Source organism: Pelobates fuscus, chromosome 1, assembly GCF_036172605.1.
Source record: "Pelobates fuscus isolate aPelFus1 chromosome 1, aPelFus1.pri, whole genome shotgun sequence".
NCBI lineage: Eukaryota > Metazoa > Chordata > Amphibia > Anura > Pelobatidae > Pelobates > Pelobates fuscus.
Window position 1 is genome coordinate 285,480,457 of NC_086317.1, and position 72,089 is coordinate 285,552,545.

Consider the following 72,089-nt stretch of genomic DNA (forward strand, 5'->3'; position numbering starts at 1 on the left):
TTGGGCATCTTGGAATTCAAGAAATGAGTTTCTTGAAAAAGGGCTACTGTTGCCTTCGATTTTTTTTAGCTTCCTCGAGGGCCAATCTCCTTTTGTGGGGTGAATTCAACCCTTTAGCATTGAGCGAAAAGATTGTCAGAGCCATAGGGTCGTGATGCGAGCGCTCATCAATAAGAAGTAGGTAGCAGTTATGTGTAGTAGCGTGTATGTCCGGATGCTGTATATTGTGGAGTGATATTTCCCTCTATTGGGAGGACTTCGTGTACGCTCTTTTTGCGGTATCTCAATTTGTATATACATGCAACAATTCAAATTGCAGAAATATTTAGACGATAGGCATATGTCAGCAACGTCTTGCATCTGAAGTGTTGGGTGAACACATAGTATGTCTGTGGGAGGGTATAGGATTGGGGTGAGCTTGGGGGGCCAAATGAGAACTATGTACAGGATCGAGGTCAGATCTAAGTCGTCCGACCGTAGGAAAGAGTTTAACGGCCCTATGGAGCCTAATAGGGGGAGGGTAAACTTGGAGCAGAAATTACCCGTGTATTCGCTTAAGTCGTGGCTAGGATTGTCATGAGTCTAATTGTGTACATTGTATGTTAGTGATACATTGGCATCATACATAAATGCAGTTGTCATTGTTCCACATCGCTAGGTATCCTAGTAACCCTATAACACATATATTGATCATAATTAAAGCATAAAAACAGAAACAATAGATAAATGCAACATGCTCACGTATCCATAAGGTATGGTAGCCACGTTAGGTGGGTAGTATAGTTCTGTGAACAGTGTGAGTTCTTATTACTTGTATATATATATTTTTTTATAGTTCGTGGTATTATGGTTGAATATGTGGATAGAAAATACACAAAACATTGTAATATTAAAGGATCACTACAGTCAACATATAAACGGAAGAAAAACAGGTCCCCTAGCCTTCTTTCTTGCTTTTATATAAACGTGCCCATAATAAAAAAATAAATTTGAGCCCTTTTTATTTTATTAAACCGTACCTCCGTTCCAGTGCCGAGATCCTCACTGGCCACGCCCCCTTTTTAATCAAAACGATTAAATCACAGTGCCCAATAGGACGCTTCTCTTTGAAAAGCATCATCGCGCTCTGGTGCACATGCCCAGCTTCGTGCTGCACCAATCAGGTTCTTCATAGAGCGGCATTGAATGCCACTCTATCAAATGAACTGAGTGCTCTACCGCGTGGTATGCGCGTTCGTGAGCTGAGCTGACTGACAGCTCAGCTCGGTGTCTATGCCTGCCCCCCTCCTATGGCAACCCTCCAGTCCAAAGTAAGTATGCAAACACTATATATAGAGAGATCTCTATATATAGTGATTGTATACAAACACACACATTTTAAATAAATATTGATCTCTATATATAGTGATTGTAAACATACACACACACACACACACACACACACACTCTATTTCTATCTATATCTATTTTATCTCTCTCACACACACACACTCACTCTCTCTCACCTATACTCACTCACTCTCTCACCCACACTCAATCACCCTCAAACCTACACTCACCCACTCACACAGTCACCTACACTGTCTTACCCACACTTACTCAGCCACACTCAGTCACCCACACTCACACTCCATTACCCACTCTCACCCACATTCAGTCACTCACCCACACTCCCTCACTCTCTCACCCACTCACTCACACTCACGTAATCAGCCACACCTAGTCACCCTCACTCACCCACACTTTATCACCTACACTCTCTCACCCACACTCTCTCACGTACTCACCCACACACTCACTCACATACTCACATACTCAGCCAGACTCAGTCACCCAAACTCACTCAGCCAGACTCAGTCACCCACACTCACAATCACTCACTCACTCACCCATACTTACCTACCTACCCACACTCACCCACTCACTCACCTACACTCACCCACTCTCACTCACCCACACCCATCCACAGAATAAGTTTACTTACAGTTTGGATCCTCCCCTCCTGCTCGGTCTCCTGTCTCCAGCCTGTCAGCTCGAGCCGACGCTGTGTGCAGAAGATCTTATCTCCCACACTGTCGTCTCTTATTCTCAGAAAATACAATGTTTACATGAGAGGCTGCAGGGAGCTATAGTTCTCACCTGAACAACCTCATTAAGCGGAAGTTGTTCAGGTGACTATAGTGTCCTTTTAAATGTATATTTAATATAATTATAATAACAAGTAAACAGATGCTAGCAGAATGTCAATTTACTACAATAATTTTACAATATAAAACTACATATACAATACAAACTACAACATTTTACTTTACAAAAGGCTATAACAGTTGCTTAATGTTATAATGGAATATTACTTACAAGGACCCAGGCCTTTGGCTGAGGTAAAGTCAAAGCTGGTACTACATCTAAGGTTCAGTCAAGTAAGGCAAAGAGCAAGAATCCTTCCTACATCTGGTTTTTATTCAGTGTATTCCTAAGTAGGCTGGCCTGTGATGTCACTGCCAGAAGCACATGGCTTAAGGATTTCTACACACTGCCCCTAGTGGTGCCTCTAAAGCATTAACCTCATTATGCTTTATTTTATGACAAAAATAAAAGTATTTAACAAGGAAAGGTACATTCAGATAACTCTGGTTTTCAAGTACATCCTGGGGATGTTACCTTAGCTTAACATCCAGGGGTTGTTACTATTACCCAATTTAATAATACCATTACACATTTAAATACATAAAGGGAATCAACACCGCAAGGGAGGAGATCATATATAAAAGAAGAAAAACTAACACAACAAGTGGACAGTCTTAAATTAGAGGGGCAAAGGATTAAAAATAATTTCTGGAGGTTTTACTGAGAGGGTAGTGGATGCATGGAGTAGCCTTCCAGCTGAAGTGGTAGAGGTTAACACAGTGAAGGCATGCATGAGATAGGCATACTGGGAGCATAGTTCAGTGGCCCCTTCTTTGGACCCACAGTTTAGGGGGGGGATCTTCTCCGGTTACTTCTTCTGGGGAGCTTGTGGTGCCAGTTCCGGGTGAGACGCCATTAGCCTCTGCCCCAGTGGTCCCTGAATCTCCCATGCCCATGGTGGCTTCCGCCTAGTGTGGAGGTCGCTCCGGATGCACATGATGCGGCCTATATGTACTAGTCGGGCTGCATTTGCGCCAGGAGGTGCAGGACAAAATTTGGAAAGGGGAGTTTGTTGAGATTTTCTTCCTGCTTCCTTTAGAGGACTTGCCCCCTCTAAGAACTCAGACAAGCACAAGGACAAATTCCGGTATCGGAAGATCCCCAAAACATTTGGGAATTGGATCAGTGTCTTTTCGATATAGGGGAGAAGGCGCTGTACAAATGTTCGGCCCTATTTTGTTATCAGGATACAATCTGGATGGCATGTTGGGTATATGATGGGTTGAGCAGTTTCGCCAGCCGTTGGCAGTTCACCTGTCCGTTGGCTAGGATCGAATGGATATTGGTTTGTGGCTGTTGATTATGACTCGTCCGGCCTCGCTTCACGGTGGTATGTTGTCCTTTCTAGAGGGGGGCGGCGCGGTGGAGCCCTCAGCATCGACCTTGCCCAGGCGCACTGGTTGCTGCTGGCAATACAATGAAAGTCAATGTAAATGGGGCACCAGCTGCAAGTTTAAACATGAATGCTCCGGATGTGGGGGTTCCCTCTCAGCATCCCAATATTTCAAGTGGGGTAAAGCCGGTGAGCGCGGGGATACCATGGTTTTGAAAGGCGAGGACACCGGTGGACGTTGGCACAATGCTTCCATGGCTAAGCCGTTATAGGAACTGCAGGGAAGCTGAGCTGCTCCTTGGGGGTTTCCGCGATGGGTTTTGGATTCCCCATCAGGTGAGGGATTTTTCTGGGGATTTATCCGAACCTCAAGTCAGTTCGGGATCACCCCTAGGTGGTGGCTGACAAGCTTGATAAGGAGCTGTCTCTTGGATGGATAGCTTGCCCATTCGCGGCCCCGCCAATCACTAACCTACATGTCTCCCCTTTGGGGGTGGAACCTAAGAAGGAGCAGGGTAAATTTCGTCTGATTCACCATTTGTCCTAATGCTTCGGCAGTTTGGTGAATAGTACGCTTCCTTTGAGGCAGCGGTTTGTATGACCGAGTGGCGGGCCCAGGGGCTATTATGGCAAAAACGGATATTGAGGCTGCCTTCCAGCTGCTTCCAGTTCACCCGGACTGCCATCACCTATTGGGTTGTTTCTTCCAGGATAGTTATTACATGGACCTATGTCTACCTATGGGTTGTTCAACTTCTATTTTGAATATTTTAGTACATTCCTGGAATGGGCGGTGCAGGAAGAGGCAGAGTAACTTGCTGTTGCATTATTTGGATGACTTCCCACATGTTGGTCCTGCTGGATCGAATGTGTGTTCACACCTTTTTAGGACCCTGGAATCAGTCTCTGGGTTCTTCAGGTCCCACTGGCCCCGGACAAGACAGTGGGTCCTTCCACTTGTCTGAGCTTCTTGGGGATTGAGATTGATTCAGTTGCTGGGGAATGTCATTTGCCAGAGGATAAAATTTTGGACTTGTGCGTTTTGGTCTTTGCCATCGGGTCCCTCAGGAAGTTTCAGTTGTGACACCTGCAGTCGTTCTTGGGTAAGATGCAATTTGCATGCCGGATTATTCCTATAGGAAGGGTGTTCAATCACCGCCAACAGTGAAAACCGCAGGAGTGGAACACCCCCATCATTATGTGCCTATCACTCGCCCATTAAGCGAGGATCTGGCGGTTTGGTCCGTCTTCTTGGATTGGTTTAATGGTCGGTCGTATTGGCAGATGCCTGAAGTGTCCAATGCCGAACTCCATCTTTTCACCGGCGCTGCCAGTGCGGTGGATTTCGGGTCATCTTTGAGGCACACTGGTGTGCTGAATCTTGACCGGAATCTTCGGCAGGGTTGACTAAGAACCTGGCTTTCTTGGAGCTTTTCCCTATCGTGGTGGCGGTGGAAATCTGGGGTGATCTCCTCAGGCTTTCCATGCCCAGCGGATCTGTGGGGCCTTGGGTTGACCAAATGATGTTTTGGATCTGGGGTTCGGTCTCAGAGTCTACTTGGCAGCGTTATGGCAAGGTATGGAGTGAGTGGGTAGAATTCAAAAGGGGCTGTGTGGTTTTCAGTCAGATGGTGAGCGGGTGCAAGGTTTGTTACAACTAATATGGTTCTGGGAAGCCTCAGGCTGTGACTCCTTGGCGGTGTTTGGTAAGTTGTCTGGACTGAGCTTTTGGTTTAAACTCACCAGGGTTTCGGACATTACTAAGGATGCTGTGGTGTCATATGTTATGAGGGGTTGACGTAAGGGGCCCAAACTTTGGGATTCTCTGAGGCCGGTTTCTGGCGCTCTTATGGTGAGCTTGTTCACTGTTCTGCAATGGGTTTGTTCCTCCCCATTCGGAGTTGAGTTGTTTCAGGTGGCATTCTCCTCTGCTCGTGAGCCCATCCAAAACGGTCCCTGGGGGTTTGTTACTTAGGAATGTTTTAAGCAAAGAGGAGACTGGACGGGGCACGTTACAAAGAATCCCTGGCTCCATGGTCTGTCCTCTGGCATGTCTTTGTGCGTTCTGTGAGGTTCGCTCAGCGGTAGTGGGTCCTTTGTTGGTTCACGGGGATGCCAGTTTTCTTATCTCTGTTTCAATTTATCAGAGTTTTCCGCATGGTTTGGGGCTGCCTAGTGCAGAGTTGGGGGGGGGGGGGCAATCCTTATGAATAGGGGCTGCTACTGAGGCATCACACCTCGGGTTGGCTGAGGAAATTACCCAGAGGATTGGGAGATGGGAATCTGGGAGGTTCCATTCATATGTTCGTCCAACCAGACTGATTCCGTTTCCCCTTTTGTCTTTGTAGGTGTCGGAAAGCGAGTATGGATCATCGGCCATTCATATATCCATTGGGCACAACAGCGGCCTGAAGTTCGTCCCGGGGTACTACATCTGGGTCTGTCGCCAGCTGTGGCAGAAGTTTGTTGGTTCAGTACCCGGGGGATGCGTTGGGAGCACCTGTTGCCTGAATTGGTCAGTTTGTCTGGCCTACTCGGTATTCCCGATATTGTTTTGATACATGCTGGGGGAAACAATCTTGGCACTATTCCGGTGTGGGATCTGGGGGGAATTGATTCAGAAGGATTTGGCTGAGCTATGGCTCAGATTCCCGAAGGTGTGTCTGGTGTGGTCCAAGGTGCTATCTCTGAACTATTGGAGAGGGCAAGGGACTCCATTGCTCTTGAATGGAGCAGGATTTAGCTTAATAAGCAGGTTTCAAGGTTTTTGAAAGGAATGCGGGGGGAGGGGGGGCTCATGGTGCGTCACTGCATCTTTGAGCTTAATGCAGCAATTTATTTCAGAAGTGATTGGGTCCTCCTGACGGAGTTTGGGCTAGATATTTATTTAATTTGGCATTGCAGGATACATTAGAGTATGGAATGGTGTTACTTGTAAAGTACATACCAATTGAATTGTGGTGGGGAAAAAAGTGTGGATGAAAACCCCTTCCACCTGAAGTAAGTGGATAGTTAATACATTGTTAAACACAAATACACACACCAGTCAAGCCATTAGACTTGTTTTTGCCACGGAAATCTCATTTTAACAGTGCTCTCACTACTGCAAGGAATTCTGGGTAGGCGTATGCAAATGAGCTCAACAAAGAACCACATTTTTGCCTCATAATTCCACTTTATAAATGGATTCCTTGGAGCATTTGTCGGCTGTATACAACAGCTTTTGAAACAACTCAGGAAGAGGAGCAAAGCCAGTGAAACCACTCATGACAGCGGTTTTGTTGTTTATGCAACTCATCAGCATGAGGTTGGTTACTGGCTTGCTATGGGGGCTTGGCATTACTTGTAAAGTACATACCAAAAGAGTTGTGGTGGGGGAAAAAAAAGTGTGGATAAAAAACCCCTTCCACCTGAAGTAAATGGATAGTGATACACATACACACAGTGCATCCACTACACACGCACTGTATCCACTACACATGCACGAACACACACTGTGTCCACTTTACACACACTGCATCCAATATACAAGCACAGTGCATCCACAAAAAACACACACTGCTTCTTTGTAGGTGGATTTAGAGGCGGGTCCTATGGGCGGAATTTGTAGGTGGGCCCTGAGGGCGAGCTTGGAGGCGGGGCCCAGACCTTGAACTATTAGGGGCCCCAAAATTTCTGATGGAGGCCATGACACAGGGTATTCAAAATAGGGTATGTCCAGTCTTTGTTAAAATAGGAATTGCTAGTGTTCGGTGTGACTAAACCCCACAAGCTTGCACTCGTACGCAGCTGCTACTCATCCACGCTGGTGAACTACCGGCAGCACAACCAGAATAGTGTGACTTCCTATTTAGCCCAGCCCCTTTAGGACTGGACATTGTGTTTTTTCCCTATTTCTGCTATAATTTCTGTTTGTTTCCTGCATTGTCAGTCTGGCTTGAGTTTTAACGTTAAAACCATAATTATAAATGTGCAACAGCCGTAGAGAACGCCATGCCATAACGTTTTGTTGATATGGGAATATATGCTGTTGTGACGTTTTGTATGTATTTGGTGAATAATGTAAATGATTGATGCTTAATGACACCTCCCCTACATGCCCGAAAGTGTCGCACATGGTTGTAGGCCATGTAACTCTCTCTTATGTTTTTCTACTTTATGAATAGTCGCATTTTGTTCTGCTGCGGCTGCCACCTCATGCATGGGCTCTTGTTACCCAGGCTGTGGAGTTTATATTTTTCGTTTATAGTTGGCACTGGAAAGTGCCCGTATTGGCTGGTCCATGTCCCTTCTGCCCCAGGGCTTCCTCTTCAGGTGCTGGGGGCGACGGGACTTCTACCCCAATCTGGCCTGGCTACAGGTAAGACCAGGCGATTTCTGTACAAAGTTATCATTTATCTTTCTCTAATCCTCTTCTATTTTTCCTTTATCCTACTCTCTATCCCCTTGGCTTTTCTCTCCCCCTTATCTCCTTGGGGGAGGTGGGAGGAGGCGGTCCAACTTTATAAGCGAGGAACGGGGACGAGGAAAAGTCTATATATAGCGGCTCACCATAGACGGACACATGCCCATTAAACTGGTTTCACTCAACGTGAAGGGCCTGAACGCTCCCAAGAAAAGACAGCTCTTGTTTAGGGAACTTAAACGCCTAGACCCGGATATAGCTTTTATACAGGAGACGCATCTCCCCAGATCGGGCAAATTTGCCCTTAAGGACCACATCAAGAGCCCTTAACAAGAGGAATGGCGTAGCCATCCTAGTACATCGTAGATGCCCGATTAGCATTCATGGGGTGAATACAGACTCAGCGGGGCATAGCGTACACTTGGCAGACTCCCTGTTTTCCCACGCGATTCACGTCCTCAATGTGTACGCTCCCAATGATCCTTCCAAAGAATTTTGGGCGGACCTCGCCAACGCTGTTAATACACTCCCGAGTGGTATGGTGATAGTGGGCGGTGATTTTAATGCAGCTCCTTCCCCGGCGGTTGACAGAGGACCTTGCAGGGGACTTCCACGGTCCCACAGGAGAGGCGGACAGGACAAACTGCTACATACGTTTATACAACAGTCAGGCCTTATAGACATCTGGAGAGCCCAACACCCGGATACGAACGACTACACGTTTTATTCGCAGCCCCATGATACGTATTCCAGGATCGACTTGTTTTTAGTTAACCCCCAGACTGTTTCTAGAGTTTCGGAATCCACGGTGGGGTCCATAACTTGGTCGGATCATGCGGATGTTTCTATTACCTTGGACAAACTGAGCGCGGCGACACCATGGACTTGGAGACTGAATAATTCCCTGTTACGGGACCCGGAGATAGTTGAGATTGTCCGCAGGGAATTAAACGACTACTTCCTTAGGGAAGCCGCATCGGAGGTATCTAAAGCCGTAATTTGGGCTGCGCATAAGTCTGTCATTAGGGGTATACTCATTAGGGAAGCGACCTTAAAGAAACGCCAAAAAACTCAATTGTTGAAATCGCAGATGAGTGCTCTGAGATTGGCGGAACAGAGACACAAGTCGGACCCCTCGCGTGCCAACTTGGAAATAGTACAAGATTTGAGACATGGTATATGGGCCATACTTTTGGACGACACCACAAGAGCTGTCTTGTGGTCTAGGCGGTCCTTTTACGAGTGCCAACAAAATGGACACCTTGTTGGCGAGATCCCTCAGGCCGCGTCCCCGGAACACGCATATTACGAGGATTAAAGATGCTACGGGAGTGTACCGGACGAATCCCGCTGATATCGCCAAAATATTCTCTGAGTTTTATTCTGACCTATATAACCACTCGAGAGGTGACGACACTGAACCTCAAAGACAAATGGAAGGGATACGAGGTTTCCTATCTGGGATCCATCTCGCGACACTGAGCGAAGCCGACGTGGTCACCCTCAGTAGCCGGATATCGGCGGAGTAAATAGATGCGGCAATATCGACTCTGAAGAGCAATAAGGCACCTGGCCCGGATGGCTTCGACGGAAGCTACTATAAGACGTACCGGGAGGAACTGGTGCCCCACCTCGAATCGTGGTTCAACGATCTCCAGGAAGGGGGGGATCACGGATCGAGACATGTCCCTCGCGAATATAGTATTACTGCCCAAACCCGGAAAAGATGACTCCCTCCCGGAGAATTTCTGCCCGATATCTTTAATTAATCATGACTCCAAGATCCTAGCGAAGGTGTTAGCGATCAGACTAAACCCGATTTCTCACTAGCCTGGTCCATCCAGACCAGGTGGGATTCGTACCGGGTAGGCAGTTGTTCGAGAATACGAGATGAAACATCGATCTTATAGAGAGACAATCTAGATTGCAAATCCCGACGTTGATGCTATCGCTAGACGCTGAAAAAGCGTTTGATAGAGTCAAATGGCCGTTTCTATTTGAAACTCTACGCCACTTCGGGATGCCGGATCGCTTTATTACGACGATCCAAGCCCTATACACTAACATCAGGGCACAGGTTAGGATAACGGGAGCGAAGTCTATCCCATTCCCACTGAGCAATGGCACGAGGCAGGGCTGCCCCCTATCACCGTTGCTATTCGTTCTGTCATTGGAACCTCTCATGCAAAAGATACGCACCACCCCTGAGATCAAAGGCATCGCGATACGGGGGCAGGAATACATTATCTCGGGATTCGCTGATGATGTATTACTGTCATTGACAGATCCGCTGGAGTCAATGGCAGCCCTGATGGGGATATTGGCAGAATATAGCATGGTGGCCGGTTACAGGGTTAACCTCCACAAATCGTGTGCGCTCCCCATCGGGATGAGCGCCGCAGAGGCTATGCATATCGGGAGGGCGTTTAACGTTCAAGTGGTGAAGGATCATATTAAATACTTAGGCATATGGCTAACAGCTGATCCTTCCCTGTTACACCAACAGAACTATGTGCCCCTAACTAGACAATTAATGCGTGACCTGGAGGAGTGGGTGGATAAACCAATTTCGTGGATCGGGAGGATTCATTCGGTAAAATTGAATATTCTGCCCCGGATACTCTTCCTCTTTCAAGCCCTCCCGATCCACTTGACCAAATCCAGCTTGGGGACGCTCCAACAGGCAATCGGTAGGTTTATCTGGCAAAATAGGAAACATAGGACATCACGGAATATACTCTACAGGGCGAGGGAGGGGGGGGGGGTCTGGGGCCGCCAAATCTTTACTATTACTATGTGGCGGCCCAACTAGCCCAGATAGCGTTGTGGCATACACCTCCTGACAAGAGGCGATGGGTGGACTTAGAGTCCTCTTTGTTGGGCCCGGATCTCCCCCATTTCCTCATATGGACCCCTAGAGAATATAGATCTCTAGACAGAGTCCCATGCAAAGCGGTTCAGACCTCCTTGAAGGTCTGGGACACGGTCGCCCTTAAATATGGTCTGACTTCCACTTTTTCCCCGATGACTCTGTATTTGAGAAATAGAGATTTCCCCCCAGGTATGCAGGCCCGAGACTTTAGAGGTTTGGAAACCACGGGACTGCAGAGACTGCATCAATTATATGTCAACCATTCTATGGTCTCCTTCGAGGAATTGAATAGCAGGACCCCACTGAAGCCTTTTGACTACTTTCGTTATATTCAACTTCGGGATTACGCCCGAGCTGCCAGGATCAAACAAGCGGCACAGACGCCTTTTACGTTCTTTGAGAGGATGTGCTCCAGGGAACAGTTTCCGAGTGGCCTCATCTCCTGTTTATACGCTCACCTGAGTACGCACACCTCGGAATGGGGGACCATAACATACACCGATCAGTGGGAAGCGGACTTGAATGAAGTGTTGGAGGGAGTCGAGTGGCAGGAAATATGGGAGGCGGCCGCGACTTCTTCGGTGTGCGCAACCCTACAGGAACAATCGTATAAGACCCTTTTTCGATGGTATACCACCCCGGTGACACTTTTCCGCATGGGTAAAAATCCGACAGACTTATGCTGAAGGGGTTGCGGTCAGAAGGGTACGTATATTCATATGTGGTGGGAATGCCCGATAGCACAGACGTACTGGAAGGAGATAGCGACATTGTTAGATGTATTCGACAGGGTAGTAGAGCTAGATCCGTGGGTGTTCCTACTATCGAGATCCATGGAGAATTGGTCACGAACAGATAAAACCCTCCTCCACAAAATAACCCTTGCCGCGAGACGTGCCTTAGCGCAAACGTGGCTACAGAGTGACGCCCCTACCATGGCATTCACAAAACATAAAATAAAGGATTTTTTTTAAAGATAAATTGACGGCTCAGGTAAGGGGGACTATCAGGAAATTTGAAAAGATTTGGGATCTGTGGGTTAATAGCATAGCCAGCGACTGAGTCGCGACCTGACTCGACCACACCCGACCTACACCTCACCACACTAAAGACATCGAGGGGATTGGGCCCCCACCGCCCCACGAGTCTCCCATGCCACAGTGGGATGGCCAACAGAGGCGCCTAGGACAGGGGGTTGATGGGAGAGGGTTTTCTCCCCTCCATCTAGTATCGCTACCGGTATAGAGGCGCTCCTTGGACCGATCTTCCTCCCGCACTCCGCCCCACTCCCATTCGCCTTCCTTTCCTTTTTCCTTCCCTTCTCTCTCCCTACTTTTCTCTCCTCCCTCGAACCTTCGAGGGATTATCCCCTCTTTCTTTCTCCTGAATTTCCTATATCTTGAACTATCTTTCGTAGCCATTGTAAGGGATTACTCGCAACTGCCGGGGTTATGAGGGGTCTGCAGTACGGCTAGAGCAGCGAATGCGATTATTCATGACTCCCTTAGTTGTTCGGAAATACGAATTACAATGTGATAGTTCTTTGTTTTATTACGTCGTTTAAAAATAAATAAAAAAACACTTTGTGGGATGTACTGCGATACTCAAACGTTTCAGCATGACTGGAAATTACTGGCAACATCATATTGTACGAGCACGGACTTTGGACTGTGACACACTCGCAAAGTGCGTCTACATGGATGCAGTTTCCTCGGAGTACCATTACATTGATGCATATTTGCGTGCCGTATTTCTGTTTTTTTTATGTATGCTATGTATCTGCTGTCTTGCAAAGCAAAAATAAAGAATTAAAAAAAAAGAAGTAAATTATAGTTTAACAGACATATATAGCTCAAATTCTGTAATATTTTTAGAAAAACTTCATTTGGAACTCAACTGCAGATGAAGGAATAAGTTTAATGCTGTCACTTTAAGAATGTTTGATTTATTGAATTTAGATATATTACTTCCAATAAGTAAATTGTAGTAAAATTAGTAGTATAGGATCCCAGAGGGCAGACATATGAATTTCCTTTCCAAATAACTTAAGGCATGAACCAATTATTAATCCTAGTAACTGGAGAACTTAGCTTAGTTTCCGTGGATGTTGAGAATGGAAGTCCTTTCCAGAATTTTGATGATTATGGTTCTCTGAAGTATATTGAGGATTAGAGGAAATCGTAGTTAAGTCTGGGAGAGGAGAAGTCAGCTTAGTCAAGATCAGGTAAGAGAGGTTCGGTATACGGATGATCGTAAAAAAGAGCTCTGTCGGCAATTGGCAACAATTAGGTAACAAATTGATTGAGCAATGTGATAGCGGCCGTGGCTTCCTTTTACCATGGAAGCACGTGACGTCAGACGCATGGGCGGAGTTGTATTGGAGAGAACCCGGAAGTCATACAGGTAAACGCCGATCAGACAGAAAATAATAGGGGGTCAGAACTTGTACAATTGCCTCTGTCCTTAAGGGCCCTCTACATACACAGGAACTAAACGTAGAAGGATCAGCGCTCTAGAATATATGAAAATGAGGCAGCATACCTAAAATGGTAGGGCTCCCTCTTAGCCCCATATGTAAGTAAACAAACTAAACAAAAATCGGAGATAAGGTTGCGCCAAAAGGTTTTTGTTTAGTTCTCTACACACACAGGACACATTTTTGTTTAGCAATGAATTAGTATACTTATAACATAGCAAGATTATTATTTAATTATATATTATAAAATCACAATGCAAATTGTTGCATATGAATATGAGATTTTAATCATAATATATTTATATAAAATAAAATGTTGGTAATACACCTATGCATGCTCATAAATGGGAAAATTACTATATGTGCATATTATTCAGTGTGGGCTTTTTTCCGTTTGGGCATTTTTCTGTGTGGGCAATTTTCAATGTGGGCATTTATGACAGTGGGGTTTTTTTTGTGTGTGCAATTTTCATGTGAGCTTTTTTCATAGAACTGGTGGGCCAATGAGGGAGATCATTTGATCTTTCCCACTGATCCATTAAGGGACAGAGAGCTTTATCTGGGCCTGTGCTGCCCGGCAGAGGCATAAATTATTGACCGGTGGAACTAATTTACTACACAATACAGCTGAAAGATCAAAAGTAGAGTTGAGCGGACACCTGGATGTTCGGGTCCGGCGGATTCGGCCGAACTTTGAAAAAAAGTCCAGGTTCGGGCTCGAACTTGACCCCGAACTTGACACCGAACCTGAACCCCATTGAAGTCAATGGGGACGCAAACTTTTTGCCCACAAAAATGGCTCTAAAAAACTCCTGGAAAGGGATAGAGAGCAGCTAAATGAAGTAAAATGGGGGTAAGAGTAGGACAAGTGCCCTGCAAACAAATGTGGATAGGGAAATCACTTAAAATAACATAAAAATTTAAAATACAGCTGAGCCATAAAATAGCACTAGATGGAATCTTTGAATTTAGCTTTGGAAGAACATAAATCAAAATCTAAAGCATGGCTGTCAGGAGGATCACCAGAATTATCCATTTGAGAGAGGGTTGGAGTGCAGGGTATTCTCTTTCATTGTTCAAACTGAGCTCAACTCCTGATGCATGGAGAAAAGGCCTTCACAAGCCTCTGCTAATGTGTACCTAGTTTAAACTAAGTGACCCATAGGTTGAGGAGGCGGTGACCGTGGCGGTGGAGGAGGATGAGGTAGCCAGCACTGTATTTTATGTTTTTTTTTTTTTTAATTGTGGTAGCCCCCAAAATATTGGGACATACAAATAAAGAAACATTTGCGGCCTGTGGTGCATTTCTTGCAGTCCTGATGCATGGAGAAAAGGCCTTCACACAAGCCTCTGCTAATGTGTACCTAGTTTATACTAAGTGACCCATAGGTTGAGGAGGCAGTGACGGAGGAGGAGGAGGAGGCAGTGACGGAGGAGGAGGAGGAGGCAGTGACGGAGGAGGAGGAGGAGGCAGTGACGGAGGAGGAGGAGGAGGAGGAGGAGGAGGAGGAGGAGGAGGAGGAGGAGGAGGAGGAGGAGGAGGAGGAGGAGGAGGAGGAGGAGGAGGAGGAGGAGGAGGAGGAGGAGGAGGAGGAGGAGGAGGAGGAGGAGGAGGAGGAGGAGGAGGAGGAGGAGGAGGAGGAGGAGGAGGAGGAGGAGGAGGAGGAGGAGGAGGAGGAGGAGGAGGAGGAGGAGGAGGAGGAGGAGGAGGAGGAGGAGGAGGAGGAGGAGGAGGAGGAGGAGGAGGAGGAGGAGGAGGAGGAGGAGGAAGCCAACACTGTTTATATATATATATATATATATATATATATATATATATATATATATGACATCCGCATCCAAAAGCGTGCACAGCCACTACAGTGAATGTCACATCCTGACAGTGTCTGGGCCCTAGTCACCGGACTGCCCCCCAGGGACTTTTAGCCACGAGGCAAACAAGGCATTTGCCTTGGGCAGCATTTTCCAGCGGGCGGCAAAACAAGCCGCCCCCAAATGCCCAGGGCAAATGCCTTGTTAGCCTTGCGGCTAACTGACAAGCTGGCCCGGGTGTGCGGGCTGCTGGGGGCTGGCGGCAGGTGGCTGGCGAGGGAGCACTTCCTCTGAGCTGTCTGCTCAGCTCCCTCGCGCGCCGCAGAGTGAGGCTGGGAGCTGGAATATGACGTCATCTTCCGGCTCCCAGCCTCACTCTGCGGCGCACGAGGGAGCTGAGCAGACAGCTCAGAGGAAGTGCTCCCTGGCCAGCCGCCCGCCCGCCAGCGCACAGCAGCCCAGCAGAAAGCCTGCCAGTGCCGCCCTCACTGTGTCTGTTAGTGTGTGCCTGTTAGTGTGTGTGTGTCTGACTGTGTGTGTGTGTGTGTCTCTGACTGTGTGTGTTTGCTTGTTAGTGTGTGTGTGTCTGTTAGTGTGAGTGTGTTTGCCTGTGAGTGTGTGTCTGTTAGTGTGTTTCTGTTAGCTAGTGTATGCGTATCTGTCAGTGAATGTGTGTGTATTTAGAAGGAAGTGGGGGTGGCGCCTGTGTTTTGTCCTGCCTGTGGCAGCACAAAAACAGGATACACCACTGTGCCCACCTCTCTGTGAAACTATGAATGGATCGTTAAATCTGGTACGAACCCGAACTTTGCAGTTCGGGTTCGCTCAGGTCTATCATGGATCCTTTGATCGCTACATGTATTACTTGGATAACTGGTAATTCTCGAGCTAATACATGCCGACGAGCGCTAGGGGACAGCCGCTCCCCTTTTGCACCCTGCTCCCTCTTATGCTGTGCTGGTGCCTCTCCACAACACCTCTTCTTCCAAACTGCAGACGTCACTCACATGACCTTGATTCCATGTGGGGTCTAGGACCTCATCATCCTCCACATCATCTTCCACCCACTCCTCAACCCTGCCCTCATTGCCGGTATGCACACTGCAGAAAGCCACAGCCACTGCTATATTTTTGGATATCATTAATATGGAGTTTCTACTAAACACAGCCCCCTCCCTAATTTAATACCCTTAAATATGGCAAAAAGTTATCAAATTAGGGACTTATCTACTTCCTAAACCAAAAGGAAATGCAAATGGAAATTCCATACTGAAAATATCAGAGAAATTTAATCCGAAACAAATCAACTAATGGAAGAATTTGTTTTGGATGAGACCAATTCTCTTTTTTTGTCTAAATTAATTTGGACGAACCGAAAATGTCAACCCTGCACAAGTCTAAAAGTAACCGTAGTATAAGAAATCATGGGCAGTAACAGATCCCTATTTAGAAGAGTATATTTAGTTATTTGAAACATCCCTGTAAATGAAGATTGTAAAACAAAACAAGCATACCTGTACTTTGGTCGTCTGTTTCTTTACTAAAAAAAAAAAAAAGTATTAAAATTATTAAAGTGTGTGTGTGTATATATATATATATATATATATATATATATATATATATGATACAAAGTTAATATTGGTAATATTGTTTGGTAAAATATTTTAATAAAAAAAAGCTTTGGCCTATTTTCACCAACTATGTCTCATGTCATATCATGGGAATGTAAAGAGGGTATAACAAAAGGGGCACTACACAATTCTGCACTACTTGCACACGTGTGCATGGATGTTTTTTAATACATCAAGCAGCATTTTATGTAATTTTTTTTAAAATTTTTTACATTGTAATATACAATTCGTACCGTTTGTTCCAAAGACACCTAACCAGAACACCAAAACCAGCAACAGGTATCAGCAACAGGCACAGCAGCCACATAAGGTGGTTGACGGATGTTCCTAAATAGGAGGGAAATATAAAACTCAATTTACTAGAGCTGAATTAGTTTTTTGCATTGCATTAAATGTACACCAAAACAGGCATTTGCATAATTTTTCTGTGATGCCAAATAGTACAGGAATCCATCCACTTAGTGAGACCAGACATAGTAGATGTGCACAGCAAAATGCATTATGGTCAGGGCCGGCTCGTCCATAAGGCGGCACAAGCGGCTACCTTAGGGCGCCAGAACAGGGAGGCGAAAAAATCTGAATCCCCTGCCTCTGGCTGGGGACTCAGATTTTTAAATTCACCCGTTTCCCTGCAACCTGCAGCCAGTGGAGTCAGCCGGCCCTCCTGATGATGTCAGGACCACTGGGGAGTCTAGGAGAAGAGCATAGGAAATCACGCCCCCTACTCCTGACATCAGAAGAGGCCGGCCAACTTCACTGACTGCAGGCTCCAGATCCTGTCCCACCTCTCCCTGGGCTAAGGCAAGTCTCAGGGAGGGGGAAATACACTTTAGATTTGTTTTATCCCCCTCCTCAGCCCCTGTCGCTTTTCCTCAGATCCTGTCCCTTTTTCCCAGCCCCTGTCCATCTTCCCCAGCCCTGTCCCCTTTTCTCAGCCTCTGTCCCGCTTCTCAGCAATTTACCCCTTACTCAGCCCCTGTCCCTCTTCCTCAGCAATGTCCCCCTTCCTCAGCCCCTGTCCCCCTCCTCAGCAATGTCCATCTGTCCGGCCCCTCTTCCCCAGCCCCTGTCCCCCTCCTCAGCCCCTGTCCACTTCCCCAGCCTCTGTCCCCTTACTCAGCCCATGTTCCCCTTCTCATCACCTGTCCTGCTCCTCTGCCCCTGTCCCTTTTCCTCAGCACCTGTCCCCTTACTCAGCTCAATGCCCCCTCACCACTGCCCCCATACCCTCACTACAGCCCCTGTCCCCTAATTGCAACCCATATCACCCACACCACAGCCCCTTTTCAGTCCTAGCACAAACTTGTCCCATAGAACAGGTGGAAGCCAATTTGCGAATGGCCACTGTTATGGTTGTCCCAGGCTAGCTGGGGGTTGGACCGCTTGGATGTCCTTGTCCCCGATCCTGGAGAGCGGTAGAAAGAGCCAAGTCCACATCTAGCGATATTCCTGTAAGTGTAGAGAGGTAGTTCCTAGCAATCAGCATTTCCCTACAACACGAGTCGAGGCTGCGAGTTGAGGATAAGAAGTCTGATTTATTGAACAACAAGGCATTGCTTAAATACACATTTTAAGGCCAGAGGCACACCCCTCTGGACCTGATGGTACACAGGGTGACAAGTAACAACAACCATGGTGACAAAGTGCATGTTTTCAAACCCTCCCCTCTATCCTGGAGATAATTAGTCTCAACGGTTACAATAACTTACCGTAATTATCTCCAGGTACAGGCAATATTCTAGTTTTTACAAGTACATGAAAACTGCATAAAAATCAATAACTCATACATCATTTTCTTTAATTTGTGCATTCAACATATCCCCAGACAGCTTGGATCCAAGCGCATAAGATATCCGAAAAGGAATGGAGTGGAAATGCCATGGGGATAAAAATTGTCTCTAGGGCTGTTCGGCAAACTATCAGCACAGAGATCCTCTTCCATAGGGTCCTGTAGGGGGACAGTATAGGCTTCGTAGTGTATTATGCACGAATGGACGGGGCATCCCAGCAGGGTTCGTATAAAATAGTGTCTGAGAATAGTACCAGACAGTCGACTACCATGTCCCGCTGGGCGTTTCGGCTGCCAATTAGGCTGTGGTTAACCACAAAACCGGGTGGTTAATAACTCTTCAGGTGGGGCGGTCAGGTAGGGCACACTCCTCAGGTAGGGCGGTCGGTTATTCGGTATTGCAAAGGTGAACGAGGTTAATTGGTGACACACGCATGACCTGGGAAAGTTGTTCGTGAGTTTTAGCAGTTTAGCAATAAAGTAACAAAAGGTTGCAGACAGAGGGAACTTTGTAACAACCACCAAATATGCTTTAATATCTTCCCCTGATTGCACTTCCTCAGCCTCCCATACCCTCACTACAGCCCCTGTCCCCTAATTGCAACCCATATCACCAACACCACAGCCCCTTTCCCAAATTGTAGCCATCAACCTACTTCAGCCCTTATCCCCCCACTTCATTTCCTAACCCTCCAATTACAGCCTGTACCCTCCACTACAGCCCCTATCCCCCCACTACAGCCCATAGCCCCCTACTACATCCTCTAAATTTTCACTTACAGCCACTACAACCCACTGCTAGTGTCATTTCCGAGATTAGACTCTGGATCCGCCCTTGCTCTGTATGCCTGTATATGTTGGAATATAAGCCTGAGTATTATTATTTTATTATTTATATAGCGCCAGCAAATTCCGTAGTGCTGTACAATGATTGTACTAACAGACATGTTATTGTAGCCAGACAAAGGGATGCACAGGAATAGAGGGGTTGAGGGCCCTGCTCAATGAGGTACTACAAAGGGTATAAATAGAGGTAATAAAATAGGTTGCTAGAAAAGTTATCACTGAGAACTTAGGTTATTTTGACAGTTGCAGGAGAAAAGTAATTGTGGGGGGTAGGGGTGAAAACTCGCTAACAGTTTAAATAATATGCTTTCCTGAAGAAGTGTATTTTTAAAGATTTTTTTTTGAAGGAGTGGAGACTGGGTGAAAGTCTAACGGAGAAGGGAAGGGAGTTCCACAGAAAAGGTGTAGCCCTGGAGAGGTGTATGTATGTCTTTGTATGCCTGTGTCTGTATGACAGTATCTGAATGTCTGTGTGTGTGTGTGTCTGTATATGTCTGTGTTTAAATTACATTGTACCTGTATACCTGTATGTGTAGATTGTATGGCTGTGTGCCTGTATTTGTTTGATTGTGTGCCTGCATATCTCTGTGACTGAGTGCCTGTGTGGTTGTGTGTTGCTATATATCTAAGTCTATATCACATGGAAAAATGCACTAAAGAGGGTAAGAAAATAAAAAGTGGGGTTACAAGACACACAGGTGAAGATGCATTTTTTTTAAGGAGGGTGCAGCAAAATGCATCTTTGCCTGTTTAGCCAAAATTCCTTGCACCAGCCCTAATTAGGGTGTGCACAAAGAAAACTCACATCTACATCTTATTTAAAGGGACACTATAGTCACCTGAACAACTTCAGCTTAATTAGGTTGTTCAGGTGAGAACTATAGCTCCCTGCAGCCTCTCATGTAAACACTGTATTTTCTGAGAAAAAACAGTGTTAACATTAAAAGCTAGGAACACCTCTAGTTGCAGTCACTCAGACTGCCACCAGAGGGATTTCCGAGTTGATGGAGTGAGTGAGTGAGTGTGGGTGACTGAGTGTGGGTGAGTGATTGTGACTGTGGGTGGGTGACTGAGGTTGAGTGGGTGGTGGGTTAGGGACTGAGTGTGGGTGATTGTGAGTGATTGTGAGAAACTATAAAAAACTAATGGAAATTGGTGTAATAAATCATAAAATTAAGATGGGCAGCTACATACACCAACAAGCATCTTGGATGAGTGTAGGCTCATAGAAAAAAAAAAATGGTATGTGCGCTCCTAAATAAAATATAATGAATATATAATGATAAACACATACATTTATTAGTATAAAACATATGCAAATAAATTAATTAGAACCTAAATATAAACACATGACCACAATAATCTGTAGCTAATTAGTGGTGAGCTATAATAGTTAAGTAGTTAGAGCTATGCAAATATGGATACATAAATAAGCACATGTAGCCACCACTGATACAATGAATAACACTGTATCCAGAGGCTACAGTGCTTACATCACAAATACAGCAGCAGAAATAAGTATGGTAAATAAAATGAGATAAAAGAAATAACAAAAATAAAAAATGTGTGCAAAAAGTACCTTGCCTCGGTGTGGGCCCCCCACTGAGGTGTATGTAAAAGTAGCAGTAAAAAGTAAGTTCCTGGAGAGGATATATCCAGATAGACGAAGGGTGGATGGTGTCAGATTGACAAGCCGTCAAATCCAGACATAATCAGTAGGTGGGTGGTAATTGGTTACACCATGGTCGGGATCTTCAAAAAAGACTGTGGTGTATAGGAAGCAGACTCCCAGCAGAGACCGGTAACCACCCCTTAGATCCAGACTTAGACGACAGGAACCGTAGATACCGGGAACACCAACCACTGCAGCAGAAGTATGAACTGCAAACGGATATGTGCTCACAGGAAAACTGAAGCAGTAGCTCTAAAAAACTCACAAACGCTCTAGGCCAGGGGTTCTCAACCTTGTCCTCAAGGACCCCCTACCAGTCCAGGGTTTAGGGATTACCTGGGTGTGTCTAAAGTGTTTAGAATAAAAAAAAAAAACACCTTAGAGTCTAAGGTGTTTTTTTTCCCTTTTTCTAAACACCTTAGACACACCCAGGTAATCCCCAAATCCTGGACTGGTAGGGGGTCCTGAGAACTGGGTTGAGAACCCCTACTCTAGGCAGAGACAGATCAAAAGGTCAGCTGAAACAAAGTATCAACGCGTTTCATCACTCTCACGGTACTTTTTCATGAGTGAGTGATTGATTGTGAGTGTGAGATAGATAGAGATAAAAAGATAGATGGAAATAAGATAGATAGATAGAAATAGATAGATAGTGCGTGTGTATGTTTAACAATATTTATTTAAAATGTGTGTGTTTGTATACAAACACTATATAAAAAGATCTCTATGTTTGTGACCAAGTGGCTACTAAAAAAGACTGGACATACCCCATTTGCAATACCTTGGGTTGTCTACTTTTGCAAATGGTATGCCATCATGGAGTTAATTCTCATTCCTGGGCTACTATACAGCCTCAAAGGCAACGTAACCAATCTGGCGAATTTCAATGTGTAAAAACTGAAAAATTTAACATGCTATATTTAACCCTGTAACTTCCCAAAACACCATAAATCCTGTACATAGGGGGTACGGTTTTTCACGTGAGACATCGCTGAATACAAATATGTGTATTTTATTGCAGTAAAAGCAACCAGTAGCACTGCGGAAGTTACTGACCTATATCTCTTATAAATTGCGATCTAAAACTACTGGCAAAAATCTTGGCTACTAGACTACAGATACACATACCCACGCTAGTGCACCCGGACCAGGTGGGGTTTGTAATGGGGAGGGAGGCGCGCGATAACACCATGTGCACCCTCACAATGATGCACAGCGGAAAACGCACCCGGGGGGCCTTCTCCTGCTATCCACGGACGCGGAGAAGGCCTTCAATAGGGTCAACTGGAAGTACCTGTTTCAGACCCTGGCGCACGCCGGCCTGGGTCCTGGGATCCTGGAGTGGATAGGAGCCCTATACACACACAACCCTCAGCCCAAGTGGTGATCAATGGAACACTGTCAGCGGCATTCGACATACAAAACGGCACCCCTCAGGGATGCCCCCTGCCCCCATTGCTTTTTGTTCTAGCCCTTGAGCTACTGCTGGTGCCATCAGGAACAACCTAGACATCATAGGGGTGATGGCAGGGACGACACACCAAAAAATTGCGGCATATGCCGACGACCTACTATTCTATGTAACAAATCCAGAAATATCTCTACCCAACATTCTGAAAGCCTTCCACGATTTCGGTAGAATCTCCACCCTAGAAATAAACCTAAATCTAAATCATACATACTTATTAAAACATACCCTATTAACACAACCAAAAGAAAGGGGTGGCCTGGCAATGCCGGACTTCACCCTACACTACAGGGCCTGCCATTTCCTGCGGATAATGGAATGGACCAAAACAGGGGTACACAAACTATGGAAACAGGTGGAGGAAAGCGAGGCGGGAGTCCCGGTCGCGGTGTTGCCGTGGCTGCCGCCGGCGGCCACGAGAGGAGAGACGCAGGGTTCACCTTATACGAGGGCCACCCTGCGAGAGTGTAACCGCACAAAGGGGAGGCACGACCTTTCGTCACACCCATCACCCTTACTCCCTCTGACACACAACCCAGACTTCCCACCAGGTCTAGACCCGAAAGCGTTCAAAGCACTAGTTCAGGACCATTACCCAGACTCAGACACGTCCACACGACAACAGGCATCAAGACACTTGACGACTTAAGGGGAAGCTCAGAACACACCCTTTTGATGCGCCTAAAACATAAACAGACACAGAGCTACATTGCATCACTCCCGCAGGGGCCAATATTATCGCGAACAGCCACCCCCTTCGAGGAGGTCTGCCTGGATCTAGACCCACTAGCCCATGGAGTCTCCTTCATATATACTCTACTCCTGACACTGACGCCGACAAACAACCACGATTTCTGGGAAAATGGTAGGTGGCCATGGGTCGCACATTTGACAAGGCAGAATGGGAGAAAATATGCTACCTCACACACCGCTGCTCTAGCTTTAGTAAGACACAAGAAACAGCTTACAAATTGCTAACTCACTGGTAACACACCCCAGTGACACTAAATGCAAGCATCCCAGACCATTCCCCTCTATGCTGGAGATGTGAGGGAGAGAGGGGCACACTCTTACATATCTTGTGGGCATGCAGAAAGATTGCCCTATTCTGGAAGGGAATTCACACGATACTAACACAGTTCTCCGACGACCCACCTCCATTCAGTCCCGCTGAAATGCTCCTACACCATACTAAGCTTCCCCGAACTATATACAAGAAAACACTGGCAATACATATACTGAACATAGCCAAAACAATTATACCACAACACTGGAAACAACAGATCACTCCATCTTTGGGAAGCTGGTTCACACAGATGGAGGAACTGAGATCCCTTGAGGAACTCCACAACATCGCAACCGATACATATCAAACCTACCTTAACACATGGACACACTGGCTACTGGAGATGACAAAACCAGACTTTGCCGACAAACTTCAGACCCCACAATAAGACGGAACATGGACCCAGACACACCAAGGACCTCGGACGACGACAGATCCCCAACACCCCATTCCTGTTTCCCCTAAATATAATGATAAATAATATGCGTGGGTGCACATAATATAAAAAAGAGGTGAATTACGCCTGAATAGACATATAGCGCAAATTCAACTTTTTGTTTACATTTTGTTTTGATCACAACGTGTACATTTGGCTCAGTAAGGGGATAATTCCAGTCTCAGTCTCTGTGTTTCTTGATTGGGGACATTAAGTCACTATGAATTGCCAATAGGGGGTGCAAGGTCTGGCTGCCCAAAAATAATTTAATGTTAATTTAGCAGACAATCTACCTAGTATGCACTTTGTTTAACTGATATCTTCCTGTTTTGTAAAGGATTTGTGGAAACTGCCCTAATTTTCTTATACTCAACGAGCTGTGTTCACAGATATTCTTCATTAATCCAACAGCACATGTAATTTTTCCGTTAACTCAGATAATCTATCCTATGTCTAAGCTGTACGTTTATCGCATAAAATACATAAATTAACAAGTAGTGGATGGTTGAATTAAATTAACAGTATGAAAGAAATGTAAATGACAAATCGTGTGTCCTTTTAAAAGATTTAAAACGTCAATTCTAAAATTTCGGTGCAAAAATTATTAGGGATTGTAACAGAACCGCTGGCACCCCGACCGGGTGCCCTCCGCTGATGGATGCTCCTAGTGCTTTCCGAGGTCTCCAAGCACTCTGCCTGACACCATAACCACTGCAGACCCCACGAACCGCCGCAGCTTGGTTGGGGTCTCGCCGACTCCACCCACTCTGGACCCAAGACCAGGGTCCAGCTTCCAGTAGGTGGACCTCTCCGAATTCCAGAGAGCAGGAACAGGAACAAGCTCTTAGCAGAGCTCAGCGATTATACCCTGGGGAGTATAGTGATTATAGCAATCCCCAGAGTGTAGTTCTCCAATCCCCCAAACATGAGCCGAAACTTCATGAAGGTACAAGATGATCTGAGGTGCTAGCACACCCAGTCTGCTTTTATTTCCATCTTACACATATAAGACCGCCCACAGGGGAGGGGTAAAATAGCCAATAGCATAACGGTTGCAACCCCCAGGTTCCCTCCCCTCAGATAACCACTTAACATAATTATTACAGCCAGGAAAACAACAGTTTTTATACATGTGCTATAACTTTAAAACCGTACATCCAATCTTTATAAATGTAAAATTACATATTTGAACTCAGCACACTTCAAACATAAACACTTCCAAAAATCAGCCAAATCCCTCCAGTGGATCAAAAGTTAGCTGGAGGTCCCTTTATGACCGACCGCAAGCACAATTTCCTGCCCAAAACAGTTCCATAGATTTGGGCTGTGCGGTCGGTCAATTTCATGCCGAAAAACGACTAAGTCCCATTTCGAACGGGACAGTCTCTGGAGCTGAAAAACGAAGTGTAGGAGAAGGTAATGGTCAGCGGTGTTCGGTAAAATGTGTAGCCGATTTCAGTTCCACAGAATCTTTAGCATACACCACTGACCGCGTTCGACTGAACAAAGATGGCCGCCGCCACGTGCAATTAACCTGCAGTAACCTCACAGCCTGGGAGGTAAATTGCCTGCATACTTTAGCTTCTGGGTGGTCCGCCTGTGTGGTACTTGGTTCAGTAAGCCCTATTTACTGAACCAAGTGGGAGAAAGCCAGGAACAAGTTATTTTACAGGTCTGGGGACATAGTCTTAAAGGGTATTGTTACCCAAAGTCTCAATATGTCCCCAGACAGTTCTTAAAGGGCCAGCAGCAGTACAATAAAATACCATTCACTGTGCTTAAAGTGCCAGCAGTCGCACAATAAAATACAATATGCCCAAATGTTGCACCTGAAGGGCCAAATCTCCCAGGGACCATAGTCAACAGGTAAGAGGCTGGCAATCAGGCTCCTCCAACGGCCATGGGTAAAGGGCAGCTTGTCACCAATACATTCAGTGACGAAAGGCATTTCGTCACAGGGATCTTCTATACACTATAAACCCAGCAAAAAGGTAGTATATTGACTTTCATTCACTCTCTCTGAAAACTGTATATTGCAGAGGTATCAGGGGAACAGAGCCTCTAAGAAGGGTCCCACAGGAAAAATGGGGGGCCCTCATTATTGAATCTAAGGTAATGCTAAAAAGCTCAGTGCACAATAGTGGGCTAGTCTGGTAATATCTCCATAGGGGTACCACTTGGTCTGCTCTCTTAGACCAATCCCTATGTAAACCACAGCCCCTAACTGGAAAATATGGTAAGTCACAATAGGTAGAAATATAGGTACTAAAAACATTAGAAAAAAGGGACAATAAAAAGAGAATTACTAATGGACAAACCCCCCACCACCAACCAAAAAAGAGGGAAAGAAAACACAAACGCCAATTCCCCCAGAAAAATGAAAAGGGGTGTGTGTATGTGTCACAAAATAGAACTCTCAAATGCCCTTAGTGTACCTCAGCACCGTAGTATTACTATTAGTGCTTACCTAAACTACTGGCCCTAAAATGCTAAACTGATATACAGAAGTGCGAAAAAGAAAAAAAGTGCTACCCATGGGTAAAAATGGAGGGAAGCAAAAGCCCGACACATGTTTCAGCATATATGCACACTGTCATCGGGGGCAAGTAAATGGAGACCAGAGCCTTGCTCCTAATATAGCCACATTGGTAATTAGCCAATGTGAATGGCACAACCTTACACACAAGTGGCAACCAACAGGGATTTCGGCACTAAACATAAGTTCGGCACTCCGATCCAACCGGATCTCACCAGGTTATAAGGGGGGTTAATGGAGCCTCTCACTGGGATATAGGGGGTGAATAGAGCTTCTCACTGGGTTATTGGGAAAAACAGATCAAACCTTTCGTCAATTTATCGGGCGATCAAGCTTTTTGTTGTGTTATTGCGCAGATCAATTTTTTCGACGGTTTATTGTGGGTGATCAAGCTTTTCGCTGGTTTATCTGGGGGAGGGGAGTCCAAGCTTTTCGCCAGGTTATCGATAGTGGAGTGAAGCTTTTCGTTGGTTTATTGAGCGGGGGAGGAGAGAAACAAGCTTTTCCCAGGCTTATCAGGGTGGCGTCAATATTTTCAGGGTTTATCGGGGGCGAGTGTCCAAGTTTTTCCCGGTTCATCAGGGGGGGGATCAATATTTTTGTGGTTTATTTGGGCAGGAGTCCAAGATTTTTGCTGGGTTATCGGGGAGGATCAAGCGTTTCGCTGGATTATGTGTTGAGCAAATATGTGTCACAATAGGTGCATGTAGGTCCGCACACATTGATAATCCCAAATAATCCACAGAAAAATTATCTATACGAAAAGAGTGCACATTTATTGATAAAGTATGCATATCAAAGAGTCATGTTATCATGCTGTCACTGCATCCCTCATGGGTGCTAAAGGTAGTACAGGCATATCACACCAAAAGATTATCAGTGACACTAGACTTTGAACACTCTGCTTAATATTTTGAATATTTTTTGATAAACTTTCAAAATGATTTAAAATTGATGTATTTTTTTTATATACATCATTTTTTAAATTTGAAAAGCTTATTCAAAATATTAAGTCAAGACCAAAATAAGGGAAACGAACCTCACTGTAAGTGATTCCATTACTAAATTAGATTAATATTTTTTTGGGAATTCTTTATTTTTGACGTGCAAAGCATTGGTACAATAAGCGTGCGGTGCCACAATAGCGTGTCGTATTCATACATACATAGCAAAGCATAGGTATGGCATACATATTACATGCACAAATTTTATATTGGTATTTGGTATCTTGCTGTTCGGCGCGTATATGAGACTTAGTGTTTGTATCTAGTGAGAGGCATCGCTTGTTTCCCCTCTCAGGTCGGGGGTTGAGGTAGGGCTATGCCTGCAAGATGATTTTCCGAGCCGCTGTGGACTCCGCTTCGCAGTGTAGGCTCGCATCTAAGATCTAATATTTGGGTAGCGGGGTGGGCTGGGCTAAGGTGTCAGCGCTGTGGGTCTGTGGCTCGGGAGCAGGTTTTAGGTATTTGCACTGTGTATGTAGTTATTAGCTTAACCTGGCTTGTGCCTAGTTGGTAAGTGCGGGAGTTACGCTCCCCTCCGCTACCTTCTCTTGTATCCTCCTGTGGTCGTCTGGGGCCGATGGGGAGAAGAGGGTGGGGTAGGATTGCAAAGCTTGTCATATTGCGTGTGCTGAATAAATGAATTCTTAAATGATGCTAGGGAGTGCTTTCAAATATTGCCCCAATGATATGTATGCTGCAACATAATAGTACAGTTGGGAACCTCACTAGGGAAAATTGGGATATGTACTGAGAATGAGAATATACTGGGAATGCATATGTAGAGTAGGAGGTAAAATGTACTTTTATAAAGTTACAGTTTCATAATCTATAAGAGAAAATAGTGCTTTTTGGCGGTGAAGTGCACCTCTATAAAGAGGGCATGTAATCCCAGCACGCAAGCTTGCCAGAGTGACATTCTATTTGCCAGCAAGGCTCATCAGGTTTTCCCATGCACTGAGCACAAGTGAATCATCATCAATCATCTTAAATGCCCTGCATTTCATCCCAAGTGAAGCACCAGTGTGTTTAACCCCTTAAGGACCAAACTTCTGGAATAAAAGGGAATCATGACATGTCACACATGTCATGTCCTTAAGGGGTTAAACATGTAGTTATGCTCTACTACTGACACCGTGTGACAGAGCCGTTCTGAGTAGATGACTATGTGCAACTTGTGTGTCTCAACCAAACTGTGTGCCACGATGAGTCTGGTCCAATGTCCACATGACACCTTTTTTTTTTTTTTTTGTATTATTTTTTTTTAAGCAAGTAATATAATACTCTTCCATAATGTCCCCTGTACAATGCAGCACAAAAAAAAGATTGTTGAGCATTATCATATAGCAAAACTATACATAAACAAGTTTTCTTACCATCCTGGAAGTTGACGTCCATGATAATAATATGCATGCTGTGTGTAGTCTTAAAGCTACATATGTACTCTCCAATTTCCTCTGTAATATTGCTGTGTAGGTCACACTCAAAACATGGCTCACCGCTGGCATTTATGCAAAGTTTAAAATGTTCTTTAACGTTTGAAAAGGATGACGTAGCCATCACTGGCTCCAGAATATTGTTTTCTGTCAACCATGCGATGTATAGATTTGGGTTTATTGTTTCACATAAATTGCTACCAGCTTTGTTTGATTTCGTGCAGTTAATCACTAAAAAAAATAATTAAAAACGGATTTCCGATTATTTCTTGTAACATAATACATGCATTCAGATATATAAATACATGTCAAGATGAACTTAATGCATATGATAAAATATGGAATGAGTTAAAGCAGACAGCAATTTTTATATGAAATAGCTCATCAATAGTAAGCAATGCAAGACAATTTAAGAAGCTGAGGATGGATGATCAGCAATGACAAGATGTTGCTGCTACTGATGATGCCACAGAGATATGAGCATGAGAAAAGGCTAAACCACCTGCAAGACAGCGTCTACCAGCTAGCAAATCCTCACGCTCGGTTAAATGCCTTCTACATTTTAGAATGGTTTTGCTTCTTACCCAAGTTCCACTGGGTGCCCTTTCCCACCTCCACTACTTCCTATGGAGTGCCAGAAGGTCTCTTTGAAAGCTAAATCCAGTGGTACAGAGATGAGAAATTTCAGCTGATGCTCACAGCCAATGCAAACATTGCAGGTCTTAGTACAGGATAGCTAATGGAATCTCCTGCCAAGAGCTTCTGGCTCTCCATAGGATGTAGTGGACTTGGGGAGGGGCTTCTATATTCTATAGTGTTTTGGGTGCTTACAATGGAGAACACGCATATGGCTTTATAACCACTAAAGTGTGGGGTAGTGGTTCTGGTTCTGGTTCATGGGGTGTACATTTAACTACATTTTATATATAAAAAAAACTATACGTATACATACAATGTCCCAAGCATAATAGCTGCTAATTACAAGTCATTTTTAGTGGAGGTCTTTTTCTAACATTTCCATGATCATGTTAAAGTAGAAAAAAACAGTACCTCTGCAGCTATTCACAATTGTTCTCAGTCACCTTTTGTTGACTCCGGAACACAGAAGTTGTAACTCAACAACAGATGAAGCATTATCTAATGCCTTGCTCTGACTTGGAGCAAACCATACTCGGCATTATATGGTGTCAAACACCACAAAACAAGAACAATGAAAGGGAAAGCTGTTTGTACACCAAGTCTGACCTATCCAAAAGAGATGATGTAATATGGGGTTTAAATTATGACAGACTGGTATTTCCTCTATATGAATTATGAATATAAGGGAAAATATGAATTACAGTGCTACCTAAGCACCAGAATCACTTAATTTGTACAAAAATCCACAAATACTAAATTGCCTCCATAATCTCCATAGTAATAATAGCAAAAACTTATGTGAGAAAGGCTGAACTTGATGGACACAAGTCTTTTATCAGCCTATATAACAATGTAACAAGCACCATCTTACTATCAGATACTGTTAAAACCAATGGGGACATGGTGAGAACCAATTGCCTCCAAAATAACAAGAACCATATTAGTCTCTGGGTAGATTTCAAACTAAAATAAAGTAAAAAATATGTCCATATCATGAATCAAGACATACCCTTCACTTTTCTTGCTTGGCTTATAACCACATCTCTAGAAAACCACTCATGGCATCTATCTCCATCCCCTTTGTCCCCATTTCAACTTGCAGTGTTGTGCTTTCCATCTCTTGCCATAAAAATGGTTCAAAACTTTCCTCTTATCTGAAATATCTGAAAATATCTGCATCCATCTACTTTTAATTAAATAACTGCTGCACTCCTTGTTACAATATGAATTGTGAAGCATATATGTCATAAAAGTACAAATTGTATTATTTATTTTCTTTCCTGGTAAATGTGATGAAAGTCAGCCAATGTTACACGTTATGTGTGATATGTATATAGTCTAATCTTTTAATTTGCCTGTTCTGTTCTCTTACCTTAAAATAACTTTTCATGGCAAACACTTTTGTAACTGTGACTTTGACTAATAAAGATGAGTTGAGAAACTACACATATACTTAGCTTTACACTTACCCTTTTTTTGCCAGGTACCCTTCCAGGAAACATTAAGCTTTGAGTGGTGTATGAGGCACCAATAAGTATCACTTGCATTTGTAACCCCTATAATGCACTCAGAGGCTTTGGTTTCATTGACAACAATATCTCCATTGTGCCACTTTATACTGATTGCATTGTCTGGATACCAATCTTCCAAATGACAGTTTAGTTGGACTTCTTTATTTTTTGACTCATAGTTAATTGATTGGTTTTCAAACGCTAAAAACAATAATAAAAAAAAAGTATATATATATATATAAATGATATGTATTAATGTATTCACAGCTTTTTATCTTTAGTATCGTACTTTAGATCATTTGTGAAGAAAAAACAACAGCACAGAAACTGGATAAATCACTTCCTAGAGTCACGTAATGTTATCCCTAAAACCATGCATATACAAAATATATAAAGGGACGTGGACTACATGAATAATTGGTGGCAAAGTGAGCAAGGGCTTTGGTGCTATAATAATGTGAACTTTATTTAAGGGTCCTACCCACATACATTCCCTTAGATTTAACAAATACACCCCTGCATTCATGCACACTGACCGTCCAGATACTTATCTCCCTAAATTCTCCCTATGCACACATATGCCCCTGTATTTATGCACATTGATTCTCTCCACACATCGACGGACTCTACATCCACCATCCACCTCTGCATTCAAGCACAGAGATCCATTTTTAACACAAACCTTTACATTCAAACACACCGACTCTCTGCACAATGCTTATCCACAACATTAAAACAACCTTCCTAATATTGTGTAGATCCCCATCACGCTGCTAAAACAGCTCTGATGCATCGAGGCATGGACTCAATGCTCAACATCGCTGAGTGGGTATTTGGCACCAAGACATTGGTAGCAGATTCTTTAAATCCTGCAAGTTGCGAGGTGGGGCCTCCATGAATCGGTTCATAAATTTCAGCACATCCCACACAGGGCCGGCGCCACCTGTAAGGCGACCTAGGCAGCCGCCTAGGGCGCAACTTACCAGGGGGCGCCGGATCCCTGCACCCGGTGTCGCTCCTCATGCTGCGCCGCCTGAGCGCTCTTGCAAGCCTCAGGCGGCGCAGCACTGCAGCATGGAGGGCGGCCGGGTTTGAGTGACCGGCAGGAGGGAAGCGCACAGCGCTCCCTCCTGCCGGTCTCTCCATGTAGCGTGGCCGGGCGGCACGGAACGCGGAACAGGAACCTTTGTTTCCTGTACCCGGCCGCCGGCGGAATGACAGGAAGTGCTCACTCAGTGAGCGCTTCCCTTCAGTCCGCCGGCGGCCGGGTACAGGAAACAAAGGTTCCTGTCCCGCGTTCCGCGCCGCCCGGCCACGCTACAAAGGCAGGAGGGGAGGGTAAGGACCACTAGGGGTGGGAGGGAAGGGGGGGGGACCACTAGGGGTGGGAGGGAAGGGGGGGAAGGACCACTAGGGGTGGGAGGGGGGAAAAGGACCACTAGGGGTGGGAGGGAGGGGGGAAAAGGACCACTAGGGGTGGGAGGGAGGGGGGAAAAGGACCACTAGGGGTGGGAGGGAGGGGTGAAAAGGACCACTAGGGCTGGGAGGGAGGGAGGGGGGGGAAAGGACCACTAGGGGTGGGAGGGAGGGGGAAAAAGGACCACTAGGGGTGGGGGTGGGGGATAAGGACCACTAGGGGTGGGAGGGAGGGGGGGAAAAGGACCACTAGGGGTGGGAGGGAGGGATGAAAAGGACCACTAGGGGAGGGGGGGGGGGAAAGGACCACTAGGGGTGGGGGGGAGGGGGGGAAAAGGACCACTAGGGGTGGGGGGAGGGGGGAAAAAGGACCACTAGGGGTGGGAGGGAGGGGGGGGAAAGGACCACTAGGGGTGGGGGGGAGGGGGGGGGAAAAGGACCACTAGGGGTGGGGGGGAGGGGGGGGGAAAGGACCACTAGGGGTGGGGGGAGGGGGAAAAAGGACCACTAGGGGTGGGAGGGAGGGGGGGAAAAGGACCACTAGGGGTGGGAGGGAGGGGGGGAAAAGGACCACTAGGGGTGGGAGGGAGGGGTGAAAAGGACCACTAGGGGTGGGAGGGAGGGGGATAAGGACCACTAGGGGGGAGAGAGGGGGTATAAGGACCACTAGGGGGGAGAGAGGGGGTATAAGGACCACTAGGGGAGGAGGGGAGATAAGGACCACTAGGGGAGGAGGGGGGATAAGGACCACTAAAGGGGGGCGGGGTAAGGACCACTAGGGGAGGGGGGAGGAAGGTAAGGACCACTAGGGGAGGGGGGAGGAAGGTAAGGACCACTAGGGGAGGGGGAGGGGGGAGGAAGGTAAGGACCACTAGGGGAGGGGAAGGTAAGGACCACTAGGGGAGGGGGGGAGGAAGGACCACTAGGGGATGGGGGAGGAAGGACCATTAGGGGAGGGGGGAGTAAGGACCACTAGGGGAGGGGAAGGTAAGGACCACTAGAGGAGGGGAGGGGAGGGGGGGGTAAGGACTACTAGGGGAGGGGAGGGGGGGTAAGGACCACAAGGGGAGCGGAGGGGGGAGTAAGGACCACTAGGGGAGGGGGTGAAGGAACACAGGGGGAACGGGGGTGGGGAGGTAAGGACCACTGAGGGAGGAGGAGGGGAGGTCCACTAGGGGTTTGGGAGAGGGAGGACCACTAAGGGGTTTGGGAGAGGGAGGACCACTAAGGGGGGGAGCTGGGAGTGAGAAGACCACCAAGGGAGAACTGCAGAGAGACAGGGGGCCAAGGGAGAGCACTAAGGGACAGAAGGGGAGAACATGGAGGGACAGAAGGGAAGGGGAAATCAATAATTGACCGGAGGGGAGAGCACTATGAATTTTAAAAATAAATAAATAAAGCGCTGCTCCCCTCTCAGTCCTTATCCTACCCCACAAACCCTCTCTTTTACACTACACACATACACAATGCATCCCCCCTACATACACACACACACACACAGAAACATACAATGCATTCCTACTCACACACAGACACACCCGAAACACACAATGCATCCCTTACGTTCACACAAACACTCATTCTCTTAGACACAGCAACTACATTACATACACAGAAACAAACTTTGCACCCCTTACACACACACACACAGAAACATACAATGCATTCCCTATACGCAAACACACACTGCATCCCCTATAAACACACTACATCCCTTACACAAATTGCACGCATAAAACATCCCCAACTCATGGATGGGCCATGTAGGTGGATTTATGGGTGGGCATTGTAGGCATACTCACGGTCAAGCTCTGGGGGCCCAGACCTTGAGCTGTGTAAGGGGCCCTAAAAAATGGAGCTGCTTCCTGTTCGTTAATTGTTGTGAGCACTGTTAAAAACGGTCTCCAGAGAGCCTCTTCTACACCAGACCTGTGGAGCCAGACTGAGCCCATCATCAGCCTCTTGTCCTCATCTGGTGGTAAGTAGGCAATCCAATATATTATTAGTGGCACTAATTTCTAATTGACCTCACATTAAATGGATACTATAGTCACCAGAAGCACTACAGCATAATGTAGTGGTTCTGGTGTCTATAACCTGTGCCTGTAGGCTTTTTAATGTAAACACACTGTCTTTTCAGATAAAAGACACTTTGTGAAGACTGGCGTTGGCCCATATGGCATAGCATATGGGCGGGGCATTGTGATGTCACATGGGGGGTGAGGGGGGGGGGGCGGCAACATTTTTTTTGCCTAGGGCGGCCAAAATCCTTGCACCGGCCCTGATCCCACAGATGCACAACCTGATTGAGATCTGGGGGAATTGGAGGTCAAGGCAACACCTTGAACTCTTTGTTATGTTTCTCAAAGCATTCCTGAACAATTTTTGCAGAGTGTTAGGGTGGATTATGCTGCTGAAAGAGGCCATCAGGGAACACATTGCCTTGAAATGGTGCACATGGTTTGTGTACATTGTAATGCATCCTGCTGCCATCTCTTCCCCAGGTAAACAATGCACATGCATCCAAATGCCCACCTGATCTAAAAAATACCTGGCAACCTTCTTCCATTGCTCAAGGGTCCAGTTCTGATGATCACATCCCGATTAATGTAGCTTACAGCATGGGATAGGGGTCATCAAGGTCACTATGCAGCAAACTATGATGCACTGTGTGTTCTTACTCCTTTCTTCATGGCCAGCATTACGTTTTTCAGCAATTTCAACTATAGTAACTCTTCTGTGTGATCAAACCAGGCGGCTAGCCTTCACTTCTCATGTACAGCCATGAGCCTTGGGGGCGCCCATGATCCGGACCATATTTCACTGGTGGTCCTTCCTTGCACCACTGTTGGTAAGTACTAACATTCCGTGAACACTTCACAAAACTTGCAATTTTGGAGATTCTCTGACAAAGTCGTCTAAACATCACTATTTGACACATGTCAAAGCCACGCAAATCTTTTCATTTGCCCATTTTACTACTTCCAACACATGAAATTGAAGAACTGACTGTTCACTTGCTGCCTAATATACCCCACCTGCTCTGGCATTCTCACACACACACACACACACACGCTGACACTGCATACAAGTAGGCCCCTGCATACACTTAAACACAGTAGCAAACATAATTGAATAAAAAATAGTTGAAATGCTGATCACATGCATTTTAGGCAGCAATTAACTTTTCATGTCTGGCTGTGACTCAAGATGTGACATTTTGAGCCCTGTTACGATTATAAATAGCATTTCAAATCCCTTGGCTGAGCAGTTTGACAAACCTGGGGCTCACCCCAGCACACAAAGTTACACCCATCTACAGCTGCTCAGATAATGAATGAGGCTCATCATCAAAGTCATACATCTCACAGCAATGATTGGCTGAGCAGTGGGCCTATCTCCAGCTTTCCCAGCCTATTATTGTGTACCAAGGTTGAACGAGATGTTTACTTGGGCATATACTAAGGACACAAGGGATCTTATGGGGAGTAAGTGAGATGTGCTTCCTTTTGTATCTCTATTTCAATCATGACTTACATTAATAACTGTACATTTACGTTTTCTGAAAAACATAATATACATTCCTTACTTGCAAATTTTAAATTAACATAAGCTTTTTTTGGTGTTTCTGTGGATCTATAACAATAATATGATTTTTCATCTTCTATGTGGAGATTTGTTATCTTAAGGGAAGCATTTCCATTTTTCAGTTCACTTAAAACCAGTGAAGCCCTATTTTTGTATTGAAGATCTTGATTTTCAAATTGTTCCGCATTGTTGAAGTAGCTGAGCACGGTCTTTTCCTCAATTGTCATCCAATGTAATATAATGTTATTGTCTGGCTTAAAAAAACATGGCAGGATGGCATCTCTGGATATCTCACCCCAAACTATTTCCGGTTCTGGAAAAATATCAAAAGCATAATTTAAATTATATAGACAAGTGGTTCTTTTTTGTGAATCAAATAGTTATTGGTGCAGTCAATGACAGTACAGTAGAATTTTCCATTCAAATGTCAAGTATTCAAAAATGAGTTGTTTACATGAGCACTCCATTACATCATACACTCACTTTTGCAACAATTTGATGACAGAAACAGAAAGATAAATAAAAAGAATATACAAACTTTATAAAAATAATGAATAGTTCATGTGGGGCGGTACCTGGCAAAGTAAGATTAAAATTATGATGGTTATATATGGTTATACTAGGAAGCAGCCCAGAGTCATGTTTACTAGATTAAAGTCCATGGTCTTGGTTCCATAGCCAAGTTAGTGTAGTAGAAGGCAAGGCTTTGAAAATAATTGGGATCTTAGGGGAAAATGAAAGAAAAATATGTTTACATGGGGCATTGTATTTCTAAACTAGTCATTAACATCCAATGCATCCATATTGTTGCATAGACTTGTGACCTACCGGTTGCAGCAAACATCAGCATCTCCAGTGAGCGTAATTCGTCCATATGCAAGTAGTTCTTAACCACTGGATTTGGAGTTAGAAACTCTCCTAGATTGATAGAAAAATAGAAACATAGAATGTGACGGCAGATAAGAACCATTCAGACCATCTAGCCTGCCCAATTTTCGAAATGCTTTCATTAGTCCCTGACCTTATCTTATAGTTAGGATAGCCTTATGCCTATCCCACGCATGCTTAACCCCTTAAGGACACATGACATGTGTGACATGTCATGATTCCCTTTTATTCCAGAAGTTTGGTCCTTAAGGGGTTAAACTCCCTCACTATGTTAACCTCCACTTCAGTTGGAAGGCTATTCCATGCATCCACTACCCTCTCAGTAAAGTAATACTTCCTGATATTTTTAAACCTTTGTCCCTCTAATTTAAGACTATGTCCTCTTGTTGTGGTAGTTTTTCTTCTTTTAAATATAGTCTCCTCCTTTACTGTGTTGATTCCCTTTATGTATTTAAATGTTTCTATCATATCCCCCCGATCTCGTCTTTCCTCCAAGCTATACATGTTAAGATCCTTTATCCTTTCCTGGTAAGTTTTATCCTGCAATCCATGAACCAGTTTATAATATATATATATATATATATATATATATATATATATATATATATATATATATATATATATATATATATATATAATATTATTTTTTGTATTTATATACTGGTGCTAGTTTTTATTAGGGCATATGCATCTAATTAAATATATACGTGTTTTTATATATAGGAGTATCATTACCTTTTATATGCTGTTCTGATTCATTATTTAATAGTTATTATTTGTTTTGATGTTGCCTTTAAAACACCATCCCTGAGAGGTTTAATTTATTGATTGCTTAATTGAGTCCCAGGCCATATTATCAGGTACCTAAAAGGTATGGTATGCTTAATGGGTTGTCTACTAGGATTGTATATACTCTCTACCATTACCAATATTAACACCATATGAAGATGTATTTTGTCCGTTTACCCATATATGACCTGCATCCCCTGGTTCCTTTTCATTTAAAACAAGGTGCTGTGTTACTGTTAGATCTACTTAGTCTCTGGACAGCTTCAACATGCCACTCCTGGTTCTTCGTCAATAAGTTTGTTTTACCCTTCCCTGAAACCCTACCAAATGTGACTTAAATTAAATGCCAAATAAGTTCAACATCATATGGTGAAGTCTGATGTTACATTTTTGTGAAGGGATACTTTGCCTTTGGACTCAGACACGACAGTGTCTTGGGCCAGCCATGTGTTTACTGTATATTATCTTAAAGAGTTACTCCAACCACCATAAACACATCTTCCTTTAGAAGTGGTCATGGTGGTAGAGGTCTGTATGTGCACCATTTCTGCTTGAAATACTACACATCCAGAGATATATTCACTTTTGTGCCAGGGGCTAGTTACAACCCCGGCACACATGACTTGGGTAGCCTGGAACATTAAGTATGTGCAGATGTTTGTTGTCAGCGAGCACTGTTCTGCTTGAAGTTGTCAGGCCAATGGAGCTGAGGAGCAATCAAATGATTTTATAAGAAAAGGGTGCTTAGCCTGGTGCTAAATTCCATGTAAGCTTATCCTATCCACTATTTTGAAAGGTTTATAGGGAGGGGGGTGGGTAGGGTTGGGGCTTATTTACTAATAACCGAAAGGGCATTGTGATTTAAATATATCTATTTATATTTTAAAAGTGTTGGAGTAACTGTAACAGTCACCTGGGGACTTATGTCACAGTTTACCAGGAGTTGGAGCCCAATTGCAGGAGATGGCACAGGAAGAAGGCAAAAAACAAAATTGCAGTACAGATGAAGGGGAAATCCAAAGGCAGGGTCAGACGAGAAGCAGAAGTCAGGGCTGGCAGCGGAGTAACATAGTCCGTAAAGCAGGCAGAGGTCAGAGTCCAGGAAATCAGTCAGTGGCAAAGCAAAGATCCGGCAGTAAAAACCAAACAGGCAAAAAATAACCAGATCCTAGGTTTCAGGCAGGGCTGGCTTTTACAGCCTGCTAATTAGATGCAGCTGACCCTAATTGGAAAAGGGCTGCAGGTGGATCAGCACTGCTTAATCCAGGCAAGGGGTCAGGAAGCAGAATAATGCAGACCGATACTAAAGCCCCTGGTGGATATCACGGCAGAGAACCTGACTGGGATGCTGGAGTTGTGCTGTGACAGTAACAATTTAAGTGTTTAGTTCTAAACTAAGTGGATAACTTATAAATGAGAGCAGCATTGTGACTAAGTGATTTATGTTAGAACATTTTGAAAAGTTGTGGTTTTATCCTATTAATACTGCTATCTTTTTACCCCTGTATAAAAGTTGATCTTGAGTAGCTCAAGCGCTATAGCATAAAAAATGTGTTCCTCTTAAAATTAAATTGTGTTAAACATATTGTTATAGGTAAAGAAAGTACGCAATTAAAATAGAATTATTTTGTAACTTATTGAAAATATACACACCACGTAAAAAAAACCTTACCAAAAACTGCAAAATTCCAAATTGATATAAAAATAATAAAAATAGCACTGATTGTTTTCATCATTTTCCTGTGAGTGACCTAAAGCAAAAAAAATAAATAAATAAAAGACTGTGAATACATTGATAAAATGTGACTGTCCTGCTTGGCTTGTGAGATGTAAGTTAAAGTTATTATTATATTATGGATGAATGAGAGGTAAAGAATTCTCACAACTCACATTTCTATACTTTCATTCTCAAAATATTTTAAAATTCTCAACTGTGAGGCAGTGTTTAGCAAAATAAGGGGTGCCATGCTAATACTTTTGATGACCCCACTGCAGCGGAAGTCTTCCAATTCATATTTTTGGAAGTGGGGAAAACTTGTGGTCTCTTACATGCTAGAAATAATGATATAGGCATTTTTTCACTTTGGATTACATTAAACAGAGTACACATTTTTTAGATGTACAGATTTTTATACATGATTGCAAAAACAGGCTGTAAGCAGGAATAGGTTGTGCGTGTGTTAAGATCACAATTGAAGAATAACATAGGTGTCGCAATTTTAAAATGCTAGATACATTTCTCAGCTAGTGTATATTTGTCTAAAAAAATAAAAGATAAACAATAAGAAAAAATGCTTAACAGATTATTCAGTCAGAGTAAAAGTAAAGTCGCCTATAGCAGTGCTGGTGGCGTTAAGGTTATGAGTGGAAAATCAACTAATAGAATGGCTTAGATGCCTCAAGAGCGTAATATTAGGAATGATGTTGATATTCTAAAAGAGGTAACATTATACAATGTTCAATATACCAATAAGTATAATACAGATCTATGTAGCATTCAGACTAGAAGTAATTAAGTAAATAACCAATTGCCCTGTGATTTTAAAAGTGTGTGACTAAGTGGAGGGCTCTTGTAGATTATTATTAGCACAGTGTAATGACTGTTTTCTAGTCCAAATAGAGGTAAGGCACACTAGGCAGGTATGTCTGCGTAAATTCTAACTGCTACCGAAGAAATGATAGCATCAAAATAACATTGGAGGAACAATCGCTCTCTTAGATCCTAATATGTTCGGACAGAGTTCGTAACGGCAGGTATGCTAAACAAACTATTATGTGTGGGTGATAAGGTCGCTTAAGGCGGCGTTGGCGTGCTGTTGTCGTCCTAGTAGTATACTGGGCTTGGTTAGTTTTTACGCCACTGTGTTTACTTTAAATGGTAGAAGGATCAACTAAGGGTACAGAGGCGGGGGGGAAAGCGAGCTTGCGCTAAGGGCCATACTGACCCTTGTCGGTGGGTGGAAGGCATTGGCAGGTGTTAACTAAGTTGGAAGCTTAAGCAGGTGGTAACTAATAAAACAAAACAATTTAACACAATTGGAGTGTTCGCTCAGGTTGCGGCTGTGGCGCGTCTGTCAGTCGGGACAAATGTGGTAATCCTCGCCATGTCCCATGCATGCGGCGGTTTCAGTGTGCCTTGTGTGTCAGGTTTGGTCAAAGCGTCCGGCGGGAGGCCAAGGGTTGCCAGCAGTGCGGTCGCCTCCTCCAGGTCTCGCACCTCATGAGGAATATTGTCCTGTGTGACCAGTAGTTTCCAAGGTGAGCGCCATCGATAGGGGATACCCCCATTTTGGAGAGCTGCCGTGAAAGGTTGCAGGGAGTTTCTCCATTTAAGAGTTTCTCTGGAGAAGTCGTTGTAGAAAGTCAACGCCATATTTTCAAATTGGTATGGCGACCTCTCTTTCAGTGCCGCCATTACTGTCGCCTTGTCTCTGTTGCAGGTAAGTCTTAGCACTATGTCGCCTGAGGCTGATTCTGGTGCTCTCCGGGGCTTCGGTATACGGAAGGTCCCCTCTACTTGAATGGCCTTGGCTTGTTTGGGGGTCAGGATAGCGCAGAGCAGTCTCCGTATCATGTGTGGGAGTTCTGCCTCTGCTAGGTCGTCGGGTACTCCCCGTACCTTGATATTGTTGCGGCGCTGTGCATCTTCCAGGAGGGCAAAGCGCTGCTCAAAGGATAGTTGTTGTCTTTTAAGACTTCTCACTTCTTCTTCCAATGCGCCAAGCTGTGTGAGTTGCTGCTTGTTTGCTGTTTCGACAGACGCAATGTGGCCTACAAGGCGAGCGAGGTCGGAGCGCAGTGCGGCGACATCAGCCTGAAGCGTTTTCTGGAGGCCCGCCAGAAGGTCTTTTAAGGTGGCCGTGGTCACCGGCTGGGTGTCAGCACTCCGAGGTACCGCCGGAGCATGCTGAGGAGGCAGCGAGAGGGGTGTTCTCCCGTCTAGGAGTGAGTCTCCTGAGGTGTCTAATAAGTCATCATAGTCGGCGGCCATTTTAGGCCCGGTCGTGCCATGCGCTTGTCTCAAAAGATCTGCGATGTTCATGCTGATCTTGGGTTTTTCCGGTTTGAGCTTCTTGCTCTTTCGACCCATAGTGAGTGTGGGAGTCTCTGCCACCGTTTTCGGGTCTCTGGTAAATACCCTGTTTAGTGCGGAGCCCATACGATGTGCGTCCGTCCAGCTCTGCTGCTCGGCTCCGCCCCCATACTTTTTTTTTTTTTAAAGTCCATACGAGTGCTATCGATCAATTATTGTGGCTAAAAATCAGCAATTTTGATTCTGCCACCAAGGGGTTGGGGCCAGCCCGGCGGAAATAAGGTGAGTTTTAATTCCTTTTTTTTTTTTATGTTAAAAATAATATCTTTATTCACACATTTTCCCCCCTTTTTTTGTTCCTTATCACCGTCTTCAGGATTCATAAATTCAGATGAGCTTGAAAGGGTGTCAACTTAATGGACCTGTGACATTTCCAGTAAAATATTTTGTCATTGGCATTTTTTTTTTTTGCATTCTTTATTTTTGCGGTGCTCAGATATACAAACAGGCTCGTATCGCCACAACAGCTGATGCGGGCATAAGTAGTACAATAAAAATAATAAGAAACAGTGTCATGGTCGCTAGTATGGCACACTTTTGTGTTAAGTTACGCTTTGTAAGTGGGTACATCTAAATATATTTGTAGATAAGTAGTGATTGTACAGTTTTAATTCCTTTTAAGGGGGGTAAGGTGGAGGGCAAGCCACCTAAATGGTGAGTCAGGAATACATGTTTGTGTTCCTGAACCTATAGTGTTCCTTTAAAGAGGATTTTAATTTAAATAGATATCATAATCTATGGTTCTCATTGGTCTAGATATAAAAATATATAGAAAAGTCCTGTCTCATAAAGGATTTGATAATAGGGCAAGGAAAATTATTGAAAACATGGTATTCACAAATATAGATCCTCTTGCTTTTATCTTCTAAGTTATGTAATTTTTTAATTTTTTATTCATAGTTTTGTATCGCTGAGTGCCAGCTCACTTTCTTTCAGCCACTAAGGAAGGAACACTTATTAACTCACCACCACGTCCGGACTAGCCATCAGGCACACAGGGCAAAAGCCCAGTGGGCCGCGATGGTAATGGGCCAAGGCGGACAGGGGAGGTTACAGGACTATCCGAGCGCTGGCCCTGCTCTAGTCCATGACCGGTCAGTGGGGAGATCAAAGATCTCCCTCACACAGCCACACGAAGTGTGATGAGGCCGCCAGCTAGGGAGATGACCTGGAGGAGCTCTATCATGCAGCTCTGCCGGGTCCCTCTCGCAAGATCCTGAGCCTTGCCATGGCAACGCTCTGGGTCTCGTGAGAGTGAACTCTAGCCCCACAGGCTAGAGTTCACTCGCCACTAGCACCACCAGGGATTGCAGCACGGTCCTCCATCCTAGGCTTAAGGTAAGAGGGGAGAGGGAATCCAGTGCCTGTTTTTTTATTTTTATTATTAAAAAAAATAAAAATACATACATATAAGCATTAACCTGCCACCCACAAACACACAATCTGTCTAAACACACACCGCACCCACACATAAACACAAAAAACACACACAGCATCCTGTCACACACACAAAGCACGCTAACACACATCTCAGTCACACATCACCCTCACAGAGCACCCTAACACACACAAGCATCTTGTCACACACACACACAGCACCCTAACACACACATCACAGTCACACACACATATCACCCTCACACAGCACCCTAACATACACAGCATCGTTTCACACACACAGGGCCGGCCTTAGGCAATTAGGCGCCCTGTTCGAAAAGTCTTCAAGGCGCCGCACCCCCCACCAAGTTGCCTGAATATAGTAACACACACAGGCACCTGGGACGTGTGTATCGCGAGGCAAACAAGGCATCTGCCTTGGGTGTCACTTTGCAGGCCACCCCCAAATGCCCAGGCAGATCCCTTGCTTGCCTCGCTTCCTGGAGGGCTCAAGAGCTGGCCGGCTGGCCACTTTTGAGCCCCCCTGAGGCTGGCAGCGGGAAGCGAAGGAGCATACTCACCTGAGCTCTTCCTGCTCAGCTCCCTTCCGCGCCGCTTAATGAAGCCGGGAGCCGGAATATGACCTCAGTCGGGCTCCCTGCAACACTAAGCGCTGCCTACTCAGCCTGTGCGCCCCCTGCCTGCCTGCCCAGCAGCCACACTGGACTGCAGGTAAGAAATCCACTCCAGGTCTCCCAGGGAGGCTGGGTGGATTTAAAATTAAAATTAAAAAAATATTAGTTTGTGAGTGTTAGTGGAAATGTCTGTGTGTGTTTGTCTGTGAGTGTGTATGCCTAAGTGAATGTGTGTGTGTCTGTGAGTGAATGTGTGTGTGTGTCTGTATGTCTGTAAGTGTGTGTGTCTGTAAGTGAATATGTGTTTGTCTGTAAGTGTTTGTGTGTTTGTGTCTGTGAGTGAATGTGTGTGTCAGTCAGTGAGTGTGTATGAGTCGGTCAGTGGGGGCGTGCATCTTTCAGTGAGTGGGTGCGTCTGTCAGTGTGTGTCCAAGTAATAGTGTGTGTATGTCATTGTTTGTCAGTGTATATGAGAGTGTGTGTGTGTCTGTCTGTGAGTGTGCGTCTGTCAGTGAGTGAGAGTCTGTCAGTGAGTGAGAGTCTGTCAGTGAGTGAGAGTCTGTCAGTGAGTGAGAGTCTGTCAGTGAGTGAGAGTCTGTCAGTGAGTGAGAGTCTGTCAGTGAGTGAGAGTCTGTCAGTGAGTGAGAGTCTGTCAGTCAAAATGCGGCCTTGACAGGAAGGGCTGGGGGAAATTTAAACTCTGTTACAGGCATGTACACACACACACACACACACACTCTGTTAAAGGCAGTCACACATACAGGTACACACCATGGCACAGCTACAGCGACACACACACAATTAGAGTCACACACAGACAGACAGTCACAGACAGTCACACACACACACAGACAGTTATACACACACACACAGGCAGTCACACACACAGTCACACACAGACAAACAGTTACACACAGACAGACACAAACAGGCAGTCAGACAGTCAGACACACACACACACAGGCAGTCACACACACAAGCAGGCAGTCACACACACATACACAATCACACAGACAGTCACACAGACAGTCACACAGACACACACCTCTTTCCAGTGGATGCAGTTGGCTGATGGGGAAGCAGGGACTCCTTCCCTCTTCCTGTGCAGCAGGGGCTTCGGGAGGTATTCGCCCCGCCTCCGCCTCGCGGTAAGCTCTGCCCCCGCCACTTGGTAAGCCCCGCCCCCTCTGACGCGATTTTCTCTCTTTTTTTTAATAGACCCTGCTTAAGCTCCCCTGTCAGCCGGCCATGTGCGAGCTGTGTCGGCCACAGGGCGCCCGCTGCTCCATGGCGCCCTGTGCGACCGCACAGCTCGCACACCCCTAAGGCCGGCCCTGCACACACACACAGCACCCTAGCACACAGATCACAGTCACACACACACTTCACCCTCACACAGTACCCTAACACACACAGCACCCTAACACACACATCAGTCACACACACACACACATCACCCTCACACAGCACCCTAACATACACAGCATTGTGTCACACACACACACAGCACCCTAACACAGATCACAGTAACACACACACACACCACCCTCACACAGCACTCTAACACACAGAGCTCCCTCACTCTCACACACAGCACACACTTCACACACACTGCATACCTTACACACAGCACAAACTTCACCCTCCACACACACTGCACAAATCCCACACAGCACCCTTACACACTGCACACCTCACACACACATACTGCACCCACAGCACGCACCACACACCACACAGCATCCTCACACAGACACACACTGCACCTTTCACACACAAACTGAACCACACATACACACAGCAGCCCCCAAACACACTGCACCACACACACACACAATACTTCCAAACATATATGTATATATAGAAAACAAATAAGTATAGGCGCTCACTATATTGCAATAAGTTAGTAGGTGCTGCAGTATACAATACAAGGATTCCCAAAACCTTGTGTGATTGGTAAACAGAAAAATATATGGCGTATACTGTGCCTCAAAGATCATACATACATCAACCTTCAGGAAATACAATATTGCAAACCTCAGGATAAAAAAAGAGACAATAATAGTGCAATACAATATGGTACAGTACAAATAATGTATGTAGTAGCTATAAGAAAACCACTCACATTTAATAGAGCTATTTTAGAGCTCTGCTGTATTGCGCGTGGACGGTACAATCCCCGTCTAAGGATATATGGTGGTTGGAGTAGTGTTGGTCCTCCAGATGCAAATGCAGACATACATAGTATATATGGGGGGTAAAATAGCAGAAAGAACGCCAATGGTGCAGTAAGTACTGGTATATCAAGTAAATAGAAAGAAATGTACTTACATTTTATAGAGCAAGACTTGCTCTAGTTGGAACAGCATGGGTGGTATAATCCCCACCTCAGGATATGGATGGTATCAGGTAACAAGCCAAAAAAACAAATAGTACTATAAAAGTAACTATTTATTATAAAAAACATATTAACAATAAAAGTATTTATAATGAGGTAAAAGAGTCCCACTTGACGAGTTTCGCCTGTCCAAAAGGCTTTTTCAAAAGTGTCAAAAGTTCTGCTCTTTTACCCACATATATACTATGTATATCTGCATTTGCATCTGGAGGACCAACACTACTCCAACCACCATATATCCTTAGACGGGGATTGTACCGTCCACGCGCAATACAGCAGAGCTCTAAAATAGCTCTATTAAATGTGAGTGATTTTCTCATAGCTACTAACTACATTATTTGTACTGTACCATACTGTATTGCACTATTATTGTCTCTTTTTTATCCTTAAGGTTTGAAACATTGTATTTACTGAAGGCTGACGTATGTATGATCTTTGAGGCGCAGTATACGCCATATATTTTTTCCATATATGTATATATATTACAGGACCCCTCACACACATACTGCACCCCTAAACACATTACATTCCAGACACACAGTAGATCCCTTACTCAACTCTGGATCATCTACACATATACATACACTAGATCCCTATATACACACTCACTGGATCTCCTGGTTCCTTCAAACACACACTGCACCTCCTACACACATACACACACACACTACATTTCTGACATACAAACTCTGGATCCCCTATGCACACACTAGATTCCTTATAAGCAAACACATACTGCATTCCCTATACACACACTCTCTATAGCACCAAGACACACATACATTACATTACACCACAAACACACCATGACTGATGCCAACCTAATAACACAAAACCACACCACAATCAGCTCCCTTTACACACACGCAATCCCATAAGCAGTCTCTAAACACATGCACAGTACTCTTTCCTGGCATTTTTGTCTCCTGGTATCCCATTTATGGAGACACCAGAGACAAATTTCAAGTAAAACACAATGCACGCATGTTATTAATTTTTCTTGCGCTATGCAGAACAATTACAGGGCATTTTTCTCATACTATAGCACTTAAGCAGAGCTCTGCGCATGATCTGCCCTGGAAGAGCATTAAACCAACATGCTCACTTTGAGATGGAGTTTGCTTGTCATTGGGGATGACAAAACACACCCTATCTGTCCCCACCCCTTTTTCAGTGGGTCGCTATGATAAAAAAGTGCACGGGCCACATTTTTTTCCTAGTCCGGCCCTGCTTACCACCATGGCTGTACTTTTCTACAGTTCTTGGGACTATCCAATCCCAATGTGGGGACCCCCACGACCTGGGACATTTCAGCAATCACACCTTTTGTCCCACGCTCTGCCGTGGACACAGGATGAGTTGACCTACAGATAGGGCTGAATTGCTGAATCTGCTTTTTACCAGTTTTCATTGCATCATTTAAAATAGGGCATTGTTTGTCTAACAGGAACTACAAATGATGTAACAATCTTATAGTTATATACTTGTTTGTCTTTAACATATTAATTTGCCTTCCAAAAATAAAAAAAATAAAACAAAAAAACACAACAACATTAATTAAGGTCTTGCAGATATTAAATCTGAAACATAAAGTGAAAGGCAATTGAGAAATTGACTTTGTTAACTGAAACTGTTGTCAGAGGAAATACATGTAATAAACAATCAATAACGGCCTCTCCTTATAAAGTGATAGACAAGTAAGGGAAATTTTATCTAAATCGAAATTAGGAGACAAACAAAAAATGTAGTGTAACACACAAAGTTATAAGAATCAGATAACTTCACGAGATATGATCAGTTTAGAAAAAGAGCTTGGATAAGTGTACCAAAAGAGGTACAGTGGCTGATTCCAGCACACAAATAAGGATCTACTTTTGTTTGTTGTTGTATTGTATTGTATTGTATGTATTAGCCTGCAATGATTTCAAATTGATTTTGTGTGTGTTAAAGTAAGGTGATCGGGTATTGGGTAAATGAAAAAAAAAAGAAAGTTTGAAAGGTGCAATTGATAGGAACATGCAATCAGTGTATGTTATATTAGGTGTAAGCAAATTTACATACAATCATGTTATTGAAGAAAAACAAAGGATGCATTCCTCGTTATTTCTGGGGTTGAATTAAAATCTTTGATTGAATTTATGAGAATGTGATTATTAATAACATGACTGATAATGCATTACTATATTTTGCAGTCTAAGCATATACATTTCCACTTTATATAAGGCAAACATTTTGATGTGATAAAACCTAGATATGCAAATAAAATTGATGACGGATAGGAATATCTGTCTTTTGTACTTTGCTTCATTTGACAAAATTGTTAGGACAATATGGTTACTATTGCTAAAGTATTGTGTGAAACAATATTGTTTTTCTGTAACATCTGACATGGGATTAGGTTATACCTTCAGATTATTAAACAGTTTAGAAAGGGGGTTGGTTATTTAAGAGTTTGGGAAGTTATTAAAATGTTTAAGAGGTTATTCTGATATGAAGGAAGATCACACAACATTACATGACACAACTGCAGTGACCACTAGATGGTAGATTTAATGAGAAGAAATTAGAATGTTTTGTAGACAATACAACTCAATGTTAATCCTTTAAGCACGCAGGATGGGAATTTTCTACCATTGCAGTCCTCCTCTTAAGGATGCAGGATCGAAATGTTTGTCCATTACTAAAATTAACCCCAGATAGTCACAATTGTGAGGTTAATTCTGCTGCAGTCTGCCTTGATGTCCGAGGCAGACAGGCAACAAGCAGTCTCACTGTCCCAGCCCATGTGAGAGCTCTGACAGGCAGTCAGAGCGATCACACATGCTGCAGTGAAAACTGATCTGCCTCCCTGCACCTCTATGTAAGCTGTGAAGTGCAGGTAGACCGATCAGTGCTGATCTGCTTCTCTCTGTGGAAAGAAAAATGTTAGTTAGACAATCCCACCCCCCTCTCACCCCTTTCCAATAAAATGTAACCCCTTTCCTGCCCTTTGATCACTGTCTGCATTGATCTGATTTTTTTTTTTTTTTTTAACCAAATGAGGGTTAACTTTAATTTTTTTTTAACACTCAGGGGTTAAGTTTACTCAATTAGTCACTTAAATATTTGTAAAATATTTATTTAACTAGAGTGGGTAGAAGTTGGTGGGGAAACTGTGGGAATTACTGTTAGGCTAGTTAGGGGTTAACAGTAAAAGAAATGTAAAAAGTTTAAACAAAGTTTTAAAATAGTAACAAAAGGGAAAACTTATTACCTGTATACACCTGGTACAGACTAGCGATAACAGGATCCAATTCTAAGGTTCAAAATATGCCTTTTGAACCACTCTGGGGTGTCTTCTTTAAGAAATGATATGCTTTGGTGGGGTTGTTGGAAAAAGGAACCTGCTAAAAAAATCCAAAGTAGCACATGGACCCAGTGTAAAAATTCAAAGTTTGAAATAAACCTTAAATGACTGTCTCAAATGTGCCCCGTCAACGTCCACATATGCATGGCAAGGTACATACGGGTGTAGTGCAGGTACTCAGATGACATAGCTGAGCAACATATGAAGTATTACATAGCCGTAGCACACATAAGGTTTGCAGAATATGCAGTACAAACTCACTGTGTGTGTCAAAAAGGCAAAGGAAAATGCTTATTACCACCACAGAAAAATAATCCCATGCCAAGGTTCAAAATATGCCATTAGAAATACCCTGGGGTGTAATGTAAATAAACACAAATAGATGTGATGGAAAGATTCCTGGGTGGAGAATTTCTAGAACAATGAGTACTGTCAACAGCATGAGAACTTCAGGGTTAACACTAGCTTTGAATGTTTGCAAATTATTATGAATCTTATAAGAAGTGTTAGTATATTTCAAATAGTGAGAGCTTACTGAATAAACAAATTGAATATTCTGATTTGAAAGTACTGATATAACCATTACTTGGTGTTATCAATTGCATTAGAATCGAGTAATACATCTATTAGTACTTCAGTAATACCAGTTCTTGAGAAAGAAATAACTTTGTTATATATGTGTCTGTATTAGAAATATATGTTTGTGATACACAGTAATTTTATCACTAACAATATCTTGATTTTGTTGTGTACAAAGACATAACTGTACATGAGCAGGCAGCTCTTACTGATATCAATACATAGCTAAAACAGAGGCAGTTTGAAATAAAAGAAACAGTAAGAAGGATAGCACCTCAAACTTCCAAGAATTCTCATATACCAGAAAGTTGTGAATACAACTTGTTTTATACTCAATAATTGTAATACAAATGTGATATAAAAGATGTATGGATGGAAAGATCACTGACATTGTGCTATGGTTTTAAGACAAACAATAAACAGAAGGAATTGTAGAATATTGCATGTTCTAGTGTCATGAGATATGGGTGTCTAGATTGAGCATAAGTAATATTTGGAGTCAATAAGTCACATGGCTTTCTTTGTCTAAGAATTCTGGAATGTGATTGCATATAAAAGACGGTTTCCATACGTGTCCTTATATGACCAGAGTTATAGCTAAAAGGTCTGACGTAATTTTGACCATAGCTATATAGCATAGTGGACAAGGGACCACTCGGCTTGTTGTCTGTTAGTTTGTTCCCTGACTTTGCACACTCTACCTCTACCTTCCTGAGTCCAGCAGTTAACATCTGCTGTTGAACATCCATCATCCTGTAACATTCCTTATTTTATTATATATTAGTAATTGTAAGCAAACTAAACTTAATGAAAATCTAAGTCTAATGCATATTGATGTTTCTAACTGACACACAGAAGAATTATAAAAAAAAATTATAATAAATATACACAGTTGTAATCAAAATTATTCAACCCCATTGAAGATTAGGTTTATATTCAAAATTTGCAGACTTTCCGCTGCAGACTTTTTGCAGATTTGCAGACTTTTCGTAACAAACAAATCTAACAAAAGGGATTGAAATAGCTCAACTCAACAAATGCTTCAAGTGGTTTTCCCAAATTCAACTGAAAATGCAACTTATAATTACTTCTCAAGTTTTTAAAATTATTCAGCCCCTTAATGGCAAGCACCTTTAGTACTTAGTAGAGCACCTTTTGCTGTCATCACTCGCTGTAGAAGAGGCTCCAGCAAGGAGGCGAATAGAATAGGGGACAGGGGGCAGCCCTGTCTTGTACCGTTAAATATTCTATGAGAAGTCCCAGAAGAGCCTGCAAATTACAATATAATGCTCTTATTATCTATAACAATTATTCAAAAAATAGAAAATAAAAACAAAAATAGAAAAGCCTAAAGAAGGCTAAATAAATATGACCAAGTAACCCTGTCAAACGCCTTCTCTACATCCAATGAAAGAAACACAGAAGGCATTTTCCCAACCTCAGCAAACCATGCCAAGTCCACTAACCTGCATGTATTTTCATATAATTATCTTTGGGGTATAAATCCCACTTGATCTGAATGTATCAAATTAGGGACTAACGTAAAAGTCACTCTGCTAATGTTTTTGTCATCATTTTAACGTCCACGTTGATCAATGCTATAGGTCTATAGTTGCTTACAGATGTAGGGTCTTTAGGAAATATGATGATATTTGTCCCCGTCGTATCTGATGAGAGCTGTTAAACACCCTAAGCATATGTGGCATCAGAATATCCCAAAATACCTCGTAATAGCTTTCACAAAATCCATTATGTCCTGGAGCCTTCCCACTTTCTAAGCAGGAAATGGCCCTCTTTATCTATCTAAATTAGCAAATTCTAGAATACGAACTATGCTAAATAAAAAGAATAATCTAATTCACGTGGGTGTTGCACCCTCCAAATATCAACTAACTTAAGTGATTTTATAAACTAATGCAACATTTTGTCCTGTCTTCTACATCCTGTTGAGCGTGTTATATTTGTACCACAACCCCTGTCTAGAGCCGTGCATGAAACCGCTTTAAAATACCCCAATCAGCACCAAATCCATCTTCAATGGTTCCACTATCCTTCCCAATTTCTCCAGAATCTTGGATCAGAAGCATTAGGTGCATTCACATTTACAATATGTAACTTCCAATAACCCATTATTCCTGAGACCAATAAAAAGTGCCTCTCCATGACAGCTACGGTTAGACCTTATCATACGTTTTATCAACCAAAGTAATCAGATAAGATTTATTTAAATAAGTCTCCTAAATGAAAGCAATATTAGCCTCTAACTGAGTCAATTCTCGAGACATTATTCTACTCTTGTGAGGGAAATGTAACCTTTTTTCATTATTGTATAAACAATGAGTTAGTTTTGATAGCCACCGCCACGGCCACACAAGCAAAGACCCATTGCAGAACAAAATAAATAAATAAATAAGACCATCCCCAACAACCAATGTATATACTAATAAAAAAACCTAAACTGACAACTGGACTTACTTCTCGCCAAGTGAAAATTGGGGCGACCATCACTCCTTGGTCTGATTAGGCCATAGGTCTAGATGGTAACACTCTCATAGTCCTGCAGCATTACTAATATAGTGTCTCACCAGGATTAACATTAAAATACTGTAACCTAAAAACATCCTATACAAATCTACTAATAGCTAAAGTTTGCATAGCCAATGCAGGAGAGGGTAATTGAAGTATGTTTGGCTATACAGCCCATATGTGTTTACTCTTAAAGAAAATAAAAATTGGTAATGGGTTATTTTTTACTACTCTCCTTCATATATAACCCTCCTCTCCCCCTCGTTCATTTAGGGTCCTGTTTATGTTTTCACTCTCCAAAGAGGCAGATCAGGGGCAGAGCCAGCATGATTCAAACACAGCCCTGGCCAATCAGCATCTCCTCATATAGATGAATTGAATCAATGAATCTCTATGATGAAAGTTCAGTGTCTGCATGCAGAGGGAGGAGATACTGAATGTTTGGATGCATTTTAAGCAGCCATGACCCAGGAAGGATCTCTAACAGCCATCTGATGAGTGGCCAGTGAAGTTATCACTAGGCTGTAATGTAAACACTGCATTTTCTCTGAAAAGACAGTGTTTACAGCAAAAAGCCTGAAGGTAATGATTCTACTCACCAGAACAAATTCAATAAGCTGTAGTTGTTCTGGTGACTATAGTGTCCCTTTAATCTATAAACGTGCTTCCAATCTATAAACTTGCTTCCTAACTTAAAAGGAACCTTTTTGTTTGCCTTCTTTTGGATCAACAGCAAACAACAAATATGTGGAAGGCTGAACTTGATGGATGCAAGTCTCTTTTTAGCTATGTAACTATGTAACCTTCCACTGCCCAGATACCAACCGAACGCAGATCCCTGTTTAGTAGATATACTTTAAGCGAAAAACATGCATAACTTTAGCAGAAATAGCAGAAATAGTTTGTGATACTTACAATTTTCTTGTCTGCTACCCCTACACACCATCCCTTTGTAACCCTACCCAGACTCTCTGTGGCAGACCAATTACAGCCCACCCACTGCAACTCAATGGGAAAGCAAAACTGGGTGCACTAACCCCTTAAGTTCAGCTCTGCTGAGCCATTGAAACCAGGGAGCAGGACCAGTTGTCTACTCGCAGACCAAGAGGGTGCAACCAGATTTAATTACAACAGTATTGATTTCTATCAAAATCTACCCCACCTCCAAACCGAAGCAAAGCAGGCACGCTCCTCTCAATTATAGGCAATTTAAATTCCCTATAAGGCTCCCTCTATATCATATAGCTCAGGAAGGGAATGAGGAACACCACACAACACCTAGAATAGACAGAATCTGATAAATAGATTAATGCTAGCTAACAGTTTCAAAATAGTGTTTGCAGCCTACTTCCAGTAACATTTCGCTAAACATCTCTGAAATGTATTTAAGGTTTATTCCCCTAGTTGCTGGAGAGCACCACAGTATCTGTTTCAGCCAATTCAATTAAACTTTAACCTTGAAACCTTGTATTTAGTGTGTTACAAACTAATTCAAAACTCCTTTTAACCTGCCCTGCCTTAAAATATATGTTTGGAAGTTTAAACAGCACTCATGTTAGATGCAAGAAGCAACTTTTCAATATATAATAGGCATAAAGGGTGAGAGAGACCTCACTACTCCTTATCTATTCTATTCTTTCAAAAGCCATCTAGACTGTAAGCTCATTTGAGCAGGGTCCTCATCTACCTATTGTTCCTGTGTCACTGTGTAATTGTCTCATGCATTGTAAATCCTCCCCCCTACCCCGCTTTCATAACATTGTGAAGCGCTGCGGAATTAGTTGGCACTATATAAATACTAATAATAATAATAATAATAATAATAATAATACGCCAATACACCCCCTGTGGTTATTTTACACCTATTTACTTAACAGTCTCCTATCTTGTAAGCATCTTCCTAGTCCCCTCAAGGATACTGGGTTGCAATATAAACAACCATATCTAAGGTTACATTAATTTAACCTTTGTAAATTAATATGCACAAAACAGAGCATAATACATGGTTAAATATTTTCCTTTTTAAATCATAAAGAAAATGATCAATTAAAACTCTCATGCATTCAACCCCTGTACTTCGTACGGAGACTCATCGATAGGAAAACAGCCAGTGCTGAAAACTGAACAGTAGATAAATAAAACTAGATAGATAAGAGGCAAATCCTGATATATATATATATATATATCTGTATACACACACACATATATATATATATATGCACACACACATAATCACTATATATATGGCTTATTTACCATTATTGTATTTACCTTTCAAATCTCCCCTTTCTTCCAGTCTAAGTATTTGTATCTATTGCCCAGTCTTCAAACCCGTAAGAAAACTGAAACTAGTTTTCTCAGATGTGCCACACCCACACAGGTGTTTGAATCCAGATTAACCTGTTAAGAGTGAAAAGTATAGATTTTTCTTCTAATTTAAAAAATTATTGGAAGAGGTTTCATTGTGAAGAGATGTAAATTGTAATTGTGAATTGGTTGAGAATTGCAAGTTCATTGCATATTTTAGGTGAAAAAAGGCCAAATGGAAGCATTCTTCAAGACAGATATGTTTCAAGTTCAGCTATTTTGTCCTACAATTTGTAATTAATTGGTTAATTCCTGACAAATCACACTTTAGTGAATAACCCTGTTAGTATTAGATGTGATATAATTCATGTTCAGTGAGAGCAAAACTAAAAACATTTGTTTGAAACAGTGAATGGTATTTAGCCTCTTTAAAACAAAGCTGTTTTTTTACTATCACTGGAAGGTCTGGTCAATTGTTACAATGTGTGTTATATCCCTAAACAATAATAGTTTTCATTTAGCTCACATATTGTTTAAGTGACCAGACCATTTTTTAATTTTCTTACCGTTAAGGACCAGAGCTGTTTTTACAATTCTGCTGTGTTTGTGTTTAGTTGTAATTTTCCTCTTACTCGTTTACTGTACCCACACACATATTATACCATTAAATGGTCTTTTTTTAAAGATACCATTATTTTCATCATATCATATAATTTACTATAAAAATTTTTTTTTATAAAATATGATGAATTTTTTTTAAAAAAAACACACCTTTTCTAACTTTGACCCACAAAATCTGTTACGCATCTACAACCGCCAAAAATACCTGTGCTAAACAGTTAAAAATTTTGTCCTGAGTTTAGAAATACCCAAATGTTAACATGTTTTTAGCCTTTTTTGCAAGTTATAGGGCAATAAGTATAGCATTTTGCCATTTCCAAACTATTTTTTTTCAAAATTAACGAAAGTTATATTGTAACACTAATATCTGTCAGGAATCCCTGAATAACCCTTCACATGTATACATTTTTTAAAAGAAGACAACCTAAGGTATTAAACTTGGGGTATTTTGACTCTTCATGCAACCACTTTTCCACCAATCAATGCCAAATGTAAAAAATAGTGATTTTTTTGACACACATAGCAATTTAAGAATACATGTACGGAGAACATTAAGGTTACAGCCAAAGAACACCCAAATATGAGTTTTGCAACATCTCCTGAGTACAGTGACACCACCCATGTATAGGTGCAGGGCCGGCCTTAGGTGTTCAGGGCCCTGTGCGAGACAATCTTGTGGCACACCCCCCCTCCCCACCATCTTTGTTTGACCCCCTCTAGACAATTTCAGGCACATTCACCATCTGTCGCCTGCACCCCCTTCAAAAAAAAACCTGCCTCCTTCACCAGCCCCTTGTCCCCCTTTATCACCAGCCTCCAGCCCCCCTTTCACAGTCCCCATGTTCCCCTTTATCACTAGCCCCCTGCCCCCCTTTATCACCAGTCCCCTGCCCCACATTATCACCAGGCCCCTGCCCCCTACCCCCCTTTATCACTAGCCCCCTGCCCGCTTCAATAAAATGCAATCATTATATATAAAAAAAAAAAGCAATAAGGACAAGCACTTACATTAAAGACTGCTGCTCCCTGGATCCAGCTGTCAGTTTTTCCCACTGTGCTGAATCGCTGACTGAAGAGCACCTGCCGCCCTGACACCCACTGAGCAGATCCTTCCGACGTCGCACCCCCACGCTCCTCCTGCATTCCAAATTCAGGCCAGTTTGTGAGTGACCGACTGGGAGTTGTGTCGGCCACCTGGCACCCCTGTTGCCATGGCGCCCTGTACGGCCACACAACTTGCACACCCCAAAGGCCAGCCCTGGTTACAGTCACACAAAAGGCAGACAGTCAGGCACGGTTACAGTCAGACACAGTTACACAGGAAGACCGTCACACACAGAGTACAGTCTCTCACACACACAGGCAGACAGTCAGACACTGTTACAGACAGTTACACACAGAGTACAATCACACACACACACACACACGCAGATAGTCACACACAGAGTACAGTCACACACACACATGCAGTCAGACACTGTTACAGTCACACACAGAGAACAATCACACACACACATAGGCAGATAGTCACACACAGAGTACAGTCACACACACACACACACACACACACAGAGTACAGTCACACACACACAAGCAGTCAGACACTGTTACAGTCACACACAGAGTACAGTCTCACACACACAGCCAGACAGTCACACACAGAGTACAGTCTCACACACACAGCCAGACAGTCACACACACAATTACCTATTTCCCTTATGGCTGGAAGGGAGTAGTGGAAGCAGGGATTCTTTTATGTGCAGTACCTGGAGCTTCAGTGCATTTTAGCCCCGCCTCCTCTGTGCGGTATGCTCCGCCCATGCCGTTCAGTAAGCCCCGCCCCTGCCATTCGGTAAGCCCCGTCCCCTTTACTTTCATAGTTCACAATGGAAAATAATGAATCCTCCACCCGGGGACTTGCTTTAGCTCCCCCTGCACTCACCCGGCCATATGCGCGCTGTAGTGACCACATGGAGCCCCCTGTGCGGTCGCACAGCTTGCACGCCCCTAAGGCTGGCCCTGAATAGGTGTGTCAGGTTCTCTGGGGGTTAAAAGATCTTATTTGGAATTTTCACAGCTGGTCATCATGCACCCATGTCCTATTTGGGACATTTTTGATGCCGGCCAATGTAATTTACCTCCATCAAACAATATATTTTTGAAAAGTAGACACCCTGGGGTATTTCAAATGTGGTATTTTAACACTTTCCATGCACTAATTCTACCACCAGTCTTTGTCAAACTTTTGGGTAGTCATTTTTTGTTATTTTTCTCTCACATTGTACTTTAGACATTGAAATGGATTAATGACACAATTGATTAAGTAATGTCAGGATGCTCTAATATAACAGCTGGCCTTTGATCCTGATTTCTTGTTTCCCCCCCCCCCCCCTGCACTGGATATCCTGTTAACACCTTGCCTTTATGACTATTGGGAAGTGTTTGTGTAATCAAGTAACACCTTTTGACCAGCTAATGCCAAATGTGATTTAAGTTCTTTGAATATGCAATTGACAGGAGATGACTGTATTATGTAAAGACAACCCCTTTTGGATGTGTACAGAATTGTTATAAGATCTGTGTTTTCTCCATTAAAATTAGGAGCAGTATTTTGTCATACACTTGTGTGATGGAGTACTGCCCTCCAAGCTTGTATTTCTGCTGTGTCCATTCCTTGTCTTCATACCTGAGAGAAAACATTGCTGTCTGCTGAATTTAAACCACAACAGACATGGATTCTCAGTTCCTGTTAAATGTTACTGAAAGAACATCCCAACATGTGTTCAGCAACATCTCCTGAGTACAACAGTACCCTCAACGTACAGGTTTTATGGTTTTTTTCAAACTTACCTGGGTCAAATGTAGGGCTTTCCCCTTTTCCATCTTTGCACATTGAGATTTGCCAGATTGGTTTGCTGGGCCTATGTTGACTTTGAGACCTTATGGCAGCCCAGGGATAAAAATTAACCTCATCATGGCATACCATTTTTAAAAGTAGACAACCCACGGTATTCAAAATGGGGTATGTCCAGTCTTTTTAAGTAGACACTTAGTCACAAATCCTGGCCAAAATTAGTGTTTACATTTGTTTTTTTTTTTGCATTTTTCACATATAAACTGCCATTTCACTGATTATATTATCAGTATAATACATTATACTGCTCTAAAAACACTCATATTTGTGTAGAGTATGTATATCTCACAAGTACAACAAGACCCCTCAAGTACATGTTTTGTTTTAGTTTTTTTATTCAAAGTTTATTGATGTGAAAAGTGCATACAGTAGTAAAATGCAATATATCTGGAAATGCACATGGAGCGAGAAAGTATCACAACAACTTATAGGAAAGGCATGAGTTTTGAAGTGACAACATAATGATGCAACAATATTGTTTGGAGCTGTAGCACATATCCTGAGTTGGTAAAGGTAACTGAGGTAAAACAATAGGAATATCAAAATAAGGCTAGACCTGCAAACGTCTGGGTCGTGTTACAATAGTTTAACCGTGCATAGTTGTTGGCCGATTCGTATGTCATTAAGGTAGAGTATTGGTGAGACTGTGTGGTGCGTCGTAGCTAATGTCAGCGGTGCAAAACTTTAGCACCAAATACTAAGAAGTTGGTCAGGTACTTGGCAGGTCAGTTTTCCTGTATTGTGAGGTGTCCAGGTTTGATTGCCAGGCCTAATTGTGACCAAGTTAGGTTTTTTCACTCTTTGCTCGTAGGCAGTCTTAGGTGCATGTGTGTGTGTAGTGTTGTCAAGTACAGGTTTTATGTTGATTTGGAAAGTTAGAGTCAAACATACAATGTGAAACCAAGAGGACTGCACTCACCTGAACATGCATACATTATACGGTGCTGCTGGGGTCAATATATACAAAATACACAATCCAGCGCACTCGCTTATTCACTAAACAATGATTTCAAATCTTGGATAATGTAATAGTTTTATTTAAAAACACCTCACCTACGCAAAAAAAATGCGGGTTTAGTTACATTATATGATCATATATTGCATAAGCCTGCCACAACGTCAATGTACCCCATTCTTGTCAGGTCCTACTCTAGCAGACTAATGCCTGCCCTTATGAGATCAATCCACTTACTTGGGAAATGCTTCCTCCTGGGACTCTCTGCAAGTCAAGGCTAAATAGGATCCTGGAATGAGGCACCTGTGACAAGGAGGGGTGGAAAACCAAGGTGTTGGCCTGGACTTCCAAATATATAAATGAAACCAAGAGGGCTGCACTAACCTGAACATGCATACATTATAGGGTGCTGCTGGGGCCAACATTTACAAAATACACAATCCAGCGCACTCGCTTGGGGACATGGGGACACTGAGACACTAGGGGACACTGTGAGACATGGGGATACAGAGAGACCTCTGGGGACGCTGAGACACTTGGAGACATGGGGACACAGACACAAATGGGGACACTGGAAGTCATGGGGACACAGACACACATGGAGACACTTGGGGACACAGACATTGGGAAACAGACACATGGGGACACTGAGACATGGGTCACAGTCACTTGGGGACACTGGGAGACATGGTGATACAGACACATGGAGACACTTGGGGACACAGACATTGGGAAACAGACATACATGGAGACACAGACATGGGGAAACAGACACATGGGACACTGAGACATGGGTCACAGTCACTTGGGGACACTGGGAGACATGGGGACACAGACACTAGGGACACAATGTCCCCATGTCTCCCAGCCAGTGTCTGTTTCCCCATGTGCCTCAGTGTTCCCATGTCTCCCAGCAGAGGCGGCTCTAGACTTTTTGAGGCCTTAGGCGAAAATCAAATATGAGGCCCCCCTCCCCCCCGCCACACGCGCTAAAAATAAAAAATAAGCAGCTGATATTAAAATTAACTGTATAAATTGCATATTTTAAGGCAAACATTAATAAACCTCATAATCTCACTATTAACAAACTTATTTTTGTTAATAAATTATTCTACAAAATACCTATATACAAACATTGGGTATAGATAAAAGGTTTGTGGCTGACTACTTAGTTATTCTTGTTGATGTCTCCTAAAACTGAAATAAAGTTGTCAACAGTGTATTAAAAGAACACTACAGTATCAGGAGCACAAATGTGTATTCCTGACCCTATTGTGTTTAACTATTTAGCCCCCACCCCCCCAATGAAGTAAAAACGTACCTAATTTCTATAGCTGCACAAGTCCGTCAGCGCCGGATCCGCCCAATTGGCTAACATAATCTAAACTGATGATCTCAGTCAATCACAATGCTTTCCCATAGGAAAGCATCGGATTGGCTGAGATCTTCAATTTTGATGTCAGCCAAGGAGTTAATATATTATTAAAGGGACACTCCAGGCACCCAGACCACTGCTCATTGGAGTGGTCTGTGTGCCAACTCCCACTACTCTTAACCCTGCAAGTGTAATTATTGCAGTTTTTTACAAACTGCAATAATTACCTTGCAGGGTTAACTCCACCTCTAGTGGCTGTCTCCAAGACAGCCACTAGAGGTCACTTCCTCCTTCATAGCACAGATTATCTGTGCTAGAGCGTCGCTGGACGTCCTCATGCTGTGTGAGGACCTCCAGCGTCACTCATTTCCTCATAGGAAAGCATTGAAAATATTTTTCAATGCTTTCCTATGGGGAGCGCTAATGCGCATGCGTGGCATTGCCGCGCATGCGCATTAGGTCTTCTCGGCCGGTGGGCGGGATCAGTCTCGCCCACCGGCCGACGGAGACAGTAGGAGGAGCGGCGCGGAGGAGGAGACAGCGACGAGGGACATCGTCGCTGCCTCAGGTAAGTGACTGAAGGGGTTTTCACCCCTTCAGTAACCGGGTATTGGGGGGTGGGAGGGAGAGGGTACCTCCAGTGCCAGGAAAACTGATTGTTTTCCTGGCACTGGAGTTTTCCTTTAATGATAATAATTTATATAATTATGATAATATATTATAATGAATTATTATATTAATAATATTTAAAATTGTTAAGTAATATTGTCATGATATACCACCATTATTCTGTGGAAAGATGGGGGGGGGGGGGGGGGAGGGGTACAGCTCTCCTGCTTTTTTTCTCTCTTCTGCTCTGCTCTCCTTCCCTTTTCTTTATTTTCCTTTGCTCTCTTTCCCTTCCCCTTTAATTTATTTTCAATGTGCTCTCTTTGCCTTTAATTTATTTTCCTTTGCTCTCCTTCCGTTCTCCTTTAATTTATTTTCTTTTGCTCTCCTTCCCTTTCCCTTTAATTTAATTTTCTTTTGCTCTCCTTTCCTTTCCCTTTAATTTAATTTTCTTTTGCTCTCCTTTCCTTTCCTTTCCCTTTAATTTAATTTTCTTTTGCTCTCCTTTCCTTTCCCTTTAATTTAATTTTCTTTTGCTCTCCTTTCCTTTCCCTTTAATTTAATTTTCTTTTGCTCTCCTTTCCTTTCCCTTTAATTTAATTTTCTTTTGCTCTCCTTTCCTTTCCCTTTAATTTAATTTTCTTTTGCTCTCCTTTCCTTTCCCTTTAATTTAATTTTCTTTTGCTCTCCTTTCCTTTCCCTTTAATTTAATTTTCCTTTGCTCTCCTTCCCTTCCCCTTTAATTTATTTTCTTTTGCTCTCCTACCCTTTCCCTTTAATTTATTTTAATTTGCTCTCCTTCCCTTCCCCTTTAATTTATTTTACTTTGCTCTCCTTACCTTTTTCTCTCTTCTCCTCTGCTCTCCTGAGTCCGTCCGTTTTCTCAGTTTTCTCTCTTCTCCTCTGCTCTGTTTTCTTCAGCAGCAGCTACTCTTCTCTCTTCTTCTTGGTACCGCAGGCGGGGGAATGCAGGGAGGGGTTACGTCATGACGTCGTCGCGTCGTGACGTCATCGGCATCGCGGATTGGCCGATTACCAGGAAGTGTGCAGGAGGAGGGGAGGGGACTCACTCCTGCACGAATGAAACCCATGTGAGAGGGTTTCATCTTTTAATAGCGCCGGCGCCGCGGCAATCTTAATGCGGCCGCCGGCCGGCTTTAAAGTGTTTATTAATTTCTGTTTTTTTACTGGGAAAGAGAGCCCTGCAGCGGCTCTCTAATTATACGGTTTAGGCGGCCGCGAGGCCCCTTCTAGCGCGAGGCCTTAGGCGGCCGCCTAAACCGCCTAATTAGAGAGCCGCCTCTGTCTCCCAGTATCCCTAGTGCCTGTGTGCCCATGTCTTTCAGTGTCCCTATGTATCCCAGTGACATGGGGACACTGGGAGACATGGGGACACAAGCACTAGGGGACACTGGGCCACATGGGGACACAGAGACATGGGGATACTGGGAGACATGGGGCACTGAGACACTGTGATACATAGGGACACTGTGATAAATAGTCTGTGTCCCCCAGTGTCCCAAAGTGTCTCAGTGCCCCCATGTCTCACACTGGGGACACTCGGAGACCTAGGAGACACTGGGAGACAGTCAGCGAGTCAGCAGAGTGGGAAAAACTGACAGCTGGATCCAGGGAGCAGCAGTCTTTAATGTAAGTGCTTGTCCTTATTGCTTTTTTTTTTATATAACGATTGCATCTATACAGCAGAATCAAACTGTAAGTAGTTCTTTGGTGATTTTACAGATTTTTCTCTTATGTCACTCTTATATCACGCATACATAATTAGTTATGTAAATTGGTAAGACCTGTATTTTTTTCCAAGAAAGGTGGCAACCCTAACTACTCTTCACATACTCTTGTTAAGTATGGAAACTTAAGAGGGATGTACGGAAACAAAGGGGAAACAATAGGTCAGGACAAAGGGTGAGGGGGAAGACACAGACAAGCAATACATTCAACATACCCTGCACCAATAATGGGCACAGGGTGACAAAAATACAAAAGGAATCTGGGGACCCACACATAGTTGGTTCAGTAAACGAACGGGGGGGGGGGTTAACAGACAGCCGAACAAAAGGGAATAAAAGTGTAGTTAGAGCATCCATTCCGCTACACTGCTCCCCCTTAACTAAAAGCCGGCATACACAGTCTGATTCTTAAGGGATCGGCTTGGGGATGTCTGGGAAGTACTGCTGTCCGTACAATCAGTGCTGGCGTTTCTCTAAGGCTCACACCACAGCCAGGCATTCTTGTTTGATAGAGGCTTCGTGCACCTTTCTGCGTCGAAGTTTCCTGCTCAGATACGTCATCATCTCCGACCTGGCTTAATACCGCACCCCATCCAAACATTCTGGTCTCCGTGATGTAGGCTTGGGATCTGAGACGGCAGGAATGCTGAGGTCAACTGGCCTAGGTCGTTCCCCAGTAAGACGTCGGTGGGGAGCTCATGTATCAACCCCACATCAATCATTCCTGACCCGGCAGGAACTAGAACAAGGAACCAGGAACCAAGCATCACAAGAGAACACCTGAAGCGACCACCGTACCACTTAGCAGATCGACCTCCTCCACGACAAAAATAAGGAAGCCATCTCCAGCAGACTGGTCCAGATACAGGATCTCTTGCATGCAGAAGAACCAGGCAAGACATGACACAGACAGAACAGGAAAGCTGCAAAGTCCACTCCACGAACTCCAAGTGCCTACGGCCATCTGTCACGGGTGGCGGGCCGATGCCTGGGACCCAGACACTGTCCGGGTGGCGGAGCGAGGACCGGGACCCAGTATGCCTGATGTTGTTTGGAGTCTCAGCATGGTAATGGACTATCAGGGCCTGGTGCAGGGTAACCATCCGCCCTCTGGTGTTGAGCACCAGCGTTTGCGCAGCCACATACCAGAACCCTGATGCAGCTACAGCGGATCCCAGGAACTTGAAGCTAGGAAATAAGCAGACCTCCTAGGAGCAAGAATGTATCCATACTGTATCCAGTACAGAAACAAGCAAAGACTAGGATAGACACCAAACAAGAAAACAAGACAGAACTAGTAGAACCCAGAACCAAAGAATGATAGGAAGCTAAACCCAGAACATGTACACGATACATAAAGGGAACATTAACTAAACAGGGGCAGGACAGGACTGTACATGGACTGGGATTACAAAATAAAACAAGACAAGATATAATAGGCAAAACAAGAGGAGACATAACTAAGCACTATATATGAAAAGTATGGGGATTTATTTACATTATATGATCATACATTGCATACGCCTGCCACAACGCCAATGTACCCCATATTCGGCAGGTCCTACACTGCCTAATGTTCGCTAAAAGAACCATACTAAACCACAATAGCACTTACCTGCAAGAAAGGGCAGAGGGCTTGAGCAGCTGCCTGCAGGACACTGAAACAAAAGGAATGGTGGAAAACAAACGGGTGTGGCAACATAAAACAAACATTTAAAGGAAACCTGGACACTGGGAATTCCAGGGACAGATTACAGGAATGAACCCAGAAAAACCCAGCATAAAGAAAACCAGACATAGAATAGAAAACCAGACAAACCAAGAAAAACTAAACAAGAAATGTAAAAAGAGTACTGGATACCAGAAGCCAAAGCCAGACATCTCTGCAGAACACCTCTTATCATTTGCTCTCACGTACCCCCTCACCCAACAACCTCAGCCTAACCCCCCTCAACTCAGGAGAGACCTTAATTCTCTTGAGAGGATTATGTATAGAGTACCGTCGTCCCCGATCCACAGACTGTTGAATCAGAGACTAGGGTAGAGGGTCAGGATGGTGGTACCAGTTCCACCTAAATGTGGGCTTGAACCCAGATGTGGATATGCAATTACAAAAGAGTGTACAGATTAGAAAGCCCCCCCCCCCCCCTCTTTCAAAACAAAGCAAAGGGAGAGAAAAGCTACCAATCAACCTGGTATGTTGGAGAAGTAGAACAATGGATAGTTTAGAGATATACCTATAGATATGTCCAAAAAACAAGGTATCTAAAGATAAAGCATAGTAATATTAGAGACACTGAAGAAGTATGTATCCTAGCATAAACAGTAATACACTGTAACGTTATTGGACAGACTATAGAGAAGATACAAATTAACAGTGTCTAAGGAATGCTTGTAAAACCAACTAGAGAATCCCTGGTGGATATATCTGAACGCCCAAAAGTAGGAATAAAAGCATAAAAGATGCTGTAGTATATAGATATTCCTATTGGGTAATCCACATGGGAAAACAAAGGAGAAAGTAATGAGTTAGATACCTTTGATTCTTATAGAGGTTGGACAGGTAGATAGAGGGAGACAGAGTAACACAGTATTGGAAAGGACATAAAGTGTCCGTTGTACATTAACTATAGGATAGCTTAAAAGTATAATAGGGTAATAGGATATATGTAATGGTCTAAATGGTAGAGTGAAAGTTACAGTACCCAATAGACCTCTAGTTCTAATCTCCTATAGACTCCCCCCAACACCTTTGTGGGTGTTCTATCCTTGGTAAGCCCTGTACACTGTCCCCTTAGACTGCCGTTGCTACACTAGTCCAGCTTATAAGTTCAAATGAACAAACATAAATTTAACGAAAAAAAGGAAAAAATAATAAAAATGGTCAAATAAGGATTCCCTCGTGCATAGTGCTCAATGAGTGCTCAGTGGGTGAGGGATCCACCGAAAGGAATCCATTTAGACCATTACATATATCCTATTAAAAAGGAATGGGGTGAAGAGTCAGCGCTACGTAGCCACAGAGAAATATAGTTTAGAACGGCTGCACACCTTAAAAGGGGAGTTCCCCTAATCCCCTTATATAAGTAACATAAAACACGAAAACAGAAATGAAAAGGGTGCGCCTAACTTACATAAAAATAATATTATGCATAAATAAAATAATAATAAAATAATAGTCCAAAGTCCTACAATAAGTCCGAAGTGGTAAGTTCCACAAAGTATGGAGGATGCTTGAGGATGATGTCAGTCTTTACGCCTATGCACTTGTAGTTCGGTGATGATATGTGAAGATAAAAGCAGGAAAACAAAAATCCCAATGGTACAGTATGTCAGCAAGGTGAAAGGGGATAAAATAGTGATAATGAAAATTACTCACAATTTTCAGAGCTAAAATCCCGCTCTGATATTATATGCGTGAAGTGGAATGATCCCCACTCAAGGATATATAGGGTGACGCTGGTCAGCAAGTAGTGCAGGTGAAAAGTCCAGCGATGATCCGGCTCGGCCGATAATAAGAGAAAATAAAATATAGTGCTCTCTGTATGGCAGATAAAAATGCTAGAAGAAAATAAAAATATACTCACAGTATATAGAGCAGGCTGAACTGCTCGGTGTAAGCGTATGGGTGGTATAATCCCCACCTATGGATTCTTTGCGCTATTGCGTGGGTTTATAAATTATAAGTAAGGTCAGGTTAAAAAAGGTAAAAAAAAAAAAAAAAAAAAGTATATTTAAAGGAATATGGCAAACAAGATATTTTGGTGCCAAAAATTCCTTTATTACAAATATAAAATATAAAATATAAAATGTATAATATCTAGACGCGTTTCGCCTAAAGAGGCTTCTTCAAGTAGATAATAGCTTTTCATTTCTGTTTTCGTGTTTTATGTTACATATATCCTATTACCCTATTATACTTTTAAGCTATCCTATAGCTAATGTACAACAGACACTTTATGTCCTTTCCAATACTGTGTTACTCTGTCTCCCTCTATCTACCTGTCCAACCTCTATAAGAATCAAAAGGTAAGTAATATTACTATGCTTTATCTTTAGATACCTTGTTTTTTGGACATATCTATAGGTATATCTCTAAACTATCCTGTGACGGTTGAGAAAATATCCCCGTCAAGCATTCCCTTCTTCCCATAAAAGTAAAATCACCCAATATTCCACAAGTAGAAATATCCCTGGAATCGCCGAATAATCCACACATGAGCCAAAACTTAATGCTGGAACAAGACTGATTTACTGGCACACAGAACTCACAATTTATGCAACACAAAACTCCTCCTCTGGGCCAGGCTAGATAATTGAGTTTTAGCAATATACATAGCTCAATTATCTGCTGGCCAGAACATTTACAGTTTAACATACTTTTTACCTAACATTCATAACTATAAAACCATACATCACATTCACATAAAAATTACATATTCACAATCAATCCATTCAGGGGAACAACATATTAAAAAATGGCATGAATCAGACCAGGGGTTCAAAAGTTAGTAAAGTATATTTTTAAAACCCCTGTCAGCATGGCTAAATCTGGCTTAAGCAGATTTTATAGAGGCCTCTATCCTGGAGACAAAGGAGAAAGTAATTCAATTATCCAGGGCTAGAGGCAGACTCCATTAACCACATGGTTACAAAAAGACATAAAACACTTTAAAATACATTCATTCTTGACATTTGGAACCGAACAATATAGACCTTAAAATAGCAGGGAGAGAATTAAACTGAAGCATATAGGCAATTGCATAAAAGTCCTTCACAATGGCCCCCCTTTTTCTCCCTGCTCCGGCAACTCGGTTGGACCTTTCCTGGTCCAGTAGGGTTGACGGGTTCAGAGCTTTTAGTCTGAGGTTAAATCCGTTTGGCGTGACAATCCATCGGCATTCCCGTTTTGCTTGCCTGGGCGATAATGAATCGTAAAGTCATAGGGCTGTAAGGCCAAGCTCCAGCGTAGCAACCGGGCGTTGTCCCCTGAAACCCGGTTAAGCCACACCAAGGGGTTGTGATCGGTGATGAGAGTGAAAGCCCGGCCATAAAGGTAAGGTGTGAGTTTTTTGAGTGCCCATACTAAGGCCAAACACTCTTTTTCAATGGTGGCATAACTGACCTCCCTTGGTAACAGCTTCCGACTCAGGTATGCCACCGGGTGCTATCCTCCCCGATCTGGCTTAGTACTGCCCCCAGTCCAAACATTGAAGCGTCTGTGTGGACAATAAATCTTTTGTTAGGATCTGGGGTAACCAACACCGGAGCATTAACCAGAGCAGTCTTTAGTGCTTGGAAAGCCACCTCGCATTCCGGGGACCACAGGACTTGTCGGGGTAGCTTCTTTTTGGTCAAGTCGGTCAGGGGTTTGGCCAGGGCGCTATAGTCGGGTACTAAGCGTCTGTAATAGCCGGCTGTGCCCAGGAAAGCCATGACTTGTGTCTTGGTGTGGGGAGTGGGCCAATTGGCAACGGCCTCGATCTTAGCCGGCTCCGGACGTTGCTTACCACATCCTACTCGGTGGCCCAAATATTGTACCTCCGCCATACCCAAATGACATTTGTCGGGTTTCAGGGTCAGCCCGGCCCCCCTGATCCTATCTAATACTACCCCTACGTGCTCTAGGTGCGCTTCCCATGTATTGCTGTGGATGGCGATGTCATCCAGGTAAGCGCATGCGAAGCTCTGGAGACCCCCAAGTAACTGATCCACCATCCGTTGGAAGGTGGCCGGGGCGTTCTTCATCCCGAACGGCATAACTCGGAATTGGTATAGACCGAACGGGGTGATGAAGGCCGACTTGGGTATGGCATCTTCTGCTAGGGGAATCTGCCAATATCCCTTGCATAGGTCTATTGTGGTCAGATACTTCCCTGCAGAGATATGGTCAAGCAGCTCGTCCATCCGTGGCATCGGATAGGCGTCCGTAACTGTCTTGTCGTTGAGGCGCCGGTAGTCTACACAGAAGCGGGTTGTCCCATCCTTCTTTGGCACTAAGACTACCGGCGAGGCCCAAGGACTTTCTGAGGGTTCGATTACGCCTAGCCGAAGCATCTCATCTATTTCCTTCCGCATTGCTTCCCGGACTGCTTCGGGGATACGGTAGGGAGGCTGTCTCAGGGGTGCCTGTCCTGGAGTCTCTACCTTGTGTATGGCTAGGAGTGTGTATCCAGGCTCCTGAGAGAATGTGACCTGTTTTGTTTTTAGTAAGCGGACAGCTTGAGCCCGCTCTTGCGGCTCCAGCTGTTCACCTAGTTGGACTTTCTCTATCTGGGTCATCCCTTCGTTACTGCCCAATAGGTCGGGAAGGGGTAGGTTCTCTGTGTCTTCTCCTGCTGGTGCACAGATAGCGGCTACCTCCTCTGCCCATTCCCGATAGGCCTTGAGCATGTTGATGTGAAAGGTTCGTTTCACATCTTCATCCTCGCAGCTGGCTATCGTGTAGGTAGTGTCGCATATCTGTCCTATAACTTTATAGGGGCCCTGCCAGGCGGCCTGGAGCTTGTCTGTTCGGACCGGCCTTAATACCATGACCTTTTGGCCTATCTGAAAGCTCCGGTGCCTAGCCCGTCGGTCATACCATACCTTCTGGCGCTGTTGGGCCGCCTGGAGGTTCTCTCGCACTGTCTGGGCTAATTCCTCCATGCGGCCCCTCAGCTCCAGGACATAAGGTACAACCGGGGTCCCCTCAATCTCTGTCTGCCCCTCCCAGTGATCCTTGATGAGATCTAAGGGCCCCCTCACCCGCCTCCCATAGAGAAGTTCGAAGGGTGAGAATCCGGTCGATTCCTGCGGCACCTCTCGGTAGGCAAAGAGAAGGTGTGGCAGGAATCGCTCCCAATCCTTGTACGCCCCCGTGAACGACTTCAACATTTGCTTTAGCGTTCCGTTGAAGCGCTCGCACAGGCCATTAGTCTGGGGGTGGTATGGGGAGCTAGTCAGGGATTTAACTCCACAGGTTTTCCATATCTGCTGGGTTATCTCGGACGTGAATTGGGTACCTTGGTCGGACAGAACCTCCTTGGGAAAGCCTACTCGGGAAAATACTTTAACTAGGGCCTCTGCTACGGTCTCAGCCTGTATGTTCGAGAGAGCTACCGCTTCGGGGTAACGGGTGGCGTAGTCTACTATGGTGAGTATATACCGCTTGCCGGAACGGCTAGGTTGGGCCAGGGGCCCTATAATGTCCACAGCTACCCTTGTGAACGGTTCTTCAATAATGGGCATGGAAACTAGTTTAGCCTTTGGGTGGTCTCCCTTTTTACCTATACGTTGGCATACCTCGCACGTTTGACAATACGCCTTGACGTCGTCTGATACGCCAGGCCAGAAGAAGTTCTGGGTTATCCGATACCCTGTCTTGCGTATTCCCAAATGGCCTGCCAAGGGTACGTCGTGCCCAATCCTCAACAACTCCTGCCGGTATTTCCGGGGAACTACCAGCTGGCGTTTTTGCTTAGGCCCTGGTGCATTACCCCGGGTCTCGGTGAGCCTGTACAAGCGGCCTTTCTCACAGATAAATTGCTCCTTCTCCAACCCCCCTTGGCCCCTCCTGGCTTTCTCTCGATACTTTCTGAGGGAAGGGTCTCTGGTCACCTCCCGCCCAAAGACTTCTGGGGTGTCCCAGGGTAGGGGTTCTACAGTCAAGGGTAGGTTGGGTTGGCTTACCTGGGTCTCAGTAGGAAGCGGATGGCTCTCGGCAGCACGACTTTGTGCTCTGGTGGTTACTGCGTGGGCCTCCTGAGCGGGGGTAGAGGCAAACGTCGAAGTCAGGGGGCCAATGTCGTTGCCCAAGATGACTTCAGAAGGTAAGTCTTTCATGTCGCCCACATGAACATTGCCAGCTCCCGCACCCCAGTCTAGGTGTACCTGTGCAGTAGGAATACGGTATACTGCCCCCCCTGCCACTCTCACAGCAATTGATTTCCCCGGTCTCTCTGATGCCTTAATAAGGTGTCTTTGTACCAACGTGATGGTCGCCCCACTGTCTCTTAATCCCCGGGCGGTTCTTCCGTTAACCATGACCAGCTGACAATGGTGTTTCCTGTTGTCCGTAATAACAGATTGTACCATGAGGGCTTCATAAAGGGTGCCCAATGGTTCTTCCTGACCCAGCTCCTGGGGATCCCAAGCCGAGTCTACACAATGGGCTGCTGATGGTGGGCGGTAACCAGGTCGAGACCAATTTGACCTGGTGTTGTTGTCCATGGGGCAATTCTGCTTGATGTGACCCACCTTTTGGTACCGGAAGCAACGTTGTTCCTTGTCCTCCTGGCGTGGATAGCGAGGGTTAGATGTCACCGGTCTGTTAGGAGGTTGGTATCTAGCGGCTGGTGGGTGGTAGGGCACCGTTGGTCGTGGAGGTTGTACCCGTGGCGTGACTGGGTTTGTCTTGCGGGTATCCGCATATTCATCCGCCAACTTAGCGGCCTCTGGTAGAGTCATGGGCCTGCGATCTCTCACCCAGTCTTTGACATCCATCTGGATGTTATCGTAAAATTGCTCCAGGAGCATTAGTTGCAAAATGTCCTCTGCGGTGGTGGCCTGGCTGCTGTTAACCCAGTTAGAGGCCGACAGGGATAACTGGCATGCCCATTCCACGTAAGAGTCTTTCGTGGTTTTGCGTGAGTCCCTGAACTTTTGTCGGTAGGACTCTGGGGTTACTGCATAACGACCCAGGAGCACTTCTTTAACCCTGGCGTAGCTATGGATCTCCTGCTCTGGCACGGTCCGGAAAGCATCAGAAGCTTTGCCTGACAGTTTGCCGGCCAATATTGAAACCCACTCTCCTCTATCTATTCGGTGC

General features: G+C 44.0%; 1 protein-coding gene across 1 annotated transcript; it reads right to left on the reverse strand.

The window, feature by feature from the left end:
* Nucleotides 1–12,888: 12,888 nt before the first annotated feature.
* On the reverse strand, nucleotides 12,889–35,751 carry LOC134568780 (uncharacterized). The gene is made up of 5 exons (XM_063427480.1): nucleotides 35,718–35,751; nucleotides 31,075–31,317; nucleotides 28,907–29,197; nucleotides 16,973–17,043; nucleotides 12,889–12,948 (listed from the first exon to the last, which is right to left on the reverse strand). The coding sequence occupies exons 1-5, from the start codon at nucleotides 35,749–35,751 to the stop codon at nucleotides 12,889–12,891; spliced, it is 699 nt and encodes a 232-aa protein (XP_063283550.1).
* Nucleotides 35,752–72,089: the final 36,338 nt, after the last annotated feature.

What these genes read in the sequence shown, in the direction of transcription:
- LOC134568780 (XM_063427480.1), bottom strand. Translation starts at nt 35,751, where the DNA reads ATGTCACATCTTGAGTCACAGCCAGACATGAAAA. An exon ending in GTCACAGCCAGACATGAAAA is followed by an intron (nt 31,318 to 35,717) that starts GTTAATTGCTGC and finishes TATTGTTTTTAG; the next exon opens with CGTTTGAAAACCAATCAATT. An exon ending in GGACGTCAACTTCCAGGATG is followed by an intron (nt 17,044 to 28,906) that starts GTAAGAAAACTT and finishes CCTCCTATTTAG; the next exon opens with GAACATCCGTCAACCACCTT.